The 72,089-nt window shown below is 41.0% G+C and overlaps 1 protein-coding gene across 1 annotated transcript; it reads left to right on the top strand.

Moving 5' to 3' along the window:
• The first annotated feature begins 17,045 nt into the window (after positions 1–17,045).
• On the top strand, positions 17,046–71,872 carry nrg1 (neuregulin 1). The gene is made up of 7 exons (XM_085358554.1): positions 17,046–17,745; positions 20,985–21,123; positions 22,937–23,004; positions 38,085–38,187; positions 38,925–39,075; positions 39,169–39,290; positions 71,266–71,872. The coding sequence occupies exons 1-7, from the start codon at positions 17,046–17,048 to the stop codon at positions 71,870–71,872; spliced, it is 1,890 nt and encodes a 629-aa protein (XP_085214680.1).
• The last annotated feature ends 217 nt before the right edge of the window (positions 71,873–72,089 follow it).

The following is a 72,089-nucleotide window of genomic DNA, read 5'->3' as shown; positions in this document are numbered from 1 at the left end:
GGAGAAATTTAAGAGGTTTATCCCTCAAAACTTTAAATACAAAAAAGTTGCAAAAAATAGTTTACAACAACAGGAAACTTATTTTGAGTGTGTTCATAGTTTTATTTTGGAGATACACCAATTTTTATATACTGCAGGAAAAACAAAAAAACAATCCTATGATGCAAATTTTCAAAGAAAACAGCAGGTGCATCAAAATAAACTATTTCCAGCAGTGCAATTCGAGTTCTAAGCATCCCAGAAACTATTCAGAAAAGTCAAACATGACCAGTATAGGCCTTTAAGGCCTACAAGTAAAAAAAACTACATTTCCGCGAAAATGACGTCACTTCCGGTTTCGGCCAGGAAATGGCGGACATGTGATAGTTCGCGCTGACGCCTGTTTCACTGTGGGAAGTGTTACGAACAGCTGATCGGATCAGCGAAGCGTGTTTCTGGAATATTATGTTTTTGTTCCTGCAAGCGCTTTTTATGCAATTTTTGCAAAGCTATATGTGGAAGGAAACCGTGACCGAGGACAAGCTGATGGCATCAGATGTAAGTACAACTCCTCTGGTTTCATATGCAAAACAAATTATTGCGCTAGCTTACATGGTCCAGGTTCTACAGGGATTTAAAAATAGTTACACAAAACGGAGCGTGCTGCTCTGACGGCTTTAAAGGGTTAACAATGACTTTAAAAAATAATATAAAATAGTGTGCAACACCACTGAAGTTTTTTTTTTTTTTACCTCTCTTTTCAACCAACGGCAGTCACTCTCCTCTCCAAATAACTTCTGCTTAGCTTTCCGAGCTTCCCTCGGGTCCTCTTAATCAGCGGTCTCCAACCTTTTTTGCACCACGGACCGGTTTATGCCCGATAATATTTTCACGGACCGGCCTTTAAGGTGTCGCGGATAAACGAGGGAGGGGCTAATAATCGGCTCAGTCATTTTTAATGATCGTTGAAAGCCCAGATCGTAATCGTGATTAAAATTCGATTAATTGAGCAGCCCTAAATGAGGACCATTTTCTTGGCAATGCAGTGTTTTGGAAATGACAGTCTTCACTAGTGGGGATAGTTACAAAGCTTTCTTCGTTATGAATTAGCATTCCTTTTTTTAATTTTTTTTTTATTACTTAGTTTTTAATAGAGGTTTTACATATTTTTACAACAGAAAAGGAAAACAACCAAAAACAACCATAACAAAACAAGCAGTCGACTGAAAAGCACAGCTTTTTCCCACAAAGCAATTCTGGCAGTGAGAACATGACTTTATATTCATGAATTGACAGCACATCTACAGATGTAAGAGCAGCCTAGGAGAGGCATGCAGAAGTTTATATAGATGTGAGTAGGCACAAACAGGAGAAAGAAAAAATAAATTTAATTTAAAAAAAACCCAAACAAACAACATTCGAATTTCGGATATATTTCAACCACTTGTCCCATCTTGTGGTATAAATATTAGCTTGCAGCCTTAACAAAAAGGTAAGTTTTTCCATTTTATGAATCCTCCTCAACAACGCTCAACCAGTCGTCCAGAACAGGGGGTCAGTACAGAGCCACTTACGAGTAATTGCTTTTTTTGCTGCAGCAGTAAGAATCTTCAGGAGATATAATAATAATAATAATAATAATAATAATAATAATAATAATAATAATAATAATGGATACTTTATTGATCCCCATGGGGAAATTACTTGTTTTTCTCTGCATTTGACCCATTCACTCAGTGAAGCAGTGGGCAGCCCACTAAGCAGGCGCCCGGGGAGCAGTGTGTAGGGACGGTACCTTGCTCAGGGGTACCTCAGGGTAGCCGTTAAGTGGATTCGAACCGCCGACCTTCCGATCATGGAGCGACCACTTTACCTACTGAGCTATCCCTGCCCAATTATATTTGTCATTGCTTGTTAATTCTTCGGGTAGGTCTCCTAAATAAAATTTTATGACAGGATGTTGTTTTGATTTAAAGCCTATAGTCTGTTCTATCTTTGATATAACATCTTCCCAAAATTTAGAAAGTTTTCGACACGACCAGAATATGTGGGTATGGTTTGCAACAGTTTCCCCACAGCTCCTCCAGCATGAAGAATTTCCCCGTGTTTGTTGTTTTGGTGTTATGAAAAATCGTACCAGGTTTTTCCAACTAAATTCTCGCCAGTATGCAGAGGATGAGGTTGAAATGGCAGTCTCACACATATTGTCCCATTGCTCAGAAGTTATAACTGAGGACAACTCTCTCTCCCATCTTTCCTTTATATAATCTGTTGAAGTTCCCCTACTTTTCAATATGCCCTGGTAGAGTTTAGAGATAACTGACTTACATCCCTTATAGTATGTTTGTAAAATCAGATTAATTATTTCATTGGATTGTGTATTAATTTCTTTAGTCACTTTTGAGGACAAATACTGCCGTAATTGTAGGTATCTGAAAAAAATCACTTTTTCCTAGCTCATATTTTTCTTGTAATGTTTGAAAAATTTGCAGGCCATTCTTATCCAGTATTTTACAGTATACATTAATGCCTTTATGTGACCAGTTCTTAAATTGTAACTCCAATTGGTTTGGTTTAAACTCAGAGTCATAAGCCACCCACTTAAGTACTTGAATGTGGTTCCTTAGATTTAGTTCTTTCACTAACTCAAACCAGATAAGCAATGTAAAAGATGCGAAAGGGTTCAGTTCTTTCTGGTAGGCTGTTGCCAGCTTCTGATCTCCTATCAAGGCTTGTATTGGAATGACCCCACACATATTCTCAATGTCTTTCCATCGGGCCCCATAAGTGTCATCACAACATTGTATAATTATTTTGAGTTGAGCAGCAAGGTAGTAATCTCTGAGACTTGGGAGGGAGAAGCCACCTTTATCTTTAAGGATTAATAATGTGCTATATTTAATTCTAGGTTTCCGCCCCCTCCAAATAAATCGAGATATTTGTTTGTCCCAGTCATGGAACTGAGATTTGGGGATTTTGATCGGTAGAGACATAAACAGATACAGTAGTCTGGGTAGGACTGACATTTTAATGACCTCCATTCTCGCACTAAAATCAAAAACAAGTGTTGACCATTGAGTGAGGTCCTCTTTAATCTTTTGGTTCACAGGCTCAAAGTTTTTTTTTTTTATACAAGTCATCTAACGATTTAGTCAGCCATACTCCTAAATATCTAATTGCTTTCAGAGACCAATCAACAGAAAAACATTTTTTAACCTCACTCGACGGGCTATAGTTAAAACTTAAAATTTGTGTTTTTCCTATGTTGAATTTGTAACCAGAATACATCCCAAACCTTCCCAGCAAATCTAAACGGGTCCAGATGAACTGGTCTAGATTTGACAAGTACAAAAGGACATCATCAGCATATAAGGCTATTTTGTGTTCTCTTGAATTAACTACGACCCCATGAATACTATTATTTTCTCTTATTGCCTGTGCTAAAGGTTCAATGTAAAGAGCGAAAAGAGTCTGAGACAAGGGACAACCTTGACGAGTAGATCTTTCCAACTTTATACGGTCCGTGACTCGTCCATTTATCTTGATTCTCGCGGTAGGCATTGAATATAATGTCTTAATACTGTTAATGGAGTTTTCAGCAAAACCAAATCTTTCTAGGACCAAAAACAAATACCTCTAGCTCACGCAATCAAAGGCCTTTTCGGCATCCAGACTAATTAGTACCGCTTTATGATTATTTTCTCTTACATTATTGATTATGTGGAGAGAGCGTCTTATGTTGTCTTGGGTTTGCCAGCCCCCAACAAATCCAGTTTGATCTTCATCAATCAAATCTGGGATGAATGAGTTTATCCTATTAGATATAATTGAGGCGTAAAGCTTATAACCTTGGTTTAGGACTGATATCGGCCTATATGAGCGGCACAGCATTTTGTTCTTACCGTCTTTAGGTATAATTGTTATGATCGCCTCAGACCATGATTGAACTGGACATATTCTCTAATGTCCAGTTCAATGACCTTAGCAAAACTGGAAGCACCTCCACCTCAAATGCCTTATACCACTCAGCCGGCAGGCCTTCTGTACCTGGTGTTTTGTTATTTTTTAGTTTCTTTAAGGCCATTTCCAATTCTTCTTTCTGAATCTGTTTGTTTAGGCATTCATTTTGACACTCACCAATTGATGGCAAATCTAATGAATTAAGAAACATTTTTATATCTTCTGTGTTGGCTTGTGCAGGTTGTGCATATAACATTTTGTAATAGGTTTGGAATGCCAAGTCAATTCCTTCCAGGTCACTTTGTAATTTCCCAGTTTGGGGATCAAGGACTAGCATACGTTTTTATTGAACATTTGAAGAACCAGCAAAAAGAAAACAGAAACTCTTGTAGAGGACATAAAGTCAGAGATAAAAACAACAAGGAGCAGGTGAATCTAGTACAGGTAGAGGTGCAAAAACCCACAGAGCTCAGCAGCCACCGTAACAAATTCTGGATCCTTTGCTTTTAGTTAGCATTAGCAGCACATGCTGCGTCCGATGTGAAAGGACCTTTATGCTGTGCACTGTGACTCACAGAAATGGTACCGGGTCAGCCCTGACTTTGTGTTAAACTAATCCTAAAGTAATAATGGTATTTCTAACCACTGATAATAATAATAATAATAATGGATTGGATTTATATAGCGCTTTTCAAGGCACCCAAAGCGCTTTACAATGCCACTATTCATTCACTCTCACATTCACACACTGGTGGAGACAGCTACAGTTGTAGCCACAGCTGCCCTGGGGCAGACTGACAGAAGCGAGGCTGCCATATCGCGCCATCGGCCCCTCTGGCCAACACCACACCAATACCACAACTTTATCCTTTCAACAGCTACTGAAAGTTAGGGGACCTAGCTTCTATCGGATATTTACAAAGAGATCCTCCAGCTTCAAACTGTATTATCCTTCAAGAACCTGCAGTTCAAAAAAGCGCCCCTCCGACAGAAGTTCACCATGACTTGTCCAAGGTTCGCTTTATTTATGAACACTAGTTTGTTTGTTTTTTCCATTCGATAAAAGTTAACGTGAGGGTTCGCGATGGTTAGGAACAAACGCAATTGCATGGCAGAATTCTGTAAAGAGACGAAACTTCAGTCAGGAGAATTACTGAGGTAATCCATCCACAATACGAGGTTAGTCATTAACATACTGCTGCATGGGCTGGGCTATAGTTACACCATAAGGTTTTAAAAACTGAGCTTTAAAATAAACAGGGGTACAAAAACAGAGAGGGATAAATGATTGAAATGCAGTGAGTGTGATGCAATACGGCAGCGCTAGTATAGCGGTTAGTTATGACATGGAGATTTATGGAGCATGCTGTGAACTTAGCTAACATTACTTAGCAGTAATATGAGTTACTTTACTCAAGTGAAAGCTTTAAACATTAGCCCAATACATAGCTAGCCAACTTAAGGCTTTACGACGGACCCAGAGTCTCCATTTCAACGTTTGTCACAAGTACTGACTTCAAACTATATACCAGTTTTTAAATTGTGTTGATAGGCCATGTAAAACCAGAGTTATGATCAAAAGTATACGCGATGTCTTTTCCTGAATAAAACAGGCGTTTACTACTGGAAGACACGGTAAAAATGGCGTTTTCTAAGGACAGCGCTAGCAAACACTCTCCGCTTGTGAGTAAAAAAGGAAAAAAAACACCCTTCCTTATTTGTGTTAAACAATCAAAAATATATATGGAAATGTGACATTTCGTTGTTTAGGAAGAGGGGGAAGTTTTAGGAGTGAGCGAGCGAAAGAAAGAAAGGGTGAAAGTGAGTTTTCACAGGTGAGAGACTTGTGAAGTTTACCGTGTTTGGAGTCTCAAGTGTGTTGTCTTGTGTAGTTAGTGTGTAGTGTAGTTGTTGTTTTGTACTTACTTACTGTACATGATGTTATTAGTAGAGCAGGGCGATATGACCAAAAATATTTATCACGATATACATTTGAAAATTTGCGATAACGATATAACTGACAATATAATTGACACTAGACAAAATACTTTACAGGTCCACAACTTTGATTTTTCTTTCCACTAACAATGTATTTTCACTTAAACAATCAGCTGTTTATTATGTGGATTAAAGCTATATAAAAATTTAACAGTGCAAATGCAAATTCCTTGCTGACAGTTTAACCAAAGGGCATTTCCAGTGGAAATTGGCCGACATATCCTCAGCATAACCATGTATACAGTGGGGCAAAAAAGTATTTAGTCAGCCACCGATTGTGCAAGTTCCCCCACCTAAAATGATGACAGAGGTCAGTAATTTGCACCAGAGGTACACTTCAACTGTGAGAGACAGAATGTGAAAAAAAAAAAAAAATCCATGAATTCACATGGTAGGATTTGTAAAGAATTTATTCGTAAATTAGGGTGGAAAATAAGTATTTGGTCACCTCAAACAAGGAAAATCTCTGGCTCTCACAGACCTGTAACGTCTTCTGTAAGAAGCTTTTCTGTCCCCCACTCATTACCTGTATGAATGGCACCTGTTTGAACTCATCATCTGTATAAAAGACACCTGTCCACAGCCTCAAACAGTCAGACTCCAAACTCCGCCATGGCCAAGACCAAAGAGCTTTCGAAGGACACCAGGAAAAGTATTGTAGACCTGCACCAGACTGGGAAGAGTGAATCTACAATAGGCAAGCAGCTTGGTGTGAAAAAATCAACTGTGGGAGCAATCATCAGAAAATGGAAGACATACAAGACCACTGATAATCTCCCTCGATCTGGGGCTCCACGCAAGATCTCATCCCGTGGGGTCAAAATGATCATGAGAACGGTGAGCAAAGATCCCAGAACCACACGGGGGGACGTGGTGAATGACCTGCAGAGAGCTGGGACCAAAGTAACAAAGGTCACCATCAGTAACACACTACAACGGCAGGGAATCAAATCCCGCAGTGCCAGACGTGTTCCGCTGCTGAAGCCAGTGCATGTCCAGGCCCGTCTGAAGTTTGCCAGAGAGCACATGGATGATACAGCAGAGGATTGGGAGAATGTCATGTGGTCAGATGAAACCAAAGTAGAACTTTTTGGTATAAACTCAACTCGTCGTGTTTGGAGGAAGAAGAATACTGAGTTGCATCCCAAGAACACCATACCTACTGTGAAGCATGGGGGTGGAAACATCATGCTATGGGGCTGTTTTTCTGCCAAGGGGACAGGACGACTGATCCGTGTTAAGGACAGAATGAATGGGGCCATGTATCGTGAGATTTTGAGCCAAAACCTCCTTCCATCAGTGAGAACTTTGAAGATGAGACGAGGCTGGGTCTTCCAACATGACAATGATCCAAAACACACCGCCCAGGCAACAAAGGAGTGGCTCCGTAAGAAGCATTTGAAAGTCCTGGAGTGGCCTAGCCAGTCTCCAGACCTCAACCCCATAGAAAATCTGTGGCGGGAGTTGAAAGTCCGTGTTGCTCGGCGACAGCCCCAAAACATCACTGCTCTCGAGAAGATCTGCATGGAGGAATGGGCCAAAATACCAGCTACTGTGTGTGCAAACCTGGTAAAGACCTATAGTAAACGTTTGACCTCTGTTATTGCCAACAAAGGTTATGTTACAAAGTATTGAGTTGTATTTTTGTTATTGACCAAATACTTATTTTCCACCCTAATTTACGAATAAATTCTTTACAAATCCTACCATGTGGATTCATGGATTTTTTTTTTTCACATTCTGTCTCTCACAGTTGAAGTGTACCTCTGGTGCAAATTACTGACCTCTGTCATCATTTTAAGTGGGGGAACTTGCACAATCGGTGGCTGACTAAATACTTTTTTGCCCCACTGTAATATCCACAAAACTTAAAATGAGATTATACACACACAGTACGGTAATATTATGTTGAAGCGCAGTACGTATCACTCTGCGAGGCTCCTGCCTACAATAGCCGTAATGCTCTGACAATCCATCAAGCAGTGCGGCTTCGTAGCTTAGCAAAGTCGTACTAAAACATTTGACAGATTTTCAAGCGCCGTGTTCCACATAAAATCGTTTGGAGGTCAGTAAACACAACTGGAATTCATACATAAGGCACACGGGATTATAAGGGGCACTGTTGATTTTCAGAAAAATCAAAGGATTGATTTTAAGTGTGCCGTATTTTTCTTTTTTTTTTTTTTTTTTTCTTTAAATGACATCAGAAACAGCAGTATGCGACATTACGTGATGGCAGGGCTTCAGTTCATCCTTTGTCATTTTTTTTTTTTTTTTTTTTTTAAATAAATAGGACAGGGGGAATGAATGAGAGAAAGAGGGGGAGAGAAAGAAAGAAAACCAAAGGGGAGAAGAGACGGTGAGAAGGGGGGGGAAGAGAGAGAAAAAGAAAAAAAAAAGAACTCCTGGGTCACCTGTATGGAGAAAAAAAAAACAAACAAACAAAAAAAACAAACAGAGGAGACAGCAAACAACAAAGAGCAACATAATAATAGAGAAAACAAAGCACCATCACAATAAACTAGCTAGCCATAGATATCAATATTTACTAAATAATAAACGATATTGTGCAGCACGCAAGATAGACAGCGCACAGTGTGCTTTGAGGTAGCAGCCAAGAAAGCTTTAGTCCGCGTCTGTGAATACCCATGTGTGCATACCTGTGTGGATCAGCATGCTTGCATTCCAAAGGTTTCTCCATGTAATGATCTGCTAGGGAGTGTGGGGGGGCCACAGCCCCGTCCTCCAGGGTGTGAAGCGGGTATGGAGGAGATCAAAACTCCAGATATCCAGAGGCCCCCAGAACACAAGAGACCATGGAAGACCAACAGAGGGGCAGCCGCGCCACTATTCCAGTAAGAGCTGAGGAGAGTCCCAGATGAGGGCTCGCCCAGCAGCCGCGGAGCAGAAGTCAGGGGGAGTTGCAGTGACGCGCCCGTGAGCTCCGCCGGCCCCCAGCTGCGCCTGAGTGACCGAGCCCCAGGCCGAGAGGCCGGGGGCACCCCACCTCCAAAGGGGGCCCGAGCGAGCCCCAGGCCCCAGGCCCCGACAAGCGGCCGCCAAGGAGTGAGCCGGTGTGTACCCGGACGCCCACCCCCAGACACAAAGAACCACCAACACACCGACACCTGAGGGAGTCCGCCACCGGCAGGGGAAGTGGTGGTGGGTGGAGATAGGCCTCCAAACCTTGGAGGGCCTGAGGTGTCCCCAGAGAGGTGGCGTCTGATACCCAACCTGACATATAGACACAGACATACAGGCACACACAGACACAAACATCCATTCCCACCCTCATGCTCTCATATACACTCACTCCACACTCAACCAACGTGGAGACAGACATAAAGAGACGCTGTACACACAATCACACTCCCCAAGCGTACTCTACAAACCGGGTCTAGGTACCCTTGCCCCTGGAGGGGGGAATGCAACAAAGGAGTGGCTCCGTAAGAAGCATTTGAAAGTCCTGGAGTGGCCTAGCCAGTCTCCAGACCTCAACCCCATAGAAAATCTGTGGCGGGAGTTGAAAGTCCGTGTTGCTCGGCGACAGCCCCAAAACATCACTGCTCTCGAGAAGATCTGCATGGAGGAATGGGCCAAAATACCAGCTACTGTGTGTGCAAACCTGGTAAAGACCTATAGTAAACGTTTGACCTCTGTTATTGCCAACAAAGGTTATGTTACAAAGTATTGAGTTGTATTTTTGTTATTGACCAAATACTTATTTTCCACCCTAATTTACGAATAAATTCTTTACAAATCCTACCATGTGGATTCATGGATTTTTTTTTTCACATTCTGTCTCTCACAGTTGAAGTGTACCTCTGGTGCAAATTACTGACCTCTGTCATCATTTTAAGTGGGGGAACTTGCACAATCGGTGGCTGACTAAATACTTTTTTGCCCCACTGTAATATCCACAAAACTTAAAATGAGATTATACACACACAGTACGGTAATATTATGTTGAAGCGCAGTACGTATCACTCTGCGAGGCTCCTGCCTACAATAGCCGTAATGCTCTGACAATCCATCAAGCAGTGCGGCTTCGTAGCTTAGCAAAGTCGTACTAAAACATTTGACAGATTTTCAAGCGCCGTGTTCCACATAAAATCGTTTGGAGGTCAGTAAACACAACTGGAATTCATACATAAGGCACACGGGATTATAAGGGGCACTGTTGATTTTCAGAAAAATCAAAGGATTGATTTTAAGTGTGCCGTATTTTTCAAAAAACACGGTAATAACGACGGCCCGCTAGCATGCGCTACCAAAAATAGTGTTTTGTTGTGTATCTGACGGACGAAAGCTAAACCAGTTCCACAGTACTGAAGTTGCAGCATTTTTACAAACCAATTCTGGTTCATCCGTTTCATTCAACGATCCACTTTCGCCCTTCTCATTTTTCCGCCATGTACGTATGAAAACAAAGGCACTGCGCATGCGCATTTCACCCATATTCTATCACGATATTTAATTTTCTTATCGTTGCCCAACTTTATACCGGTATTACCGTGAACGGTATGATATGGCCCAGCCCTAGTTATTAGCACGAACACTTTAAAGGTGATCATTTAGGAATGTCCCTGCAGGTTTTAGATCTCACCTTGGGTCAACATACCTGAATCACATGATTAGTTCGTTACCAGGCCTCTGGAGAACTTCAGGACATGTTGAGGAGCTAATTTAGCCATTTAAATCAGCTGTGTTGGTTCGAGGACACATCTAAAACCTGCAGGGACACCGGCCCTTGTGGACTGAGATTGCCCACCCCTGATCTAAGAAAACCTTTTCCTTTTGCAGTATTTTTCTGTGGTGCGTTTTTCTATGTTATAACAAAAGGGGAACAAAGGTGTTTAAGTTCACCTAGGATGATCTGTTTTAATTTTCACATGGTCTTACTGAGGTGATGTGAATTGAAGGGGGGGGGAGGTAAAATGCAATGGAAAAACTTGAAAATGGACCTTGAAAGTGCTTAAAAAGTGCTTGAATTTGACCCTGAAAAAGGTGTACAAACCCTGCCTGAAGTACTTAAAAAAAAAAAAGAAAAAGAAAAAAAAAAAGTATGCAGCCATTGTACACCTTTGAACTCACATGTATACAATAGTTATCCATATCTGCTTAACTATTATTTTCAGATGTCACATTAAGCCATCTACAAATCCAAAGCAAACATACATCATATCATAGTTTGTATTAAATAAATTGAGTAAAATAAATGTAATTAAAATAAATTAAAACACACTATTGATCACTTTCTATCGCAAGGTAATTGTCTCCTAATAGTTGCCTATTAGGAGACAATTGTTCACTACAAAGGTCTCTTGCTTCTTTAGCAAGTGAGAATAAGTAGTAAAAGTGGTGGAGCTTTTATGGGGAATATAACTAAAAATACAAACTCCACAAATAAAACATACCATAAACTCATAGCTTTCAAACAAAGAAGCAAAAAAAAAAAAACAATACGTAAGACCAAAAAAATTACTGTAAAAGATTCAAAACAAATCATGCAAAACCAAAAATACACCCTATCCTTCCCCAGGATGACACAAATACAGAGCTTCTCTCCTGTTCCTTGAATTTAAGACTGTGCATTCTGTGAAACCATCCTGGCAACTAATGCACAGTTGTGTAGTTTGCAGTGCATTTCTATAGGTGGGCTATACAAAAATACAGTTAAGGTTGACAAGGAACTCATCATAGACTGTATTTAGTTTGGATAGTTTTTCTTGAATAGTACTGATATATTCTTGTGGGATGTTCCTGGGATCCAATGTTCATAAAGACTATCAAAGTGAAGCAGAAGCAGAGTTTAAAAAAAAAAAGAAAGCATTCCCCTTTAGTATTAGTCTGCAGGTTCTTTCCCCTCTACGAGACAGCTCAGACCGTGTTGCTCCTTGTGCAAACTCATCTATGTCCCATGGTTCAGGTGCTTGTTTTATGTTAAATACTTTAGACTGTGTCTGAGGTTTTCTCTTATAAACAGTGTAGTTAATAACTTTGCCCTTAAACACACAGAAAAAAGGCTAAACCACAATAGGTGCACATCTTTCATTCAACATTTTAAGTAATTAAAAGGATTTTAAAAACTTGAACGTGGCTTACAATCAGTTATGGTTGACAAGGACCTTTATAATAGCATAGAAAAATACCTTTGAATACAAATGTTCATGTTCCTTCAAATATCAGCTTACTAAAGTGTACACAAGTTCTTTAGCATACTTTTCTTCAATGACTAATGAATGAGAAACATAACTCAAATAGGAATAAATAAAAAATTTCCACCTACCTTAATATGAGTGTTGTTGTTATTAGGATATACAGAGTCCCTTGTAGTTTTTTCGGTCTTTGTGTCACTCTTGAGAGGAAAAACTTCAGTGTCTGTCTTATGGATGTCTTCATAACATACTGTTAAACTTGTGTATCTTAATGCTGAACAGTGTCTTATGTATGACTGCCATCTTGATGAGTTTTCTGGCACAAGCAGGTTAGGGAGATTTCCGGTAGGTCAGAGTTTCAATATCACTCACCGGTGTTGTGTATTTCCTTTACACTTACTGATGGATTTATTCTCTTGCTGGCTCTTCAAAATGCAACACATTGCACAAATCTTTTAGTGCAATGTCTCAAAGCTAAAACAATCAAAGCAATGCCCAGTTTGAGAGAAAGTTGCCTTCCTGGGACATACAGTCCCGATCAAGACCACTTGAAAAACGGTTTCCAATGCGTCACATTGGTGTGCCGTGAGAAAGGATCAGGCGCCCCAGAATGATGCAGCACTTAATAGCAATAGATTAATATTTGAAAAGAAAAAGTAGTCAGTCTGACCTGGGTCCTGGTTGGGGACCACTGGTCTAAGTCATAAAAAGGTCATCATGCAGTATTCTATCATTAAAAGCTTATACTGACTACTAAGTACAATTTTCCATTGACAGGTATGGATGGCAGAGGAAGTTTTTTCCCACTTACCTCATGGAAATGCTTGCATCAGGCATGCCAAAATGAATTTTTGAAGCGATTAACAATAATGGTCGAGCTAGTCATTACTGAGTTCATGTTTGGAACTTTGAATTATGTTTTGGGGGGTTTATGGGTTGTTTTTGGAGTGTGGTCCTAAACTTTTGATCAGCTGTAATACAGCCTGTTTCAGTTCAAGCGTTGTTTTCAATAAATTGCATGCTCAAAAAATGTTTTGTCTGACTCCAATTTCTTGGTGCTGCATGTCGAAGCTTTACTTGGAACTTTGTTAGGATCCAGCCACGCAAAATATGACTTTTTCCATTTTTCAAGTTGTTTTAAACTTTTGATTGGGATTGTATAATCTCTGCCACTGGTTAGAGAAGCTGGAAGTGGAAGACTCCCAGGTGGTGCTTCGACCTAGGGAAAAACCAGCAAAGTGTAAACGCACTCTCCCAGAGATCCTGTCATACTTCATGTCCCTGCCTGGTTCCAGATCCACTTCAGCAGCAGCTGGTCCCACCATAAAGGCATGCAGTACAACCTAGTGGACTGCCGTACCATTGTAAGGGGTATTGATGGTAGGACCCTCCACCCTCTAGTGTGTACGGTGGGGTCTGAGAAAACAGAACTCAGGGACCTGCAATCTGAAATCTACTGACATTGAGTGGTGACCATTTTAAACACTGTAACGTTATCTGTAATAGCTGCATTAGTTATCTCAGAATCAGAATCACTGATTTAGGTTCAGTGAGTCATCTTTCTAATAAGTCTGACTTTAATTACTAAATTGAATGCTGTAAAATTGGTTATTAATGACAGCTTTGATTGGCAGTTCCTGTCATGGAGAGTGATGGTCTAACAGAGCTCCTGAGCCATCGTAGGTGGATGCAGTGCCTAGCCTTGGTGGATCAATTCTGGATCCACTACATTTGAAATTAACTACCTTCACTCCACACATGGCACAAATGGCAACAGGAAAGGGATGAGTTGTTAGCGGTCTGCGTCCGTGAGACTAAACCACACAGCATACAGTATTTTACAGTAAATCCCTCACTCACATTATGGATGTGTAACTTGGATTCTTGTTCAATAAATGAGTGAACGACAGATACCTGAGTGGCAGTGGATTTTGTGGATAGGTTCTTTGTTCTTATTAGACAACCCTGTTGAGATTGTAGATGCATAAAGTCAGCACATTATCATCTTCATCATTCATAGTTCAGGAGGTCAAGTCTGTCTCTCTTAAAGTGACATCCTCCATTACAAAGAGACCTGTGTATATCTGTTTAACAACTGTGCAGAGTAGAATTCCTGGGATCAGTCAGCATTTAATTTTCATAGTCATGGCTGTTTAAAAGTAAATGTGTGTCTATTTTATATTTATATGCAGCTGCCAAACATAAGTACCTCCATGCGTTTTTCTCTGTCATCCTGCAGGTTATAATGATGCAGCACCAGAATTGAACCAGGACCGGAAAACTGCCCAATCATCTCATCTTTGGAGCTCTTCATTTTTAAAAAACACAACTAAATTCAAAGTTTATACTAGATAATAGCTTACTATATAAAGCTGTGTCTTTTTTTTAACAACAAGTTCACATGTTAGCTCTCAGCACAACTGTGGATAGAAAAAAAACAGAAAACTCAGGACAGGGAAGGATCAGCTTTATTTAAGTTTTGAGGGACATTTGATAGTTTTTGATGATGATTTTCTCTATGTGATTACATGAGCTTTCCCCAGATTCAGACCTCAGGACCAACCAGTGATAGACAAAAATCATTCTATACTCTCGGATGAATACACTTAATTGTTGTAATGACAGAGTAAATTTGTGTTAACTCCTAAATTAACAGATGAAAAAGGCAAAACTATATTATATGCTGTCAGTGAAAGTTGTAGCTGTTTTACTGAAAATATTAAAGACAAAACATGAAAACTGAATATATTAATGTAACTGCTGTCACTACATATATTCTTATCTTTACTCAGTTTCATCCTACTCTTTTCATTCTGAAGCATCAACAATAAATGAGTTTGGTGTTTAGGAAAACTCTGACATGCTTAGACCTGTATGTATTTTGAATGCAAACACTGAATATAGTGTGGGGGACTTTTACAGAAAGGGAAGCAAACATACACAGACAAAAACATCTTCCACTATTTAGCAATTTGAGATTTACAGTATCGGATAAAAAAAACAAAACATTTGTGCTGCTTTGCATCTTTCTGCAAAATCTGTAAAATTATTTCTATAGTTAAATAAATACTACTAAATTGTTGGTAATTTAGTAGATATTTTCAAGATAAATGTCCATATGGACTGACACACATTCATGTTCCTCAGTCCATTGTTTTAAAATGGCGACTCTACTCTTGGATTTCCATCGAGGATGGCATTCTGTTTTTTGCAGCACTCATGCATGTGCCTAACTAATAGAGAACATAATCAGAGTTGATTGAACAAACTGTGATTAGCCTCTCTGAAAACGGAGTTAATTGTTAAAGTCAAAGTCTGTTTAACATAATTTTAGTAATTTAGTACATATTTTTAATGTAGACTTTTTCCATTTATACATATATTTATACACACACACACACAAAAGCGGAACATTAATCAATATTGGACACAATATCACAGGAAGTCATCTCCAAAAAATACCATTAATGGTATTAATTCTGTCTGAGTAAGTGGAAAGGGTCACAGTAGTGTCAGTGTTCAGTGTTGCAGTGACCCGACCTTTCTAGATGTTTCCATCTTGTTTAAGCCCCGACACATCCAGAAGACTATGGACTGTGGATTGTCCTTCTAGCCCTGGTATGAGTGGGGGAGGGAAGTTAATAGTTTTATTGGTAGTCTTGGGGCTTTCTGTCACACTTGATCATTATACAAAAAGAAGTGCCAGTTTTGGAATCAATATCCCCATTTTATCCAGTGAAACATAATACTATATACCAAGATACATGTTGAAATCTAGGCCAAGAAATACATAACACCATATTTAAGGCTAGAAATGCCTAAGAACAGTATCTATCTATCTATCTATCTATCTATCTATCTATCTATCTATCTCTCTCTCTTTCTCTCTCTCTCTCTCTCTCTCTCTCTCTCTATCTCTCTCTCAAATTTATCATGTTATTATTTGTGCAGACCTGATGCTTGAGATGAGTAGGATACAACAGCTTTATCCCCTTAGGTGGATCATGTGGCTGCTTTCTCTGCATAAAAAAAGGAAAAAGCCAACACACCCTTTTGGACCAGCATAATGAATGGGGAGTGGTGCTAGAGGGTGTGGCTACAGCAGTTTGCCTGTCTCTGATTTGCTGACATATGCTCTAATTGGATCAAGTAGGAACTTGCTTAGGTTGATGCTTTGTACAGGGATTGGGAGCAGCCTGCATTGCACACTACCAGACAGGAAGAGAGGCAGTGAGGGAGGAGGCCAGAGTCTGCACAGCTCACCACTTGAAAATAAAGGATTGAGAGAGGAGGGGTGAGAGAAGAAAAGGGGAGTATCCAGTTCTGCCCTTCTGTGCTGCTGCAGCCCCCCTCCCACTCTGTGTAATTTCCTTTTTTCCTCTTTCCCCTTACTCATCTGTTTCAGTGGCTGCACTGAGAGGAAGGACACCTGCCGCTCCCTGATGATTCAGCTTTTCAGCTGTTTGGAGCTCCCAAGACTAGACAGCATGTCCCTCCTGCCACTGCAGTGCTTGGCTGGCCTGTCCTCTGCACTACATTTGCCTCAGCTAGAGCTGGCCCATCACGTCGATACTACCTTTTCTTCCCAAGTATTCAGGTGAGTGAGTACAACTGTTTCACTGCTGCTCACTAGTAGACCGCACATTTTAAAAAATCTTTTCCGTATTTTTTGTTTCTGCCTGCAGGAAATTTGACAGTTGTTTTCCTTGTGAAAAAAAAGCATGAATAAGGAATTCCTATTTCTAATGCATAGACTGTCTACGTATCCCCTGGATTGTTAGCAAGGTTCCACTCTTTGAAGGGCATCACCTTTCTCTGAAACCCAGCTCTCCCTCTGTGTCTACACAATGGAAAAGATACTAAAAGACATTGGTGGAAAAATGTCATTGTGTGATGATCTGAGTTAATAGCTAAGGTGGTAAGAAACACTTCTTCAAGCAGTGTGAAAGGATGACCGAGGGAATGGAGGAAGTCTCTGCAGGGCCAGCTCCCCCTTTTGGATCAGTCTCCCCCACTGGCTCTACTGTTGATACTAGGCAAGTCCCAGAAGAGAAACCAGAGGAGACAGAGGCAGCTGGTGAGAGTGGGGAGGAGGCTATAGAGGGAACTGCAGAAGGAGGTGGTGCTGGTAACGATGGGGAGCATGTGGGGGCTTTTGGAATTGTGACCTTGCCAGAGGCCTGCTGCGTGTGCATAGAGATGGAACAGATTAACAATTGCCTGCACTCTGAGAAAATCTGCATCCTCCCCATACTGGCCTGTCTGCTTAGCTTAGCCCTCTGCACAGCTGGACTCAAATGGGTCTTTGTGGATAAGATATTTGAGTATGAACCACCATCACATTTAGATCCTAAGCCTATTGGACAAGACCCAATTATTATACCAGTTGAACCCACATTGGGAATAACAGTCTCGTTTCCTCATGCAACTCCTTCAAATAACTCCCTAACCACCACCTTCACCCTTACCCCAGAGCATCCTGAAGTTTCAGTAGAAGATAAATCTACACAACAGCCGCATGTGTCTCAGTCTTCACGAGTGATTGAGCCTGCTGTCACACTGAAATATAACGCTGAACACTATACCACCCCAAAGCAGACTCCCCAACGAAAGTCAACACAGAAATCACACAGCCATCATCAAACTATCTGTAAGTACCCAATACTTGTTTATATAAAAATCTGTAAGTGGGTTTTTCTTTAAGTTACTTACATATTTTTATGAGCCTAAATTAGATATACTGTAGGTTGCAATGGCTAGACATTACATGCTAACACAAAATTATGATTTTCATCATTGCAAAAGATAAAACAGGTTGATATAATAAGATTCAAATAACTTTTTTTCTCTTGTATCATTCATTTTGTAGTGTTCTTTTTTTCTGTACAAGAATGTTCTGTACCTGAAAACACGGTGCCATGAGTAAGCCCCTGAACTATTTCTACACAAACTGTGTAAGTGTGTACCTTGAACCTTCAGTTTAAATCTACTTTACCCATACACTAATTGTGCGATTTCTGGGAGTCATCCTCTTTTACCCACTTTAGAGTTTAAGTGGCCCTTTATATTATAATGAAATGACTTAAGTAATTAAAGTCAATCAGTGTTTTCTTTAAAATGTTTTTCCTGTTTGCAAAAAAACGTGAGAAATGTGAAAGATCTCTGAAGTGTGTGGATGCACATTTCGAGATATACTGAAAAGTGCATATCAATAAATGATGCATGACATAAACTGAAAACCCAGGCTGTGGCACAGCCAGACTTCCTGTTTTCTGCCTATGCTACATTTCAAGGTCAGAGCCTTCTTGAAGCTAACTGATGTCCCCACTATCCCTGAGGCACAGGGGAAAATACACCAATCCATTTATGCTCTCTTTCTGCCTGGGCCTCTCAACTAGGCTGTTTTGTTTGTAGTCACATCACTCTGTGTTGTATTGTGGTGAGGTAGTGGTGGTAGGTCAGGGGTTGGTTTGTAGACAGTGCTTTACTTAAGAATGCTTGAATACCAGCAGTGACAGAAGGTTAATGTTTAAAAATTACCTCTGTTAATTTTCTTTCTGAGTGTCCCAAGTGAGATTCTGATGCTGAAATGTATAAATGTCTTGTTTTGGCCTGTAGAATGTTATCTGATTTCTGGCAAAGCTGGTGTCTCTCGGTGATAGCACTGCTGCTCCTCCCCTATCACTCATCTCAAAGTTGCAGCCCTGTTGTAAATTTAGGAAGCAAGTGCAGCTTTATTCCAAAGACTGTCTGTACTTTCTAAACGTTTCACTTTGAAGTTTGACATTATGAGATGCATTGTAACTGTCTTACGCTTCCCTTTTCTATGTTTTTTTTTTTTTTTTTTTTTTTTTTTTTTTTTTTTATAAAAAACACCTCTTCTCCAGTATTTTAAAATTGATAACAGTTCATCCATCCATTTCTTAACCAGTTATCCAGGTAAGGATTATGAAGAGTCCAGACCCTTTCTTAGATGTCAGAGGATGACCTGCACACCTAGGACATGTTCCCAGTCTATTGCAGGGTCAAAATGGAGACAAACAAACATTCATACAACTATGGTTAATTTAGAATCACTCCTCCCCTTGCTCTAAGAGCTCTGTAACACCAACATTTCTCATCAGTGGGATAATAAAGGTTTATTCTATTCTATTCTATTCTAACCTAACCTGCATATCTTTGGATTGTGAGAGGAAGCCAGAGTACCTGGAGAGGCATAGGAAGAACTCCACACATGTAGGCCATTGAGTTTGAACCCAGTATTTAATTGCTGTGTGGCAACAGTGCAACACACTACAGCACTGTGTTGCAGTCCTAAAAATCTTGGATATATGTATTTAACCAGATGCTTAATCTGTATGGTTTTACCTTGGCCTCCTCTAAAACTGTGAAGAATCTTCTAGAGTCTGGAGTCAGTTTTGACCAGGATATGGCTTTCAATGACTGCTTTCTTACATTTGTGCAATACCTCTAAAGATAGAAACATCCTGTCTCAGATCAATGCTGAAAAAGTAATTCATGCATTTTTCACTTTTAGGCTGGACTATTTTAATTCATTAACAGGTTGTCCTTAAAAATCCTTCTTTCCTTCTAGTTCTGATGGGAACTAGAAGGAACGATCATTTACCCACCCCCTCATGTCTTCTTATATGTTTTAGTTATACAGCACTAAAACATAACAACAGTTGTCTCAGAGTGCTTTATACTGTAAATTGAAAACCCTTCAATAATCAAGAGAAAACCCCAATGAGAAAGTGCTTGGAAAAATGGAGGAAAAATGGAGGGAGATGCAGCCATCAGCTGTGATAGAAAAGGAAGAGCACAGAGGAAGACAGGCAAAAGAAAGACATTGGAAGAGAGCCAGATTTTAAAGTTAACTAATGATTAAATGCAACGTATTGTAGAAATACATAAAAAGTCAAAAGAGGTGAGTGAAGAAGAAACACACAGTACATCATGCTCCCAGCAGCTGAGGCCTAGTAGAATCAAGATAATATCAAAGAGGATAAAAACCTATAGCAGGGGAGTTTATAACCTTTAAAAAGCTGATGAGTTACATTTCTAAGATACTGATGTTGTGGAATTATGACCATGACCTTTTAGGATGACTTATATTGTCAAACAACATTTTTGACAATTATCTTCACGCATGATAGGTGGAATGGCTCTCGGCAAATGATTGCTGATTTTAATCCACTAATAGCTTTTACACACTATTGCTACAATTCATTTCATTAGCACAACTTAAAGCATATTGCAATGAAATGTAATCCATCCCTTCACAATGGCTGTGGATAAAAGTCTAAAAATATTTTGGGAGCTTTTGATATTTTAATGGCAAGCTACCGCTAATAATTATGTGAATAACTGCATGTAAAATGTGTTCAACATTTTTTCAACTCTTCTTCTCACAAACTTAGAAGATTTCAAAATCTTCTAAGTTTGCAAAATGCCATTTCCTCTCCATGATTTGGGTTACCTGCTTTGACAAAAAGTTATTGCCACTTCTATCTTGTGATAGGAATGCTCTTTATGCCTGAAAATTATTTGAAATATTGGTCAAACATTTCATGAGAGAAATGTTTGACCAATATTTGACAGATTATTGGCCAAGAAGTAATTTATTGCATGTATTATATATGCAACATGCATATGTTTAACAAAATATAATTATGACAGTTTACACGTGTTAATCATTAGCCCACTTGCATGGATACTCTTAGCTGTTCATTGGGTAATAGGAAAGTGGGGAGAAGGTTACCTGTAGGGTAGGGTTAAAATGGTGTTCTAGTTATGGCATAGGTCTGGCGCAGAAGTATAATTCATATTTAAGGCCGAGGATGCATGTGTTGTTTTCATGAAATGCTAATTATAGGTGTCTCTCCCCAGCTACCATCAGCACTTCCACTACAGCAAAGACCTCAAGTCACGTAACCCGCTGCAGTGACAGTCAGAGGAACTACTGTGTTAATGGAGGCGAGTGCTTTACCCTTGAAATCATCCCGGGCAGTACAAAGTTTCTCTGCAGGTATGCCATGAACTGTAGGTTAAGCTCACTGAATACTGCTACTGCTGGCATTTGTAATGCCAGAACAAAATAATTTTTGTACTTTATCCTGCTTAACTAACTAAATCCAACCTATATTGTCTGAAAAGTAGACATGATGATTTCTGATGAAAACATTAGAAATATAATGGAACTTTATCATACAACCCCAGGTCTGAAAAAGCTGGGATGTCAGTAAAAATAGAATGCAATGATATGCAAATCCCATATACTCATATTTTATTCTCAGTAGAACACAGAAAAAATCAATTCAATTTAATGACAATGGTGTGCTTGGTTCTTTCTTCTTTATGAAAGAATAAATTTACGTTGAAACCAAGCACACCATTGTTTTTCTTGTGACATTACCAATAAGTTTGATGTGTCACATGACTCTCTTGTTGTATCCAAGATGGCCGACTTCTAAATGGCAAACATGGCCACCACCCATCTTGAGGAGTTTGCCCCCTCACATATACTAATGTGCCACAAACAGGACTTCAATATCACCAACCATTCCCATGTTATTACGGTTTATCCATATAAATGGCCCACCCTGTAGATTGACCAACCTGTGTACCACTGGTTGACTACAAGAAAGCAGATGACTCAATGCCTATGCATGGATCCTGGAATGCCTAGAACTATACAGGATCATCAGGACCCTAAGAGCATTCATCAGGAATTCAATGGGGATGTGGTGAACAGCATTAGAGGACAATTTCAAGCCAAACACACAAGTCACCATCAAGTGCGGGATCTACCAAGGAGATGCCCTGTCCTCACTGCTGTTCTGTATAGGCCCGAACCCCCATAGTGCTATCATTGACAAGACTGGCTATGGGTACCGAATACGTAATAGAACAATTGTCAGCCACCTCCTCTACATGGATGATATCATGCTGTATTCCAGGAGTGAATGAGGCATTGATTCATCGATCCATACCACCAGGATCTATAGCAACAACATCAGAATGTCATTTGGACTGGAGAAGTTTAGCCAGATGGTAACAAAGAGAGCAAAAGTACTACCAGAAGGGAAATTTGCTGACAATGTAGACTAGGAGAAGAACCATCATGGATAGACAGGGCCCTCCAGGGTATGTACCACCAGCAGATGGTAGAATTGACTAACAGCCAGAAATCCTACCACTGGCTGGGTAAAGCTGAAAAAACAGCACAGATGCAGTAATCATGGCAGAACAGAAACAAGTTCTGAAACAATCAGGCACATAACAACAGGGTTCAAAATGCTAGCCAGCGAGACATACATAGAACGCCATAACCAAGTGGCTGGCATGCGGTGTATCTGTGCTAAGTTATGGCCTGGAAGTCTTGAGGTCAAAATGTGATACGCCATTTGACAATGATTGAGCTAAGATAAGATACTGTGGGGCTTTCAGATAGCCTGTCCAGGGGCCTATCCTTCCATGACAGTGAGGGGAATGATTTGCCCATTTGCCCATTACTTAAAAAAAGTCACTGAGGTAGCTGAACAACTCCTTAGTGGCTGGGTCACTGAGGTGGATGAGGATCACCCTAAGTTCCTAAAGACCATGAGTGTTATAGGGCTTTTTTGGTATGCCTCCCATCCAGGTTGGGAACTCCCACTATGTTTATTATGTTGTAATTGTAACATTATATCTAGATTTTTTTTTTAAACAAAAAAAGCATTATATGATAAAGTTCTATCTTGGAAAATAGTATGTTTTGTGACTGTGTGTCATTGAGTGTTTGCGTCCTGTGGATAACAGTAGGTGCTGTTTTTGTCTTGTCCTTTCTATCCATTAACTAGGTGCTTGGCTGGATTCACTGGGCACCGATGTGAACAAGCAGTTCTTAAGAATGTCTCAGACCCAAAACGTATGTGAATACAACTGTATTTAGTCCCACATGTCATTGCTGGTGTTTCACTCTTAGCATATTTTCTCCAGGAAATAGTGGAGAAATTCATGTTGCCTTCTATGCACAGATATAAACTTGGTGAGCATGCTGAACTTATTTCTCCAAGTTCAAGTAGACTCTATGTAGAACATGGTCTAAAGGCTTAAGCATACTCTCTTCTGCAGTGAATTTGCATGTAATTCACATCTCACCACACCTCATCCATCCTGTTTAGACCAGTGATCTCCACTTCAGTATGAAGTGGTGTTTCTTTGCATTCAGCCACATTGCCAGATCATCAGAAAACAAAACATTGATTATGTTCTTGTACAATTTGGGTTCTGTAGTGCAAAGCAATTTCAGATTCTCCAAATCTTTATCTTATGCTAATATCATCTATCATACTATCAGTCACAAAAGTGGTTATCAGCCTGATAACTCAACCGAGGGTTTCACCAGTTTAGCTACAAGCTTTTACAAGGTTTAATATTAAAATAAAGTAATTAAACACACAATACATCTAAATATACCTGTGTAACTATGGAATTCAAAGCATCGGGGTATGAGAGTGTATGATAAGAAAATCAATAGACAGTATATAGGCCTATATTATTAAAACAGCTAAATTATGTGCGTGTATTTTAATTGCTTTTAGTAGTCAGCATTATATAAAACGTTGTATAAATAAACTATTTATTCAAAGCTAGAAAGGAAAGCTGAAAATAAGTGGCCAGTTATTAAACTCAATAATCTCTATTATTACAATACAGGGAGATCTGGCTATAGTCAAAATTGTGGATTTAGTTAAACAAATGCGTAAATCAAGATATACCCATGATGTACAAGTCTAACTCAAGCCCTATTCTTTTATTTGCAACTCAGAAAGTGTTAAATTGTGTCAGCACATTAAAGAAATATAAAAAGGAAAATATAAATATATTTATGAAATATAAAAGGAAAATCCAAACTGGTAATTGGGTTTAGATGTAGAAATGATATGAACAATAATAACAATATTAGATGCAATAGTTTAGGATTATACCACTATATTACAGCTTATTGAAAAGCTTTAAAATTATCTGAAAATGCATAAGAGCAGATGAAAGTTGCCCCTAACCTACAGTGCTACAGTCCTATTGATTTATTTTCTTTCTTTTTTTGATATTTTCTTTTTTTTGATATTTGCTGATATGTGACAGATCATCAAAGTAAATTTAATATCAGCCAAAGATTACCTGAGTAAATGCAAAGTGCAGTTATTAAATGATTTAATTTAAGAGAAAAAGCTATTTAAACCTACATGGGCTTATGTAAAAAAGATAGCTATTCTTTAAACCTATAAGCTGTTTGTGCCATACTTGGAAGCAAGAATTACAATCAAGCATTTGCAATAACTGACAATGTCTTTCAGATCACTGGAATTTTGGCCCACTTTTCTTTGCAAAATTCAGCTACACTGGAAGGTTTTGAAGCATGTATGGCCTGTTTAATGTCATACCAAACCATCTCAGATGGATTTAACCTTTGACTAGGCCACTACAAAGCCTTGACTTTGTTTTTTATTTTTATTTTTTGTTTGTGTTGTATTTTGATCCATGATTCCATAAATTGGGGTACTTAATCCAGACCTTGAAGCAGGCCTTGCCCATCATACTACCACCACCATGTTTGACTGTTGGTATGATGTTTTTTTTATGAAACGTGTTTAATTTATTCCAATTGTAATAATAATAATGATAATGGATTGCATTTATATAGCGTGTAATGGAATGCAAACCTTCCCAAGAGTTAAACTTTTGTCCCATTTATCCACAGAATATTTTCCCCAAAGTCTTGGGGTTCATTGAGGTATTTTTGGGGGGAAATGTGAGACAATTCTTTTTGATCAACTGTGGTTTTCTCAGGATGCCAATTTTTATCTAGTATCTTTCATATTGTTGAATCATATCAGTCTTGCAAGTGAGGCTTGCGGTTCTTAATCCAGTTAATCATAGTTAATTCAAGATTTAACATTAAGTAACTGTGTTACATAAAGCCAGGTAGGTGGATAACTATTATGTATAAAAAATAAAATGATTGTTTCTAATCTGCATTTTGTAACTTGTACTCGGGACATCTTTGTGTATTAAACATATTAAAAACGTTTTTGAAATGTGTAAGCGTGAAAAAATTTCAAAATAGTAGTAGTAGTAGTAATAATAATAATAATAATAATAATAATAATATTGATCAACAGCACTGCATATTTCACTGCATATTTATCTTGAGCAGGTTAGCAGGTCGCTGTAAATTTTCAAGTCTAAACGTAGTGTTGGAAAATAAATGTCACATACAAGAGAGCAGAGGGATTACCTGTTGCAGTACTGAATGACCAAGAGTAATGGAGCCATTACTGGGGTCTTTAATTCTATTTTGTCTGAAATTTATGCAACTGGGGTTATCCTAATTGTCTTATTACATACATGCAAATTTCAGTCTGTTGCAAAGAGAGTAGTTAAATTAGGTTAACTGTAATCACTAAATTAGAATTGATCATCTGTCATTTATGACTTATGCAATATACAACGTAGTCTGAAAGGGTAATTTTAAATAAAGACTCAATAGGTAGACATGCTGGTTTAGATATCCATAACACCAGTGATGACTGTGGGTTTTGCATATGACATAAACTAACACCCTCTTTCTCTTCTTCTTTATTTCTCATGTTTCCTACTCAGGTGTCCAGTTGAATTTACTGGTGATCGCTGCCAAAACTATGTAATGGCCAGCTTTTACAGTATGTCTATTTCCTCTCATCTTCTTGGCTTGCAACTTGACTAACAGTTAACCTCTTTATTTCTTCTTATATTTTTCATTAATGCAGTGTTTCTCCATTTAAGTGTTTTCTTTAAAGCTGTATTTATATTTATTTAGTATGTATATTTATATACATTCAGAAATTGAGTGTTTCAATCCATACAACCACTTTTCTTAAATACAGCCTTTTACATGCTCACAAAAATGAAATGGTGGATTATCATACTTGAATATTAGAACATATTTAACTGAGTCTAAAAGGCGATGCAACAATACAATACTCAACAATACTCAAATGGCTCAAAGCATACTAAGAAAAAAAACCCCTGCTCTGTTACAGTACGAATACCAGCCTGGACTGTCAACACATGGAGGGTTGGATCCATGACACTGACACCAAAATGTCAAAACGTTCAGCAGAAATTTACATTCTGATGAACAAATCTCTGCTCTGTGGACACATTTGGTGTACTCAAACATATTCTCCATAGTCAATCCACTTTATGGTTGGTAAATGGCCTGTATTTATATAGTGCCTTACTAGTCCCTAAGGACCCCAAAGCGCTTTACATATCCAGTCATCCACCCATTCACACACACATTCACACACTGGTGATGGCAAGCTACATTGTAGCCACAGCCACCCTGGGGCGCACTGACAAGGCGAGGCTGCCGGACACTGGCGCCACCGGGCCCTCTGACCACCACCAGTAGGCAACGGGTGAAGTGTCTTGCCCAAGGACACAACGACCGAGACTGCCCAAGCCGGGGCTCAAACCGGCAACCTTCCGATTACAAGGCGCATTATGGGTAGTGCATTCTGTGATAGTTTTCCAATTCAGGTCTACTGTACAGAGTGATTGCCTTATATAGCGTTTTGAGTGCTCTGGGAGAATAGAAAAAGTTATATACTGTAAGAGTCATTCCATTTACTATTTAACATTTAACTGTCTTGGTCACTGTAACTGTTAGTTACTGAAGCTTTTTGTTTGGTGTTTTCGTCCACAGAACTGCTGCAAACTTGTTTCTTACTTTTATATTACATTGTCTTTTATGCCACAATGATCAAAAGGCACAACTTTTATATTAAGGTAAATTTTCAGTTTCTGGTTTCACTTTTCATCATGTAAGTCTGATAATGGAACAAGCAGATGCTTTAGTGTGCTAACTTCTATTGCAAATCTTTATCCAAATTGAAAATAAGACAGTCAACATTTATACAGTATCAGCATTTGAAAGATGAATTCACACATCATTTATCATACATTTGCATTAGAAATATTAGTACAGTGAAAATAGGATATACCCACAAAACAGGAATTTTACATTTTAAAGGGTATAACCTTTAAACAACTGCAATGAATTAAACAATATTTTACCAAAATAGCATAGAAGAAAAGCCAGAAAAACCACAAGGAGTGTGTTCATGGGGATTTTTGACAATTTTTCCAGAAGTGCATTTGTGAAGTCAGACACTGATGTCTCAACTCTGATTAATCCAAAAGGTGTTCTGTGTGCGCTGGTGCACAGTCATGTTCGAACAGAAATATTGATATACAGGGTGGGCCATTTATATGGATGCACAGTAATAACATGGGAATGGTTGGTGATATTAAAGTCCTGTTTGTGGCAAATTAATATATGTGAGGAGGCAAAATTCTCAAGATGGGTGGTGACCATGGTTGCCATTTAGAAGTCGGCCATCTTGGATACAACTTTTGTTTTTTTAATAGGAAGAGGGCCATGTGACACATCAAACTTATTGGTAATGTTACAAGAAAAACAATGGTGTGCTTGGTTTCAAAGTAACTTTATTCTTGCATGAGTTATTTACAAGTTTCTGACCACTTATAAAATGTGTTCAATGTCCTGCCCATTGTGTTGGATTGTCAATGCAACCCTCTTCTCCCACTCTTCACACACTGATAGCTACACCACAGGAGAAATGCCAGCACAGGCAACCAGTATCCGTAGTTTCAGGTGCTGCAAATCTCGTATCTTCACACCTTAGACAATTGCCTTCAGATGACCCCAAAGATAAAAGTCTAAGGTGGTCAGATCGGGAGACTTTGGGGGCCGTTCAACTGGCCCACGACGACCAATCCACTTTCCAGGAAACTGTTCATCTAGGAATGCTCGGACCTGGCACCCATAATGTGGTGGTGCACCATCTTGCTGGAAAAACTCAGGGAACGTGCCAGCTTCAGTGCATAAAGAGGGAAACACATCATCATGTAGCAATTTCAAATATCCAGTGGCCTTGAGGTTACCATTGATGAAGAATGGACCCATTATCGTTGTACCCCACATACCACACCAAACCATCACTTTTGTTGTTCCAAGAGTCTTGGAGGGATCCATCCAATGTGGGTTAGTGTCAGTGTTCTGTTTGTTAACTTCACCATTCACATAAAAGTTTGCCTCATCACTGAACAAAATCTTCTGCGTGAACCGAGGGTCCTGTTCCAATTTCTTTTTTTGACCATCCATCCATCCATCCATTCGCTTCCGCTTATCCTTTTCAGGGTCGCGGGGGGCGCTGGAGCCTATCCCAGCTGTCATAGGGCGAAAGGCCTATGACAAAAGTTGTATCCAAAAGTTGTATCCAAGATGGCTGACTTCTAAATGGCCACCATGGTCACCACCCATCTTGAGGATTTTGCCCCCTCACATATACTAATGTGCCACAAACAGGACTTTAATATCACCAACCATTCCCATGTTATTACGGTGTATCCATATAAATGGCCCACCCTGTACACTCTGGGTTCCTTCCACTGGAACTAAGGGGCTATTACATTCAGTTCTTTTTAATTCTTTTGGCGGCAAAGAAAGACTGGACCCAGGGTGGTCAAAACTCAATAAATGATCTTTAATTTACATTTACATTTCATACATTTCCTGTTTTTCAGTCTGGCTGAGCACTTAGTTTGTGAGTCAAAAGTGGCTTTGCTTTACAAGCCTTTATTACTAAAATACATAAAACAATATAATCAGAAAATAAGCACTAAAAATATATGTTTATTCCTTAACAGGGCCAAGCCCAACTCCTGAAAAACAACCCCACACCATACTCCTCCTTCCACCAAACTTCACACTTAGCAGAGTGCAGTTAGACAAGTACCTTTCTAAGCTCCTTAGACTACCATGATCTGGATGACTGAGAACCTACACAGACACTTACATGAGTACCAACTGCCGCAACTGCCAAAACCAGACACCTAAGCCTTCATCACTACATCTAATGGTTTGCATTGCACTTGGTGATGTAAGGCTTGCATATAACTTCCCAGCCATGGAAACCTATTCCATGAAGCTCTATACGTCACTGTTCTCAAGCTATTCTGAAGGCCACATGAATTATGGAGGTCTATAGTGATTAACCCTGCAGAAAGTTGACAACCTCTATCATTTTGCGCCTCCTCTGACTGTGGAATATTTAGTAGGGAGTAAATTTCACGCCTGGACTTGCTTTTGCACAGGTTGTATAATATCACTGTGTCATGCTGGAATTCACTGAGCTCCTGAAAACAACCCATTATTTAACAAATGTTTGTAGAAGCAGCCTGCATGTCTAGGTGCTTGATTTTATATATCTGAAGTTTTTTATCACAGAAGTTATTGGAACATCTGAATTCAATTATTTGAATTGGTGCGTTAAAACTTCTGGTAACATAGTGAACTTCATATATGGGCCATAAATACATGTGGTTATTATTAGGGGTTCCCCAGTTGAGTGAGTAACACACGCCAGTGTTATTTTGTCCAGCAGAACATACACTGTGTGGTTAACAGTAATTTTATTTAGAAGTGCAGTTTTGGCCACACACTGCCAGCTGTCTCATACCCAGAGATAACCTTTTCTACTCTGCTCTGCACTCAGTGGCTGTCCAGTCCCAGCTTCAGCTCTTCCTTCCAGGTCCTGGCGCTCTACTGGAATAGGGGAGGCATGACTAGATGATAGTTGCCAGTGTCCCCCGGCACTGTCCTCTGAACCCACTTCACCACCCCACTCCTGCAGCCAAGCCTCAGACCACACCCCACTACATGCTGATTGAGGCCACTATAATAACATTGTAATAACCATTGATACTAAAATCTATTAGATAAATGATGTACATTTTTATTATGCCTTTTAAATTCTGAACTAATATAGTTGGCTGAAGTTTTTCTAAGTAACAGACCAGTGCATTTATTCTTAGCTTGCTCTGAATTTAAAGTGCAGAGATATCTACAAACCAAAGTGCTTTGAGTGCTCAGATAGAGGAGAAAAGCACTACATAAGCATGATGCCATCTGATTTTGGTCCTGCTGGAAGAACAGGAAGAGTATTATGTGAAATATATAAAAAATTCTAACTTACTAATTTTGGTTTATCAGTACATCAAAAAAGGCTTGTGTCTTAAACGCAAGGTAAAGTTTGAACTTAGTGCTTATCTTTTGGTGTAACTGCCTTGGAAATGATAGGGCCCATGTCTCAGTAAGCAATCATCTCAAATTCAAATCTGGGTATGTGTGGAACTGGAAAAAGGTGATAGGCAGTTCTGAATTTCATCCTTTTTTGGTAATCTTTGGGCTGATGATCTTTAACCACTTCTCATTTGATTAACTTTGAGTATTCTGATATTGTCTGTTTTTGACATTCATTGGTGTAGGCTCATTTTTCTTTAGCTGGTATAGATATTCTTATATGTGATCAAGGCTTTAACCAGGTATGAGGTCCCCATTAGTTAAGTTAAAACATTAAAGTATTAAAACATGTGGCTAAATATACAGGATTTAATACACTGTCAACTGATCACCACTTGGTGGTGAGTTGGATCAGGTTGCCGGGGAGGACACTGGACAGAGCTGGCGCGCCTAAACGTATAGTGAGGGTGTACTGGAAATGCCTAGGAGAGGCCTTGGTCCACGAGTTCTTCAACACACACCTCCGGCAGAGCTTCAACAGCATTCCAAGGGAGACTGGGGACACTGAGTCCGAATGGATAATGTTCAGCATCTCCACTGCCAAAGCCGCTGCACTGAGCTGCGGCTGCAAGGTGGCCGGTGCCTGTCGTGGTGGTAACCCCTGAACCAAATGGTGGACACCAGAGATGAGGGGAGCCATCAAGCTGAAGAAGATGTCCTATCGGGCTTGGTTAGCCTGTGGGACTTCAGAGTCAACTGATAGGTACCAACAGGCCAAGCGGAACGCAGCACAGGGAGTGGCTGGAGCAAAAACTCAAAAAGACTTTTGGACTGCCTCAAAGAGATTCTGGCAAACCGTTACGTTACTCAGGAGGGGAAAGTGGTGTGCTACCGGCACTGTGTATAGTGCGGGTGGAGCACTGCTGACTTGTTGGGTGGCAGAAGGAATACTTAGAGGACCTCCTTAATCCCACTGGCATGTCTTCCGTGGAGGAAGCAGAGACTGGGGACAAACTGGATAACCCGCCAATCTCTGGGGGCGAGGTCACTGAGGCAGTTAAACAACTCCTTGGTGTCATAGCCACTGGGGTGGATGAGGTCCGCCCTGAGATCCTGAAGGCTCTGGATGTTGTAGGACTATCTGGGTTGACACGCCTCTACACTGTTGAGTGGAGATCAGGGGCAGTACCCCTGGATTGGCAGACCGGGATGGTGATTCCCATCTTTAAGAAAGGGGACCGGAGGGTGTGTTCCAACTGTAGGGAAATCCCACTTCTCAGCCTCCCTGCCAAGGTCTATGCCAGGGTGCTGGAAAGGAGAGTCCATCCGTTAGTCAAACCTTGGACACAGGAGGAACAATGCGGTTTTTGTCCTGGTCGTGCAACACTGGATCAGCACTTTATCCTCTCAAGGATACTTGAGGGTGCATGGGAGTTTGCCCAACCAGCTTAGTGTGGCCTCGGGGTGTCCTGTAGGAGGTGCTCCAGGAGTATGGGGTGTCTGGCCTACTGTTACGGGCCATTCGATCCTTGTACAACCATTGCAAGAGCTTGGTCCGCATAGCCGGCAATAAGTCGGACTTGTTCCTTGTGGGTGATGGGCTCTGCCAAGACTGCCCTTTGTTGCCGATTCTGTTTGTAATTTTTATGGACCGAATTTCTGGATGTAGCCAAGTGGCGGAAGGCTTTCACCTGGGTGGTCTCAGATTCTCATCTTTGCTTTTTGTGGATGATGTGGTTCTTTTGGCTTCATCAGGTGATGGCCTTGAGCGTGCTTTGGAATGGTTCGCAGCCAAGTGTGAAGCGGTGGGAATGAGAATCAGCAGAGGTCTGGGCTTCTCTTCTTGGGTTGCTGGACAGTGTTCTGGCACCTTTAGTTTCTGAGTATTTAAATCTGATTGGCAAGTTGAATGCTGAATTTGTTCATTTTTTATGTTCTACATCCTGGTGACTCCAGTGACAGCATGGAAATACTTGCTCAGTAATAAGAACATAATGCCTGCTTAGACTATGATGTGATGCATTTATGGTGGAGATTTAAAGTTGTAGTTGCAGGTCTTAAGTATCTAGGTAGCTCATTCCAAGTCTTTTCAAATGCATTTTTTTAAACAGGTCAAAGGTTCAACATAAATGTTATCATTAGATGGTGAGCGAGGGGGTCTGTGCAGATGTCCGCATGCCTGTTTCTTGTAATAACATGGACTACTCAGTCCATATATATACAAGTATACAGACAAATCAATACTTCCTTCATGGTTCTTCATGTTGCAAGGTAAAAAAGAAAAGAAAAAAAAGATTATAAATAAAAACCAAGCAATTCCAAAATCTCCTGTGAGGAAGGACACTTCTTGGTGGCACAAGGGGGGAACTCCCTTTGAACAGACAAAAATCTTTGTCAAAACAAATAGAGAGTGCAGCCATCCACAGTGAGCAGTGTGGCTGAGCTGAAAGTGAAGCAAGAAACACAGAAAGATGGCAAAAATGATGGGGGGAAAAGCACTGTTAAATACATCTATTATTGTAGAAATAAGGTTATTTGTAGAATAAGTTATTAGTAGAAAGATTGAATACAATAACTTTTAGGTCTTCAAATCTGTGTTGGAGTGTATTATGTATTGGTGTTATGTGTTATTCCTCAAGGAGATTAAAATGCAAAAGGTGTTTTGAGTGAAATTCACAAGTATTTAACTGTTCTGTCCTCACTAGATGTGGGCGTGATTTAGCTTATCTCTCCTTTCGCTTTTCTTTTTGTAAAACTAAATAAACACAAAACAGATAATTACCTTCTCATTCACTGAGCATACATAATGTACTAATTGAAACTTGGTTTTCATGACAACCAGCAAAAACATCAATCTTAAGGTTGCCTAAATTAAACATAAACACCTTCAGTTAACTAGCATTATTGATCATAGCAAGTTAGCAAACACATGCTAATATACAGTCGCTAGCGCACAAGTAGCTTTACAAATGAGTAATGACCACACAGCTGAAATAGTAACTCAGTATACTCAAATTACACATGCATCACAAATCAGATAGTTGAGGTTATAGTATGTAATGGAAACTTAAAGGCATGCGTGGGCAAAGGTTTCACCTCCACTGAGCACTTGTAGCAAACAAGCTGGGCATAACAACTTCCCAAATCATACAAACTGTAATGTATGTTTGCACTGATTGCCGATCACGCTTCAACTGAGTCGTCCTCGGTCAGAAGGAATGGCACTCCACAGTGAGGTAGTTCAAATAACTTTACTAAGGAGGTGGCAGATGACATCAACAGGATGTACAGCGTTGGTAGGGAGGCATTACAGTATTCACATGCAGGTAAAGGGGGTGTGAGTGTGTATATGGGTGTGTGTGTGGTCATCTGTAAACAGAAAGAACAAACATTTGTATTAACCACTATGGATAGCAGTGTACCCCTTCTACAGTACTGTGGGTTTCCAGCGTAATGTTATACAATCTGCCATAACCTCATGGCCACTAGATGGCACCCTAAGACCATAAATGAATTTCTGGCTCGTATATACATTGGCAAACCAGACCTCTGCAGATTACAACGCTTCAGAGAATAAACATAGTAAATAGTTACATCCACCTACAACCACAATGCTTGACAGTAAGTCATATATGGAATGAAATCTGGGCTGAACACAAGCCTGCCTGTAGTAGGTCAAAAAACGTATCTTAGCGATAGCAACGGGACTAGCTTCTTACGTAGCAAATTACACAGATAAAGTCAAACAAGCATCGCTCTCATCTTACAATACTCACATAGTAAGCACGCACACAGTATTAACTCACACAGGAATGCAAGTAAATACGTTATCCTCCGACACACCTCTCATCTGCGCAGAACTGCGCTGAACACGTTCCCAACCGGAAGTACAGATACCAAGGTGCATCATGGGTAACGTAATATAAACAGTTACAATGAACAAGCGGACTTTTAACACAAACAAATCATACAAACAAAAGCATATTACCACATTAAAGTTATACCAACACACAAATTATTTTATACCACTACTTCTTTTACTTTACTGTTTAGTTTCCTGTATACCTCAGTCTTTCTTTATAGTTTCCTTGGGGAACAGAAGGATGAGCTGAGAAACTGGACATAGGTAAATCCGTGGAGCACCTTGTTTCACAACCCTAACCTCCACCTTTCTGATTTTATTATCTTGACTAGGGATGTTCTTAACAATGAGACCAATAGGCCATTCATTTCGCTTGGTTGGTCATCCTTCAGTAAGACAATGTCTCCGACTTGCATGTCCCTTTTGTCATTGATCCACTTCTTTCTGGACTGCAGTGTTGTCAAATATTCTTGTCGCCATCGTTTCCAAAAGATGTCGGCTAGACATTGGACATGTCGCCACTGTTTCCTGTATAGGTCTTTCAAGTCAAACACCCCTTCGGGAGCAGACACAACGTTTGCCTTCTGAGTAAGAAGCATTGCTGGTGTCAACACTGTCGGTGACTCTGGATCTGTACTCACCGGAACCAATGGATGAGCATTCATAATTGCCATCACTTCTGCCATCAAGGTGAAGGACTTCATGAGAAAGACGGGTAGGCCCCGACTGCAGCAGCATGGCATCTAAGATCTGATTCAAGACTCCAGCTCAGTCCAAGGCTACGCTGAACAGGAAGAGAATCTGTCCCTAGGTCTAGGTTTTTCAGGTCCTTGGCCAGATCATCAGCTGGAAATGCATCCATTACCTTGCTACTGTTTGAGGCAATTTTGTGTAGCCATAAATTGGACTCAGCTAACATCTTCTGTGTTCTTTGAAGAAGACTGATGGCTTCTGTTTCTGTAGGGAGTGAAGTCAGACAGTTGTCGACATAAAGGTTTCTGGTAACAAACTTCCTTGCATCTTTGCTGTGCTCTGCCTCTCCTGCTTGAGCTGCTTTTCTCAGCCCATAGATCGCCACAGCTGGTGAGGGGTATTGCCAAACACATGCACTGTCATGCGGAACTCTGTCACATCTTTTGAGAGGTCATTGTTTCGGTACCAGAGAAAACGTAGGTAGTTCCGGTGATCTTCCCTTACAGTAAAGCAGTAGAACATCTGTTCCACATCTGCAGTTATTGCTATAAGCTCTTTTCGAAACCGCAGTAGCACTCCAACCAAAGTGTTGTTCAAGTCTGGAAAAGGACATCATTCAACGACACCCCCTCGTGTTTGGCGCTCGAGTCAAAAACTACCCGTATTTGTCCAGGCTTTTGCGGATGGTATGCTCCAAACAATGGAAGATACCAGCACTCTTCCTCAGGCTTCAAAGCACGTGCTAACTCTGCTTGCTGAGTGTCAAACATCTTCTGGATGAACTTAACAAAGTGATCTCTTATGTCTGCCTTCCTGTCAAGACTCTGCTTGAGAGTGTGCAGTCGTTTAAGAGCCTGCTGGCGGTTGTTTGGCAGTCGCTGCCTATGTGTTGCAAAGGGCAGAGGTGATCGAGATGACGTCGATGCTTGATGCACCAATGTAACCCATCTGTATGTTACGTCTGTCTATGCATTGTGTTCTGGCATGAAAGTAAGAGACAGGAGACAGCACTGGGTCTTTGGCTTTTTACTGCACATCTGCAACACAGAAATAAAGGCCTGAGCTGTGTGTGTCGCGTCTGCCAGGACACCTCTCCTCCGGCCATGCTGAAAGGAGCGGTGACCGGGGCACACATGCACGCGCCTACGTCATATGTAGCGCGCACACACATGAACACACACAGACTCAGATCACACAGGCAGGAGATTAAAATGCAAAATGAAATATTTAATTAAAAAAAAGGTGTTTGGGGTGAAATTTACAAGTATTTAACACATATGTTACATGAGCCTCAATAGATTTTCTTTGTACACTGGCTGTGATCAGCTGCTGCGGCTCTGAGATTTTGTTAATATTTGTAGATTTACACATTTGAATTCAAGAAGATGTAAGCAGATGTTTTTAATGAATTGTTTTGGCTGATTTCCAACGCCAAGTTTATCAAATGTCACTGAGTAGTCCTTATCATTCTCCATTGCTGTGTGACGTTTGCTCTCACTCTTTCCTCTACCTGGGAAACACAAGTGGACACAGTGTGCAGGCTGAACACAAACAGTTTGTGTGTCTGCTGATACTTGTTAACTTGTTAACTGAAACATTGCCTTTTAATTTACCTGCTATATTACTCCTTTTATGCTCGCTCCTCTTCTGTAGGTCTATCTAGATTCTGAAGTATCACAAATATATCTTATGTACATTGACACTCGTTTTGATGTGGCAAAACTCCCCAAAACAAACATACAATAAGTTATGCATAAATTACATGTTTTTGCCTTTTCCGTCACTTTATATGTAATAATCCTTGGTGAAACACCGTTAGGATAGTCCTTTGTGTATAGGGATGGGTATCGTCTAGGTTTTATCAGATACTGATGCCACACCGGTACTTTTGAAATGGTGCCAGTGCTTAAACAGTGCTCGAACCGGTACTTAAAGAATGGAAAACACAAACTTTGTCCAAAAACCTCTCATGTTTAGCTGTGTTTTTTTGTAAAAAGATAACAATGTTAGCCTTTTCTGCAGCTATAGGGCATATATGGTATCACTCTTGGCTGGAAGCAGTGCTTAAACAATGGAAAAAACACAAACTTTGTCCAAAGACCTCTCATGTTTAGCTGTTTTCCACTTTTTCTTTGGTCATTTTAGCTTTTTTGGCCAGGGTGAAGGGAGTATCTGCCATCAAACAAGAAGACAGCCGCATGTAACTACGACGGTGTTTGCTAGGTCACCTTACATGCATTAATTTAATAACGTGGTTAGCCTACTCAACGTAAATTACACACGAACAACATTAAGCCACATTAAGAGAAGAACGGCTGCTGCTAGCATTATCATCTGCCATCATTTCTGCTACACTGGCAGGGCTAGGGCCAGGACTCTCCTCTTCGGGTTCTAGGGGGATGTTGCTAACTCCAGATCCGATAACAGGCACCACACCCGCAGTAGATGTGCTTGGTGTGAGGTCTTGCAGCAAGCTATCAAACACGGCGCATTTCTCGGCTTTTAACAAAATGCTATACGTCGCCAGGTGTTTCATCAGATTCGAGGTGTTACCTCCTTTGACAGTATCACAGTATCACCTTAAAGCACTTGTTGCAGGCTGCTGAGTTTGCATCTTTTGCTGTGAAGTACAGCCAGACTTTTGACCGCTTCGCCTTGGGCATTTTTAATCTGTAGCTCTGCTCTAAAAGAACATACCTACCTGGGCCCACCTACTATCCTTGGAAAGGTAAAATGATTGGCTAGAATCCAAAGTGTATGACATCTCAAGAAAAAAAAGCACCGAAATAAAGCAATGAAATGTGCGGTGCTTTTCGGTCTGATTACTACCGTTTATGTCAGAACTGGTGCCATAATGGCACCGGATACCGGTACCCATCCATATTTGTGTATTAACTGTTTAGTTTCAAACCACTTTGATATTTGAAGGTATGCAGTGATGTGAAATGAAGTACTTTGTTATTTGTCACCTCTACGACTGATTTAAATTAGATTAATTTTGGACAAAAAATAAAAAAAATAATATGAATTATAAGCTTATGGGAATCAAAGAGCATAATACACCTGCCACTGCCTTTCCCCCTCTAATAATTACATTTCAGTTAGATTAAAGACACAGATTTATCTCTCTTCAAATCTTTGCATGTGGACTGTGGTTGCTAGAAATATAAAAACTGTATTACAGAGTCGTTTTAAAAATTGTTTGGGTTTAGGGCTGACAGAGTCTTTGTGTGTGTTTGTGGTTGACTGTGTGTGTTTAGATATAATGTTTTAAAGAATGGTTGTCCTTTTTTTTCAGAAGCTGAGGAGCTGTATCAGAAACGTATTTTAACAATAACTGGAATCTGCATTGCGCTCCTAGTCGTTGGAATCATGTGTGTGGTTGCCTACTGCAAAACCAAGTAATGTCATTAATGCCATTTTTTGTTTTTCATTGTATACTATGTAGGTACTGTCCCTGATTTTATTATAGTTTCATATTGTACCGCCAAATTCAGGGTGCAGTTTCTCTTTTGTAGTTGTGGTTGAATAAATGAATGCAAAATGTATAAAAAAGAAGGGGCATCAATAAAAGAAAGTATTCAGATCAAAGAATAAAAAAAGATGTTAAGATGAGATACTCTGAAGTATTTTAATTAGTAGATGCTCAATTGTACAATTTTAATTGTGCAGTAGACCTCCTTGGTTCAAACATTAGTATAGACTATTAGTTTTACAATTTTTGTAATTGAAAATGTATGTTTGTTTAATATCTGATTCAAAGCATGATTTGATGTGTCTTTTATTGTGATTTAGCTACAAAAGTCTGTTACATTCATCCATTGCACTTCTTCACACAGTGAAACCATTATAACATTTCTAAAGTTACCTATAAAGCTGGACATCATCCACAATTCAATGATCAGAGATACGGTAAAACCAAGTGGGCTGAGAGAATTTTGAGGAATTTGTGTTGCTAGTGGCCAATACAACCATATTCATTGTACTGTTGTACAATGTTATAAACATAAATTACTTTTGCTAGCATCAACTATGAATTACTTTTACTATCTTTTTGTTTATGTGGGACTGCCATCAGTTATGTATCCAAGTTGCGATCTGGGCTCTTTCACGATCTACTTTGTTTCTTTACAAACAGGAAGCAGAGAAAGAAACTACGGGACCGTTTAAGGCAACGTCTAAGGAATAAGAGGAAGAATACCAGTACTGGTATTGACTCCAATGTGGCAAACTCTACCACTGGACGCCCAAATTCTAACTTGCCTCTTCAAGATTTGCAGCTTATTGGTGTATGCTGTTACTGTTATCAAATAAAAGGAATCACAATTTGAATCTGTAAATTCATAACAGTTGTCAGTGTGGTTTCTGCTTTCTGTTTATAGCAACATAATGGAAAGACAATGAAGCATACAGCTGAAAAGGAGACAGAGACAAACCTTTCCACAAGCAAATATACCTTATCTGTGCATAATCCTACCACACTCACCAACATCTCCAGTCAAAGGTAAGAGAATGACTTTATATTTTCACCTTGGGTATTTGATATTATTGAGTTACTTGGTTACTACTTGGTCGGGGTCCAGGTAACACAAGAGGACACTATGTATAATGTAGTAATTGAATTTGTTGCCAGAGCAAACTATGTAGGGTACGTGGGACACTGTTTAGCACATATGTGACTTTGGTCATTAGAACCATTAACACTTAAACTCAGTGCACACTTTAAGAAAAGCTGTGTGGGAATTTGATTTTCCTCGTAGAATTGAGCTTTACTTTTAATCTGTGTGTCAAGTGTCAAATCAAGTGTTAGTTGAAATATAGTTGAAAATTGCCTTCCATTTTTAGATAGTGAAATAAATTAACTTGTGAAAAAACTAGTGAACAATAGATTTTGCTCTAAAAACAGCATTAACTACTAAAGTAATACTGATCATAGTCTTGAAATTACATAAAGCTAAAGCTTTATATTACTCTCACCCAGAGTGGCAAAAATACAGACATTCTGTACTTACTTAGAAGTACAGACCAAAAAAAAAAAACTCCATTAAAACTTGAAGTACTAGGGGTGGCTGTAGCTCAGGAGGTAGAGCAGGTCACCTACTGATCGGAAGGTTGGTGGTTTGATCCCTGGCTCCAGTCTGCATGTCAAGTATCCTTAGGCAAGATACTAACCCCAAGTTGCTCTGTGATGCGTCCATCAGAGTATGAATGTGTGTGATAGTAGTTAGAAAGCACTATGTATAGAGAAAGTGCTTGTGAGAATGGGTGTGATTGGGTGAGTGTGGCATGTTGTATACAGCGCTTTGAGTACTTCGGAAGAGTAGAAAAGTGCTATACAGGGAGTGCAGAATTATTAGGCAAATGAGTATTTTGTCCACATCATCCTCTGCATGCATGTTGTCTTACTCCAAGCTGTATAGGCTCGAAAGCCTACTACCAATTAAGCATATTAGGTGATGTGCATCTCTGTAATGAGAAGGGGTGTGGTCTAATGACATCAACACCCTATATCAGGTGTGCATAATTATTAGGCAACGTCCTTTCCTTTGGCAAAATGGGTCAAAAGAAGGACTTGACAGGCTCAGAAAAGTCAAAAATAGTGAGATATCTTGCAGAGGGATGCAGCAGTCTCAAAATTGCAATGCTTCTGACGCGTGATCATCGAACAATCAAGCGTTTCATTCAAAATAGTCAACAGGGTCGCAAGAAGCGTGTGGAAAAACCAAGGCGCAAAATAACTGCCCATGAACTGAGAAAAGTCAAGCGTGCAGCTGCCAAGATGCCACTTGCCACCAGTTTGGCCATATTTCAGAGCTGCAACATCACTGGAGTGCCCAAAAGCACAAGGTGTGCAATACTCAGAGACATGGCCAAGGTAAGAAAGGCTGAAAGACGACCACCACTGAACAAGACACACAAGCTGAAACGTCAAGACTGGGCCAAGAAATATCTCAAGACTGATTTTTCTAAGGTTTTATGGACTGATGAAATGAGAGTGAGTCTTGATGGGCCAGATGGATGGGCCCGTGGCTGGATTGGTAATGGGCAGAGAGCTCCAGTCCGACTCAGACGCCAGCAAGGTGGAGGTGGAGTACTGGTTTGGGCTGGTATCATCAAAGATGAGCTTGTGGGGCCTTTTCGGGTTGAGGATGGAGTCAAGCTCAACTCCCAGTCCTACTGCCAGTTTCTGGAAGACACCTTCTTCAAGCAGTGGTACAGGAAGAAGTCTGCATCCTTTAAGAAAAACATGATTTTCATGCAGGACAATGCTCCATCACACGCGTCCAAGTACTCCACAGCGTGGCTGGCAAGAAAGGGTATAAAAGAAGAAAAACTAATGACATGGCCACCTTGTTCACCTGATCTGAACCCCATTGAGAACCTGTGGTCCATCATCAAATGTGAGATTTACAAGGAGGGAAAACAGTACACCTCTCTGAACAGTGTCTGGGAGGCTGTGGTTGCTGCTGCACGCAATGTTGATGGTGAACAGTTTAAAACACTGACAGAATCCATGGATGGCAGGCTTTTGAGTGTCCTTGCAAAGAAAGGTGGCTATATTGGTCGCTGATTTGTTTTTGTTTTGTTTTTGAATGTCAGAAATGTATATTTGTGAATGTGGAGATGTTATATTGGTTTCACTGGTAAAAATAAATAATTGAAATGGGTATATATTTGTTTTTTGTTAAGTTGCCTAATAATTATGCACAGTAATAGTCACCTACACACACAGATATCCCCCTTAAATAGCTAAAACTAAAAACAAACTAAAAACGACTTCCAAAAACATTCAGCTTTGATATTAATGAGTTTTTTGGGTTCATTGAGAACATGGTTGTTGTTCAATAATAAAATTATTCCTCAAAAATACAACTTGCCTAATAATTCTGCACTCCCTGTATAAGAATAAGTCCATTTACTAATTCAACTTCTTTACTCAAATAAAAGCGAAAAAGTACAGGCTCTGAAATATACTCCAATTAAGAAAGTAAAAAGTTGTTGCTTGTTGGAAGATGATTCAACCAGCAGTTTTTTTACAAAGTTAACTGAACCTGGCGCTATAGTAGCCCAGCTTATACTTGAATTACTTTAGTAGAAGATGGAAATTGAAAAAGAAGGAAAAAAACCCCAAACTTTTTCTTGTCTCTAACCAGCAAAATGAGTATGGAAGGGATTAAAGTGGGATTCAGCACATGGAGGAACCCTAAAATTGTAGTCAATAGGGAAAATAATCACAACTCAAAGAACTTTCTATTGAGAACTCCAGCAGATTTTTCACAAACTGTGATTAACTGAGCTGGGCTACTACTGCTCTAAGTTTTACTGCTCTTGTGGATTTACACAACTGAATAGATCAGTGGCACCCAAACTTTTTTTGCTTTTTTGCAATTTGTTTTACAAGAAGATCTTCAGGGTCTTTGAATTAAACTGCAGCCTCTTAGTTGAATCACAGGTAAGATCAATGAACTGTTCCTCCTTGTATGTGCTGAAGTCAGCAGGGGGTGTTGGACTGAAGGGGTCATGGATCCAGTCATATTATTTGGAATCTTGCACCAGGTAATGTCTCTGGAAATGTTTCTGAAGGGCAGACGTGTTTGTTCATGCATGGGATCACTGTATTCTGCAGCTTGTTGTCTTCAATGAATGATTTCAAATTCTCAAATGAGTCCACGTTTCTATCTTTCACTCGTTGCTTCCACATTTCAAGTTTTCTGACAAATGATGTGACTTTATCTGTCAGATGTGGGAGGTGAGTGTTCCTGCCCTGCATCTGTAAATTTAGTTCATTGAGTTTCAGGAACATGTCACTGAGTTATGCCAGTTTCATGAGAAAGTTGTTACAGTTAAATTTGTTGGTAAGATCACTGCCCTCTTTCTTCAAAAAGCTGCGGATCTCATCTCGCAGTTCAAAGACCTCTCTCCTTCCCACATGACAGCCATTGGGACTCGCTGTGATACAAAACGGCTGTGTAGTTGGAGCCCATTTCTTCACACAGTGCCGAAAAAATCTGGGCTTTCACAGGTCGTGTTTTGATGTAGTTGACTGTGGCGATGACATCAGTCATTACCAGTATGGGCCCATGTATAAAAAAGTTATAGTATTACTAGTAATAGACTGCAGCGAGAACTGCCAGCATCTGAGCCAGACTCTGTCTGTCTCTCTCATCATGGTCACCTAAATGCACAGTAATGGCAGGTTTTGTAATAAGGCAGATCACGCTAACATAATATGCACTGTTAGTTGATTATTTACCTGCCGCATTAACGGGAGAAGACGTGCAAACGTTACCGCTGCTGCTGGGTTGAGATTCACGAGTCCGGAGCGGAATTAAAAACACGACATTCATTTAAGGTCATTGTGCGTTTTGTGAGAAAATGCTTTTGCATATTCGTAGTGTTTCCTCCCTTAAACAAAATATCTACTTTATACTTTACAAGTATTGCAAGTTGCCCTGTTGTCATCTGTTCTCGAAAAGTATAACCAAACTTTTGAGCGTTTGAGCCGCCATGTTTCCTGCCAGGTAAATGACGCTCCGCAACGTGGTGACGTCATTCGGGGAAACTGGAATCGATAAGGGAATCGTTTGCAAAAATGGCAAACAATTCCAAGGAATTGAAACAGTGGGAACCGGTTCTCAACAAGAACCGGTTTTTGATACCCATCCCTACTCATTACCCACCGTTGTGCAGGTGAAGCCAAGCGCAAGAAATGCTTCATCATATTTTCTGCTTTTTGGTTTGGAAGGAAGTGGGTTTGTATGCATATTTGGTGATGCTTCAACTTCTGCTTTTCGTTTGTGTGCGAGCCCCGTCAAAAACCTGTCCATTATGCTAGCTAGCAGAGTTCTTTTTTTTTTTTTGGTTAATTCATACCAAAAATTGCAATTGCTCTGCGCCCTAGACAGTTTCTGTTACTTGGGTGGTTCATTAACAACTAAAGCACAACATTGCCTAATTACCACAGACCTTAAGAAGATATACAAATTGTACTTTGGCTGTCCACTGGGTGACCAGGATAAATCTTGGGGTCAACATTTCTCCTGCAACAGTTGTTCCAGTGGACTTGCTAACTCTGCAAAAAGCAGCAATGCTATTTGCAATCCTGATGGTGTGGCAGAAACTGTGAGATCATCTCAATGATTGCTATTTTTGCCATGTGAAGACTTAGAGACTTAGAGACTTAGAGCTATTTATTGTCATTGTGCAGTTTCTTGCACAGCGAAATTGGGTAGCTAGACCACAAAGGTGCAAAAGTAAGAAGAAGAGAAACCAATATACAACGAAGGGGGGAAAATAAATAAATACAATAAAAAGCAGTGTATATGTATACATATATGTGAGTGAAACTATATACAATGGTGTATGTGTAAGAAACATTGAAATAGACTGGGACCAAAATATTGCACATGAGCCAAAAATATTGCACAGAACATGGAAAGACTTAGATATTGCACATAGATGATCAACAGCACTGTCAGAGTGGATGTGTTGGGGAAGTCTTTACACATTCTTAGTTTGCATTAAGAGTTCTGACAGCCCACGGGAAGAAGCTGTTCTTTAGTCTGCTGGTTTTGCACCTGATGGATCTGAGCCTTTTTCCAGAGGGCAGGATGTTGAAGAGGTGGAGGTTAGGATGGAGGTGGTCCTTTATAATTGCCCTGGCTCTGGAGAGACATCTTGAGCTGGCAATTAAGTCCAGGGAGGGGAGTGGACAGCCAATCACCTTCTCTGCAGTTTTGATGACCCTCTGTAGTCTCTTCTTGTCAGCTGTTGTGCAACCAGTGTACTACACAGGGATGGCGTGCACCAGCACACTCTCGATAGTGGCACGGTAGAAGGACACTAGGAGTTCAGTCTGCCTTATAGGCAAACTGGTGGGGGTCGAAGCTGGGTGGGAGGCACAGGCTTTGAGCACTCTACCAGGTATTCCGTCGGGCCCAGCAGCTTTCCTCTGATTTACTGCTCTGAACACATTGCGGACCTGATGTTGTTGGAGGTTAAATGTGTGGGGGCTGTGCTCAGAGGACGCTGTGGGCAGGGTGGTGTGCATGGTGGGGGTGACTGCAGTTTTCTCGAAGCGGTTAAAAAATGGTTAAGTTCCTCTGCTAACGAGCTGTCCATATTATCTATATTTGTCCCATTGGCTTTGTAATTGGTTATGTGTTTCAGGCCCTCCCATACCTTCCTGGAGTTGTTATCAGAGAGGTGATCTGATAGCTTGTTTGAATAGTCCAGTTTTGCTGCTCTGATGCCTTTTTAAGGTCTGCTCTTGCTCTGCTGTACATGTCCTGGTCCCCAGATTTGTATGCACAGTTGCGTACCTTTAACAGTGCCTGAACCTTGCTTGTCATCCATGGTTTACAGTTGGGGTAGACCCGGACCCGCTTTTCTGTGGTGACAGTGTCTATGCAGTGTTTGATGTAACCCAGCACTGCGGTTCTGTGAGTCTCTAGGTCATCCTGTTCAAAGACACTCCACTCTTTGAGAGCAAAACAGTCCTGCAATTGAGCGAGAGCTTCCTCAGAAATGGTATAAATGGTTCTGATGGTGGACTTTGTCCTTTTCCTGAGTGGTGTGTATGCCGGGACAATGAGTAGGGAGAGGTGGTCGGACATACTCAGGTGGGGGAGGGGAACAGATCTGTAGGCTTGCTTAATATTTGAGTCAACATGATCCAAGGTGTTATTTCCTCTCGTAGGGCATTTCACATGTTGTACAAATTTAGGCAGCACAGTTCTTAAGCATGCTCTGTTGAAATCCCCTGCAATGATGTGTACTCCCTCTGGGTATGTCCGTTGCTGTTCAGAGATTATGTCATGCAGGTATGCAAGGGCTGAGCTAGCATTAGCGTCTGGTGGTATGTAGACTGCTGTTATTAGCACTGCAGGCAGTTCTCTGGGCAAGTAGAAAGGTCTGCACATGACAGACATTTCCTCTATGTCCGGGGAGCAGACTGTGGTGATGATCTTAGTGTTTGTGCACCAGTTTGCGTTCCTTCCGCCGCCTGCGTTTCTTGGCAGAGCCAATAACAATCCACGGAGAACCCGATGTTCTGGCTATCTCCGGGGGGATGTTGTGCACCCTCTGATAATCACTGGTAATTGGGATCTGGCTCTTATATCCGATCTTGCATAATTCCAGATGGTTGTCGGAAAATTTGGCTTTACATAATAAGATAAACAAAAGAATAATAAAAAGAGGAGAAACAAAAAGGAAAGGCACCTAAGTGGAGAGCATAGAGCTGCTGCGTCTGTGCGCGCCGCCATCTTAATTGAAGACAAAAGGATTCTCTGAAAAAACAAGCACAAAATTGTATATATCCCACCCTGGATTCTACAATAAGGTCTGTTCCTCATGATGACCACATGATGGATTAGCTTCTGTAGAAGGTGGTAAGGAACATATTCAAGGCGGATCTAGTTACAATCCAGAGTCATCAGATCCTGATTACGTGACCAATGAAGATTCAGAACCAGAGACTTTTACACAAGTAGAGCTGAACAATCTCGTTTGTGATCTGAATCTGTCAAAAGACAAACTTTATTGCTTTGAGGGTTAAGCAGAAGAATGTGCTTACCAAGGGTGTTACTGTAAACTCACTACAGAAGTCAAAGTCATAACTTGACAGCGTTCTTCACTCCTGATGGCTCACTGTGCTATTGTCATGACATCAACAGAACATCAACATTTAGCAGTTTGTCACAAGAGCATGTTCCCGCTGAATGGCGTCTCTTCATTGATTCTTCACAAAGAAGCTTGAAGGCAGTCCTACTCCATATTGGAAATGCCAAACCAAGTATGCCGATTGCCCATTCTGTTTATCTAAAGGAGTCCTATGACAATATGAAGACACTGTTTGAATTAGTCACGTATAAAAATCCTTAGTGGAACATCTGTGGTGATCTGAAGGTGATTGGTATTTTGATTGGAATGCGAGGAGAATTCACCAAATAATGCTGTTTCCTGTGCCTGAGGTACAGCCGATCTACTGTGGAACATTATATCAAGCGTGACTGGCAGCCATAAGATGCCTAGGAGCCAGGAACAAGCACTGTCAGGTTTCTGCCTCTGCCTTGAGGTAGGCTTGATGAAAAATCTTATCAAGGCCATGAGCAAAGCAAACTCATCAGGTTTTCAGTACCTTGCTGAAAGGTTTCCAAAGATGAATCCTGTAAAAATGAAGGAAGGGATATTTATTGGTCTGCAGATCAAGACTGTTTTGCAGGATGAAAGTTTGGGAGGCGCTCAAGTGGCTCGAAAGCTTTCTGGGCATTACCTAGTCACCTGCATAAAAGGAAGGAGTTCAGCATCTGCTTAATTCCTACCAGAAACTGGGTTGTCGAATGTCAATAAAAAAACATTTCCTGCACTCTTACCTCAAATTATTTCCAGAAAATCTTGGCATGGTGAGTGATGAACAGGGAGTGTTTTCATCAGGACATTAAGTTAACCGTTTTATGTGTGAATTATGACAACCTCAATCAGGATTTTTTTTCTTAAGTATTTTTATTCATCTTTAGGCATAAAAAAAGATGAATAAAATATTTAAGAAAATATCCTGATTGAGGTTGTCATAATTAATGCATAAAAGGGTTAAATAACAATAATTACAAGGAAACACGTCATACGCCAGGGTAAGGAGTGACACATCAGTGTCCAATGTAGTGGTTTGTGTGCAAGTATACCATCAACACTGACACAAATACAAGAAAATGGCCTTTGAATAGCTGTCCACCACTGACTGACTACTTGTGGATGCTGTACTGTACAAATCCAGACATAGTATACACAAGGGTTTTTAAATAAATGGTGGTAGCTGACTGACACTGACCTGAATATTTATTGAGTACTGAAACAGTTAATTGATTGGTGCCTGTGGTTTAATAAAGACACTATGCAAATCCATTGCAAATTAATATTACTCATAATTCAAAAAGTTAATGTGAGAAAAAAAACTAAAAGCAGATCTATAAACTGGTTTAGAAAAGTGTGTTGTGTTTCTGATTATTACAAACATGTTTTTGTTTACCTGTGTTATCAGAGACAATGGTTCTATGGCACATAAATTTAATAGTAATAATTGTGTAATTTCCATTTTCCTGTTCTATCAAAGTTACTTGAAAAGGTTATGGCAGAACAATTAACTGATCATCAACCAATCAATCAACTGTTTCATCCAACACATTTTGGTTTTAGATGTTCTACAAAAAATGAAAACCGTTACTTTGCTGAGAATGTTATGTGCAATTTAGATGATGATAAAGTTGTGCCAACAGTGTTTTTTGACCTAAACATGGCAGTTGGCTTATAGCATAGGTGTCAAACTCTGGCCCGCGGGCCAAATTTGGCCCGCAGCCTAATTACAGGGAGTGCAGAATTATTAGGCAAGTTGTATTTTGAGGAATAATTTTATTATTGAACAACAACCATGTTCTCAATGAACCCAAAAAACTCATTAATATCAAAGCTGAATGTTTTTGGAAGTAGTTTTTAGTTTGTTTTTAGTTTTAGCTATTTAAGGGGGATATCTGTGTGTGCAGGTGACTATTACTGTGCATAATTATTAGGCAACTTAACAAAAAACAAATATATACCCATTTCAATTATTTATTTTTACCAGTGAAACCAATATAACATCTCCACATTCACAAATATACATTTCTGACATTCAAAAACAAAACAAAAACAAATCAGCGACCAATATAGCCACCTTTCTTTGCAAGGACACTCAAAAGCCTGCCATCCATGGATTCTGTCAGTGTTTTGATCTGTTCACCATCAACATTGCGTGCAGCAGCAACCACAGCCTCCCAGACACTGTTCAGAGAGGTGTACTGTTTTCCCTCCTTGTAAATCTCACATTTGATGATGGACCACAGGTTCTCAATGGGGTTCAGATCAGGTGAACAAGGTGGCCATGTCATTAGTTTTTCTTCTTTTATACCCTTTCTTGCCAGCCACGCTGTGGAGTACTTGGACGCGTGTGATGGAGCATTGTCCTGCATGAAAATCATGTTTTTCTTGAAGGATGCAGACTTCTTCCTGTACCACTGCTTGAAGAAGGTGTCTTCCAGAAACTGGCAGTAGGACTGGGAGTTGAGCTTGACTCCATCCTCAACCCGAAAAGGCCCCACAAGCTCATCTTTGATGATACCAGCCCAAACCAGTACTCCACCTCCACCTTGCTGGCGTCTGAGTCGGACTGGAGCTCTCTGCCCTTTACCAATCCAGCCACGGGCCCATCCATCTGGCACATCAAGACTCACTCTCATTTCATCAGTCCATAAAACCTTAGAAAAATCAGTCTTGAGATATTTCTTGGCCCAGTCTTGACGTTTCAGCTTGTGTGTCTTGTTCAGTGGTGGTCGTCTTTCAGCCTTTCTTACCTTGGCCATGTCTCTGAGTATTGCACACCTTGTGCTTTTGGGCACTCCAGTGATGTTGCAGCTTTGAAATATGGCCAAACTGGTGGCAAGTGGCATCTTGGCAGCTGCACGCTTGACTTTTCTCAGTTCATGGGCAGTTATTTTGCGCCTTGGTTTTTCCACACGCTTCTTGCGACCCTGTTGACTATTTTGAATGAAACGCTTGATTGTTCGATGATCACGCTTCAGAAGCATTGCAATTTTGAGACTGCTGCATCCCTCTGCAAGATATCTCACTATTTTTGACTTTTCTGAGCCTGTCAAGTCCTTCTTTTGACCCATTTTGCCAAAGGAAAGGACGTTGCCTAATAATTATGCACACCTGATATAGGGTGTTGATGTCATTAGACCACACCCCTTCTCATTACAGAGATGCACATCACCTAATATGCTTAATTGGTAGTAGGCTTTCGAGCCTATACAGCTTGGAGTAAGACAACATGCATGCAGAGGATGATGTGGACAAAATACTCATTTGCCTAATAATTCTGCACTCCCTGTACATTTGGCCCGCGGAGCCATACCAAATTACTATTAGAGCTGGCCTACTGGTATTATACAGTTAATATATATATTGTTTAGTATTAAGCTTTGCTTGTTCCATATTCAGTTTTTCAGCAAAACTTGTTTGAGTCCATAAGAAAAGATTCATTCTTATATCTAGAGGAAGATATTTTTTTTTCAATAAATATTAGCGTTAGCCCGCGACTTTGTTCCAGTTTTGAATTTTGGCCCACTGTGTATTTGAGTTTGACACCCCTTGCTTATAGTGTCAAAAAGACAGTCTGTGTAAACTGTTTAAATTTGATTTTTCAAAATACACAGTTAATTGGTTTGAGCCATGTTGTATTATGGTTTTATTTAATTGAATGTTGTAATTTTGTTTGTTTGGATTTTGAATATAAAAGCCAAAAAGTGACAAAAAAAATGAATGTTTATGAATTTGTGATACCTATAAACTCTATGTGCAGCATATCAGTTTCATGCTCCAAATTGAAACTGTTTAAATGTTAAACTGTATTGTCCCTTTTTAAATAAATAAATTGTCCGGGCAACAAATTAGTTCTTTGATTGAGATATGAGCAGGTCTAGCCCATCGGTTGTTAACAAGAACAGCAAGCCCCCTCCTTTCTGCTTACCACTCACCAAGCTGTCACTGCCACCCCGAACAGTGTGGAAGCCTTCAATAGATACACTGTCATCGGGAATGTCCTGTTTCATCTGTATTTCACTAAAGCACATCAGGCTACACTCCAGATACTCCATCAGACTCCAGAGTAACGCTATTAGTTCATCCATCTTGCTTGTTAGTGACCTAATGATCAAGACAAGAGTAAGAACACCAAGAAAAACTATATATAGTTGTTCCCTCGTTTATCGTGGGTGTTACGTTCTAAACATAACCCGCGATAGGTGAAATCCGCAAAGTTGTATATAACATTTGTATTCTATTGTATATATTATTCTATTTTATTCTATTGTATATAGTATTTTATTTTATTGCATTCCAGTGTTTTCTAATTTCTGCTACATAACTTTGCACTTTTGCTGTAACGAAACAAATTTCCCACCTGTGGGACTAATAAAGGTCATCTTATCTTATCTTATCAATTATTATAGATGTTTTTAAGGCCGTAAAACACCTCACTACACACTTTATAGTTTTCTCAGACAGGCATCGACATTTTCACACGTTTCACTCTTGTTTAAACAATCGCAAAGTTCAAACCTTCATAGAAAAATAAGTCCAGTATTATAGAATGAAACCAAAGATCAAACCCTCTTTTCAGGTCAAGAACATGGGAATAGAGCAGCTGCGAGAGAATGCAAAATTAATGAATCAATGGTGCGGAAGTAGAGAAAGCAAGAAGAATAAGTTGAATAAAGCTTGACTTATCTGATTGTTTGGTTTTGCTTAATGTGCCTTGTAATCCTTTGATGCTGACACTGTTGTGTTTGTTGTCTTCTGCTAGCGAAGATTTATGTAAATTTGACAATTTGGTCTACAGCCGATCAGGACACAGAACTCAATGTGCGGTAAAAAAAAGAAGCAAAACTGGACCCCCCAAAAATACGCGAAACAGCGAGGCCGCGAAAAGTGAACCGCGATATAGCAAGGGATCACTGTACATAATTTTAAACTCTACAGGCAACTTCTTAGCCCACTGAGCACTTGAATAGATATTGACCAAAGTGAACCCTATATATGTAGAGTGCTTTTTCTGTGACTGGCTGTTTACAACCATTCTATCCACGCATCCATCCATCAGAATTCTTCCCCTTATCGGAGGCTAGATCGCCATCCAGCACTCTAAGCAGAGAGCCCAGATCTCCCTCTCCCCAGCCACCTCCTCCCATTTATAAGGACAACACCAAAGCATTCCCAGGGCTTGTATTTGCAACCTCATTCAGTCACTACCCAAAGTACCCAACAGATCCACTTTATCTACAAAAAGCAGGGATGAAATTCTGAGGACACCAGAATCTGTGACAAAGAGTCCAACATGCACCAAAAATGAGCACAACCTATTGGCAGCAATGCAGACCAAGCTCTCACAACAGTTGTGCAGGCCAGATACCGCATACTCTAGAAACTCCCCCAAACGATACTCTGAGAGACACACTCAAAAGCTTTTTCCAAGTGCTCAAAATATATGTAGTCTGGATGGTAAAACTCCCATGCACCCTCACATATCCTTAAGAGTCTAAAGAGATGGTTCAGCATTCCATGATCAGCACAAAAACCACAATGTTTCTCCAGAATCTGAGGCTCGACTAACAGACAAACCCTCCTTTCCAGTACCCAGCTTTGTGATACCCCCATAATTAGAGCATAGGGTAGCATGAGCGAGCCATAACCCCCAGACTTTACTTGCTTCCTCTACAGAGGAACTTTCAGTGAAGGTCCCAGACACGAGTTATTATAAATTAAATCAAATTCAGTTTTTATATAGTGTCAAATCACAACAACAGCCACCTCAAGGTGATTTATGATGTAAGATAAGCATCCCACAGCAATATAAAGAAAGCCCCAACACTCAGATTAACCTTACAGCATTTTTAATAGACAAGGCCAGTTCACAGCATTAAACCGAGTTATACTGTGGCATCAACATAAGCACAGTTTTAAACAGATTTTTTTTATAACTTGGAAAATGAGTTTGCCAAATTAATTATCAACAGTTATTTTTTCTGTGTAGCTGTGGAATTACTGAAAACTGTTTCTGGAGTACTTTAATGTTCCAGAAATCTTAAAATGCAAAGGTTATGAAGTCTCTCGACTCCTGTCCAGTTAGTCTGTTGTACAATATGATACATATTTTTATGAAAATAAATCATCATAATAAGGAGCACAAGTCATTCCTAAGAGAAGTAAAAAATGTTTAAAAATAGTCATCTGAGTAAATATAAGTTTCCAGATTTAAACAAATATAAAATTTGCTCTGTCCTATCACCTGAGGAAAGTCGGGTTGATTAGACTGAGCAGAATTCAGCTTTGAGAATAGAGTTACCTGTGAGAGAGTGAATCTATAACAACACTCACAAAGCAGAAACCCTTGCATGTATCATGGCTTCTTTGTGTGGGTAGCTGCTGAGTTCTACATGCATGGGTTGTTGAATTCACATGTGAAGTTTTAATTGTTGTTAAGAGCATGAGAGCATGTCATGAGAGCAAAAATACTGTCTGTGCTCTCATGACTGTGAGCCTGCCAGAGGGGAGGGAATTAAAAAAGAGTTTGTCCACTGGCATGTGATGTATCCATTTTATGTTTCCTGAAGTGAACAACAAGCTCATTTGTCTTGCTGGTACTGAGGAGCAAGTGGTTGTTCTAACACCAGGATGTGAATCCCTGGACCTCCTCTCTGTAGGTCGTCTCATTGTTGTCGGTTATCATCCCCACCACGGCTGTGTCATCTGCAAAATTGTATATAAAAATTGTGTTATGAATAGGGGTGCAGTCTTGTGTGAAAAGTGAATATGAGAGTGGGCTGAGAACGAAGCCCTGGGGTGTGCCATGGTTGAGGACAGTGCTGTGATGAGTTCTCCAAGTCTGTCATGCTGTGGTCTGCTGGAAAGGCTATCAACTTGGCATAGTAAGAACAGCAGGACAGATAAAACTCCTGGAACAGGGAGTCAGTCTGCAGGCTCCTCTTTTAGAATAACGGGAAGCCAATAAAGAGAAGCTAATATGGGAGAATTAGGGCCTCTTTTTATTTAGTTCCTATTACTACTTTTGCTGCAGTGTTCTAGAACCACTGAAGGCTTTTCAGGAATATTTCAGAGCGACCTGATTATAATGAATTGCTGTAGTCCAGTGTTAGGAGTAATGTGAGAACTAGCTTTTAAGCATCATTTTGAGACAGGATATTTCAAATTTTACTGATATTGTCCAAATGAATGAAGACAGTTCTACATATTTGCTTATTGTGTGTGCTCAGGGAAATATCCTGACCAAAAATTACTCCAAGATTCCTCCCAGTGTAAAAACCTCTCTCATTGGTTGCCTTTTTTCAGAGGCAAACGCAGTATCCAGCATCATGTGCAGTGAGAATATAACATGTTTACCATTTTCCCAAAAACAAATTCGGATCCACAAAAATTAAGTATATTCAAGTTAGGGAACAAGAAGGCAAGTATTAGAGCCAAGAAACCACTTTGTTTTAAATGCCTTTTTTAAGTATTAAGGAGGGAAAGAAGGCCTTTTGAAGGAAGCTGGGGCAGAGGTCACAGCTCATCAAGAAAGTTTGAGTTATGAGGTACCATAAGATAAGGTCTGCACTGACAATACCTCAGTCAATGTGTGCTAGTCCTGATGGTCTCAATCCAAATGGACTCAAGTCCTTCTGTCCCCCCCGGTGTGTCCACCTCCTGGTGAACATTGCGGACAACTACTCTACTATTATTTTGCTATGCTTTTGAAAAGGTCACTTCTCTTTAGATGTAGAAAATTGTTTCATCTAGTAAGATAAAAGATGAATAAGATCAGAAAAAATTTACTGGGTACTGGTTTTTCCTGATGACAGAATTAACACTTGCATTTTAAATTGCATACATGTTCATACATAGTTCATACATAACCTGGAATACAAAACATACTTTGATAACAGAAAGAAGATATTCAGTGCAGAAATTTTTCCCATATTAATTGCTTTAATGGTCTACAGGCCTAAAGACTGTCATTATGTAAACAACGCCCTCCCTGTCTCTGCAGCTGGAGTAATGACTGGAGCAACAGTGTACAGTCTGACACTGAGTCTGTCTCTGTGATGTCATTGGCGGAGAATAGCCAACGTGCCACACAGGGTGCCCGGGGTCGTCTGAATGCCACCGGTGGCACCAGTGACTTAAGTGCTCATTCAAAGAAGTGCCGAGATGCACCCAACTCCAACAGACACTTGCCATAAACTCTAAGGTAATTGATTAATTAATGAATTAATTTTCAATCTGAACCATGAAGAATATGAACCCAATCCTTTAGGAGACATCTAGCCTGTATTTCTGAAATGGCAAAAAACCAGAAAATTGCTAAATCTATATGGTAAATACTTCAGAACATATGATGTCACTATTGTGTGTTATATAGTGTGCATCAAAGTCCAACACTACTGTCTCCAAAATATGACAATGGAAGAAATGGAAAAATAAATAAAAATAAAATGTTAATAGAAAGTATATACAGCTCATTGAAATCGAAAATGAATACCTCTCAGAAAATAATTCTTGTCTTTCAAGAAAAATGGTACTTACAATGAATTATTTTAAAAGATCATTTGAAATATTTGAATATTTCATCATTCAAATCTGTCTACAGTAAGTTCATACAAATATGACATAATCAAAACCTAAAGGCCAGTGTTTCTGTTGAGTGAAAGACTTGAGTGCTTTTAATTTGAAATGGATGCAGGAAAGATTTATTTATTTATTTTTGTATGATGTTACCTCAATGAAGTATCTTTAACAATGTGCAGCAGATCTAAGATATATAAAATTGAAATATCATATCACATGTTTGAGTTTTATAGATAAAACAAAAGAAATTAAAAAAAAACCAAACAAAAGTGCATGAGCTGCCACTTTTCTTCACCATAGCTATAGTTATCTTATCATTATTCTGACTCAACTATATTTTAGTTTTTTCTTTGAGATATTTTTTTGACTTTGTGAACTTGTACTCTAAGCAGTAGTTTGCAAATTATTGTAAAAATCCCATGTATTTACATTCATGAAAGAATTTTGCAATTGCAGACTTCGACGATATACCTACATCATCAAAAATGTTCTTGACTTGGCAAGATGTTGTGAAGGAATTTCCCTAAACTTCTTAATCATGGAAAAAAATCTACAGTCATCCACTTTAGTTGTCTTCCAGGCCTTCTGGTGATTCTGAGCTAGCCAGTGGATTCCTGCTTTTTAAGGAAGTGCCAGACTGTTGACTTGTTTATCTGACAAGTTTTTGCTATCTACACTGTTACAAAAAGAAAAAAAAAGTGTTTGGTGCAAGTCAGAATGTCATTCCTGTACCACACTACTTTGCATATCCAGAGAAGTTGGATCACACAGAGGGAACACTGAGGGAGGAATTTAAACTCTGTAACCAGACTATATTAAGAATATTGTGGATGTACAAATAAGTATTTTTAAACATGCAAGTTTTAACATAACTTATATTTTTTATGTGTCTTTATAAAGGCTCTCTGCAATGTCTCACATCTTTTATCTCTAAAAGAATGGGGCCCATGTATATGAAATTTATAGTATTATTATTAAATATTTCAGTACTTTATAACAATTAGTGAAATACTTTTTCAAAACCCTTGAATTAAAGCTGAAGGTCTGCATTAAAATAACATCTTAACTGTTTCATTTAAAACCCACTGGGGTCATGTAAAGAAGCAAACTGACAAAAATTGTAAGCATTGCCCTTGTAAGCATTGAAGAAAAATTAAAGAGGTCTATAAAATGTATCCAATTATTTAACCAAAAGAATGGCTTAAAAAAACTGGCTGAGAGAAAATAGAGGATTGTGTAATTTTTAAAAACATTTTTGTTTATTTTTGTTTTTCTTCTTTAGACACAGAAAAGGAGAGCAATAAAATGAAAGAAAGAATTTGAGTATCCAGTGAGGTTAGGAAGTGGCTACTCCCTCAGTACTTTAATGAAAACTAGAGTATTGGTTTGAAAGTGGTGCTAATCACCATACATGCAACAGATTCCATTTTTGTCACTGCAAAGTCATGCTGGTTCTCCTCTGACAACTGTCATAGCAGAACCCTTGACCTGTTGGGTCAAGCAAGATGAGCAGTGGTTACCTAATTACAATAGCGGTTTTTGATACGGGCGACACAGGCGGTTGCCCGGGGCGGCATCATGGTGGGGGCGGCATCACGGGCATCTGCAAAAAATAAAAAAATTTAAAAAATTGCTTGTACTCATGCTGCCCCGACATCAGTCAGCGCAAATGGCATAGGCACCGATCGGTTTTCTATCGCCCATTTGCTGGGAGTAAGGGTGCCCTCCGTTTGTGAGGTGTGCCAGCTGCTTGCGGCACAGGGAGGAGAGGGCAGGGTGGCGGGGGTTTCTCCGGCTGGCTGGAGCAGCATCTAATAACCAACTCGCAAAATAAAACAAAATAAAAACAAACCAACAAACACAAAAACACCAGACATTATGATACAGACTTATAATTTGCACCGATGTCTTTTTGAAATTCTATATGCGAAAAGTGAGCGCGAGCGCCTGCTTGGTGCTGAAGTCAAAGTAAATTTTATTCTCATATTCGCTATATACAGTACAATAGAGAGACTAGACGACAAGGCTCCAGTTACAGCAGTGCAAATAAACAAACAATAAATATAGGAAGAGTAAGAAAAAAGGTATCCACTTTAGGACTAGCGGTAAAGAGATCAATAACAATTTAAAATTTATAATTTACAGTTTGATGATTTAAAATCTCACACACAACCTGTTGAAAGTGGAGGGGACCCTGCTGCTTCCAAATAGAGCACATTTCATTCATAATGTTGTAAATCCAAGCCCATTATGTATTCATGATTTGAATCCTGGGTTGTGTGAAATCCCAGCAATACACCCTAGACAAAGTGAATCTGTGAACTAAGGTGTAGGTTTGTTAGGTTATGTTGTGGTGATCTTCGGGTTGGGGGATTTGTGTTCATACGGGAGTGCAAAATTAAAACCAATGGAAGATGGACAAGAAAAGTTCAAAGCCATCAGGTCCTCATTTTAGAAAATAGAGAAAATAAGTGGAGGAGAAACGAGCAAAAGATACAGGCAAGCAGATGTGTCATTGGATCATGGCAGGTCATATATACTGAAACAATCAGAACCAGAATACTTTATTAATCCCTAAGGAAATTATGTAGGTTACAGTTGCTCCAAAAACAAATGGTAAAAATAGTAACAGTAACAGACTAAACTCCAAACAATACATTATGTTACAGATTTTAATATTAATTATACATTGTCAATTGTTGATTTGTCCTCTTCTCGTTGTATGACAAATTATGATGGCTGTTTGGTAGCCGTTTGCATACTATGCATACTCTCTCTCTCTCTTTATGTGTGTGTGTGTTGTCGTGGAAATTTATTAACAAAGCCTGCAGACCTGATGAGCAGTTAAAACCCAACACTTTATTTCCCATGCATGAGGAGAGACGTCAGTCAGGCGGCACTGAGAGTTGTCTCTGACAATGAACAGTTCAGGTCCTTTTTAAAACACAGTCATAGAACAAAAGGCTTTTACTGTTGCAGTTCACACCTTGGTTCTAAACAGAAAACCCTCTAACACCTTTGAGACTCTCCCCCACTGTGGGGCCAAGCCTACCTGTGTGAGCTTCCATCTCCTGGGAGACATTCACCAGGTTCTCACTGTCTGTTTCCCAGTGTGAATGAGGTGTGAACCAGACATACTAAACTAAGTAACATCAAAGCATTTCATCAAGACAATACATTAAAGAGAAATCCTACTACAATTCCCACCCTCTTGATTGCATCCCAATCACTAATACCAAGGATTTCTCTTCCTAACATTCTGTTAATTACATCAGCAACATTGCACATTCAAAAAGGTTTCACAATATCCATCATTCTTACAGTGTCAGGAAAAATAACTTCACTCATCACAATCATCCTCGCTCTCGCTATCATCAATGTAATCTTCAGCTTTCAACAGGGTAAGCTGCAATTTGGGAGACTCGCTTTCTCTTGTCAGTGCCACTGTGATTAATCTACTCAATAGGGTACGGAGGCATGGGATCAGACAGCAACCGCATCATGTGAGAATGGCAATACAAGTGGCTATGGACATTAGCAACGACATCACTATGGCCTTATACTTCCCAAACTGTCTGTTGAACCACCCGTCTAAGGGGTTATTAATGCCGGAGTCCTCTGTCATTTGGGATGACAGTGTTTGCAAACCTTCCAAGGCTCTGGTTACAGTGCCGCCTGGAGCTGTGTTTTTTGGAATGAAAGTGCAGCACAGAGGACCCACCATAGTGCAGACCCCCCCTTTTTCAGCCAAGAGCATGTCCAGAGCCATTCGATTCTGCCAGGCCATCAAGGATGCGGCAGCCAGCTGTTCAGATAGGCCTGCCACTGCATCCCGTGTCAGATTTGGCCAGTCGCTGGACGTTGTAATGGACATAGTTTATTCTGTCCATATTCTTATTCGGAGTTACCCATAAGAAGATAGACTCGAAGCTCCTGCAACCTGGTTAACCAATTTAAACTCATCAGGGACACTTCTGGGGACACCTATAGCGTCTATATAAGTTGTGGAGTTTTTAGTCAAATCAAAATCTTGCGTTGTGGTCCTACGGGCCCTTCCCACATGGGTCTCTGCAGAGGTGTGGGACCCTGCTAACACTATAGGGAGAGCCAACCTCACAATGGTCCAGGTTCCTGACCAGCTGCTGGGCAGAGTAGGCACACCACTTAACACCTTGTCAACGCACCACCAGAACAGATCGGCTCAAGCCACGTTAATGCTGCTCATATTTTCCCATTTTGTGACATTTATTATTTTAGCACACGATAAATCATCAGGAGCTCCTACGGGGGTGGCATTTACTCTGGTTAGGCATGGGGAGAACACGGGGGGGGGGAGTGGTAGCATGCAATCAATTCCTGGTCTGTTCTCCCAGAACAATAAAGGGACAGGCACAGTGAACAGTGTGGGGCAGGCTGCAGAGCAGGCCACACAGTCTGTCATGTTGCTTACACTGGCCGTGTATGTTATCCAGTCAAGCCAAGTATTTGGTGGTCTGAATGTTTGCTTGGCTATGGTGGCGGTGACCTCCGTTGCATTAGCACGGGTCACACTGTGGTTTGGGCTTAATGCACGATGTAGTCTTACCTTTATTATGCCCATTGTGTCTGCGCCGGCCTGATCCACTCCTATGATTAAATAATAGGAGTCTTCTTTGGAGTCGTGGCATTGTCCCGGGAAGTTTGGTCTCCTGGAAAATGGGTTCCAGAGGGCAATCATCAGCCCACTGAAGAGCATCAGGGCTACCCCAGTGATGAGCTGCTTCCTGGCTTGTTGCATCGTTGCAGGTAGAGGGTAGACTGCCTACTACCTGAATGAGGTGCGGGGATTATTCTGTCCCGCTTGTCTCGTCCGGTTGTTCCTCCATTCCAGGTGATTCTCCTCCAAACAGTTTACAGTGGCTGGCGTGGATCCAAGTAACTCGTTCTCCAACCTTCACCGCTGTTTGTGGCCAGTAGGACTTGGAATGGGCCCAGCTACCGCTTCGCCTTCCAGTGTCTCCTCCTGAAATCCTTCACTAACACCCAGTTCCCTGGTTTGAACGGGTGCAGGGGTCCTTCTGCTGGCCTGGGCAGGGTTGCTTTCACTGCTCTGTGTACATGCGAGAGAATCCTGGAGAGATTTTGACAGTACACAATCATTTCGCTGTTGCACTACTCTGTGGACATGCCTGTCCATTTCGGGGGTTCTGCCCCCTCTCTGGCAGGTCGTCCATATAACACCTCATAAGGGCTGAGGTGTACTGGGGGTTTGGTCCGTGTGCGCACATACATCAGCACGAGGGGAAGTGCTTTTGGCCACGTGAGGCCAGTTTCTTCACAGCACTTCACCAGCTTGGACTTTAAGGAGCCATTCATTCTCTCCACCGCACCTCCAGATTGTGGGTGATATGCACAGTGTGTTTGCAATTTGAAACCTAGTTGCTCGCTGATTTCCTTCAATGCCTGGTTCACAAAGTGAGTGCCATTATCACTTGTGATTTTCCCCGGGATATCCCACTTGGGAATGATTTCTGACAGGAGGGCTTTTGCCACTGCACTGCTGTCTGCACTTTTAGTGGGGAATGCTTCTACCCACTTAGAGAACATGTCCACTACCATCAGACAATACTTCTTTCCCTCGGCTGGTGTCAATTCAATAAAATCCATCATTAGATGTTCAAAAGGCATATCGGGGGGGTTGCAGTGTTTACCTGTGAGACCCACATTGTTGGTCTCACAAATGAGACACCTTTTGCAACACCTCTCAGCTGCTGTGGAAAAATCCTTTGGTGAACCATAGCGATGTTACTGCTTGTAGCTTCACCCCTTTAGACACATGGTCTAACCCATGTGCCCATTTTAGAAACCATGGGAAGAAGTGGTTAGGCAGACATGGGCGGCCATCAGGGGAGCGCCAGACAGATTTGACCAGTGTGCAGCCATGTTTGCGCCAGATTTCTCTGGCTGGGAGGCAAATGACTGTACAGCAGGAGATCAGCGAGGCTAGGTGCGGGCAGCGGCGCCAAGACAAGTTGGAAGGGTAGGCCTCCTTCGGCGGCTGCTTTGGCGGCTGCATCGGTGGCAGCATTTCCTCGGGAGACAGAATCAGTTTTACCTGTGTGTGCTGCACACTTCAGTACAGCAATGCGAGCAGGTAGGAGGATGGCGTCCAGCAGTGCTGCTACCTGGTTAGCATTCAGGTTGGGCTTCCCATCAGATTTCAGGAACTTTCTGTGTCTCCACAAGGCGCCAAAACCATGTACCACACCAAACGCGTAGCGAGAGTCAGTGTAGATGGTGTCCGACTCACCCTCCGCAAGTTTACAGGCTTCTGTGAGCGCCACAAGTTCCGCAGTCTGTGCTGAGAAGTGTCTGGGCGATGAGCCTGAAACAAGAGTAGCATGATCAGAACACACAGCAAAACCCACCCGGTTAGTTCCACATGAATCGCGTGAGGAGGAGCCATCTACATATAACACAATGTCAGAGTTCTCGATGGGAACATCTAACAGGTCGATCCGAGGTGTACAAGTTTCACCCAATACAGCAGTGCAGCTGTGTGGCTCACCATCCTCTCGCGTGGGGATAAGAGTGGCTGGGTTAGGTGTTGTGCATCGTTTCACTGTGATGGTGGGCATGTCAAGCAGTATGGAAGAGTACTTGAGCCAGCAAGCTGCAGAAAGGTGTGAAGTTTTCTGCTCCAGCAAAATAACAGAAACTGCATGGGGTACCTGCACTGTCAGAGGAGAGTGCCCTACGATGTCACGTGAGGCGAGAACGGCCTTTTCACATGCAGCTACTGCTCGCAGGCATCCAGGCAGGCCCGCAGCCACTGGGTCAAGCTTGGAAGAGTAATAACCCACCGGGCGAAGGGAATCACCATGGTGCTATATGGCTCTATGGCTTCCTGTTTCAGAGGATATTGTCTTTGGCATGGTCTAAAAGAGGACTTTGAAGTGATTACCACTTGCTCACAATCTTTAATTAGCCTACATCATACATATAGGAGGCCCACAAGCCATCAGGCACCTCTGTCAGCAGGGGGTGTGAGGAGTTTAGAGGAGGTGTCGTTTGAAGCAGACAGTGTGAGACAGCTATGTCCACTAGCTCAACTGAGCGGACACAATGGACTGTATATGTCACGGTTTTCTTGTAGGCTTTTATTTCCCGAGAAAACAACACTGCTTTCTTGTGATCTGTAGTCTCCCAATCACAGGCGCGGTAGCACCAGTGCATAAATTCTCCCATGTCTTCCCACTGGTAGCTGTAAGCTTTTGCCAGGGAAACATGTGGGACCGATGCATCCATAGCAAACATGTTTCTTTGCTCATCAGTGAGAGAAATCGCAAGTGCAGCAAATGTGGAGCTCCAAAACATACATGTCACAGTTAGCAAATCATTCTTGGTTCTGTACCATTCTTCCTCATAACTGTCATCAGGACCATGCAGAGAAAAATGAGACATGCAACTCAACTCTCCGGAAGCCATAAAATAGACGTCTGGAGGCATGCAGTTGCGAGTCCCTTGTACGAATTCTGTAACAAACAGCCCCTCCTCCAGCTTCCACCCGTAAGCGAAAGCCGGGGTCACGGGGCTATATTTCACCATCATATAATCATAGTCAGATTGCGTGATTTTAATGCCATTATAGCAGGAAATTAAACTTATTTTCAGCTTGCACATCAAATCTCTGGCAAGCAACTTGACCGGGCACAGGTCTGACCACAGAAACCCGTGTGTGAATTTTCTACCCTGTCCGTCTACACAACACAGGGGTGAAAGTTTCTCTCTGTATGGTTCCTGATGCGGACACAGAATGAGTGAACCTCTCACCCAGCACGGGCTGGGGTGAGAGAGAATCTGAGCGTAATACAGAGTTGGTGGCCCCGGAATCTACAAGAAATTCTACTTCCTGATTACAAACTAACATTTTATACAAGGGTAGTGATTTATAAGGCGCGCTATTTAAATGTACATACACTCAACAAAAATATAAACGCAACACCTTTGTTACTGCTCCCATTCCCCATGGGATGGACGTAGAGACCTAAAATTCATTCCAGATACACAATATAACCATCCCTCCCAAACAGTGGTCACAAATCAGTCCAAATGTGTGGTAGTGGGCACATCTGCTATATTGAGATAATCCATCCCACCTCACAGGTGTGCCACATCAGGATGCTGATCTGACATCATGAGTAGTGCACAGGTGTACCTCAGACTGCCCACAACAAAAGGCCACCCTGGAATGTGCAGTTTTGTCTCACAGCAAAATGCCACAGATGCCACAAGCAATGAGGGAGCGTGCAATTGGCATGCTGACAGCAGGAATGTCAACCAGATCTGTCGCCCGTGCATTGAATGTTCATTTCTCAACCATAAGCCGTCTCCACAGGCGTTTCAGAGAATATGGCAGCACATCCAACCGGCCTCACAACCGCAGACCTCGTGTAACCACACCAGCCCAGGACCTCCACATCCAGCAGGTTCACCTCCAAGATCGTCTGAGACCAGCCACCCAGACAGCTGCTGGAACAATTGGTTTGCACAACCAAACAATTTCTGCACAAACTGTCAGAAACCGTCTCAGGGACGCTCAACTGCATGCCTGTCGTCCTCATCGGGGTCTTGACCTGACTCCAGCTCGTCGCCGTAACAGACTTGTGTGGGCAAATGCTCACATTCGATGGCGTCTGGCACGTTGGAGAGGTGTGCGCTTCACAGATGAATCATGGTTCACATTGTTCTGGGCAGATGGCAGCTGAGAATGTCCCAGTTCTTGCATGGCCAGCATACTCACCGGACATGTCACCCATTGAGCATGTTCGGGATGTGCTTGACCGGCGTATACGACAGCGTGTACCAGTTCCCACGAATATCCAACAACCTCGCACAGCCATTGAAGTGGAGTGGACCAACATTCCACAGGCCACAACTGACAATCTGATAGACTCCATGCACTGCATGAGGCAAATGGTGGTCACACCAGATACTGACTGGTTCTGGGTCCCCAGACCCCCAATAGCGCAAAAAAATACACATTCCAGGGTGGCCTTTTGTTGTGGGCAGTCTGAGGTACACCTGTGCAATACTCATGATGTCAGATCAGCATCCTGATGTGGCACACCTGTGAGGTGGGATGGATTATCTCAATATAGCAGATGTGCCCACTACCACACATTTGGACTGATTTGTGACCACTGTTTGGGAGGGATGGTTATATTGTGTATCTGGAATGAATTTTAGGTCTCTACGTCCATCCCATGGGGAATGGGAGCAGTAACAAAGGTGTTGCGTTTATATTTTTGTTGAGTGTATGTACCAGCTGGTGACACAGAAACCGTTCTACATGCTCAAAAGTGTGATGTATTAAAGTGTGTGTGTCTGTGTGTAAAACACTTTCTACGTCAGTGTGTGTGTGTGATTTTCACTTCCCTGTTCTGATGAGGTGGGAAAACCACAGCCTGAAGCGTTCTCTGGCGTCCTTTCCCTCCGGTCTCAGTCTGCCTGCACCCACCACTGGCCCTGGTCACTTGGTCGTTTTAGTGTTGATGATGTTCGCGTCTTGGATAGCCTCGGTTAGGGCAATTCCGCTTCCAGTGTCCAAACTTACCACAGGATAAGCAGGCATCTAGGTCTCCTCACCACTGCTGTCGTTGTTGATCGCATCGTCGATCACGCCATCGATCATGCCGTCGATCACGCCGTCGATCACGCCGTTGATCACGCCGTTGATCACGCCGTTGATCACGCCGTTGATCACGTCGTCGATCACGTCTTCCCCCCCGGCCTCGGCCGCGCCAGCTGCCTTTACAGTGGAAGCCACCCCGCGGGTTCGCTGAGGCCTTTTTACAGAGTTAAGGCTGCGTTGTGGAGGTCGCCGCTCTGTTTTTCCTCTTTCTTGCTTTTTACTTTCGTCAAGGTGGTTCTGAGCGTGGCGGGCATGGCGTCGTAGTTCCGTTAGCCGAGGTTCATTTTCCCTCCCCACTTGCGAACACCTTACTTCGGCTGCCACATCTGATCTTAGTCCCCGTAAAATATGGCCGCAGAGATGGTGCTCACATGTGGAGGCGGTGACACCTGTCATGTCATCCTTCGGTATTCCACCATTAGCTTCAAACACATTTATCATACGAAGTATAAAATAATCCACAGATTCGACCTGTCTTTGCTTGTAAGCCTGACAATATCCATGGTTTTCTTCATGCTCGTAGGTCAGGTGTCTTACCCCCAGCGTAGGGTCAGGCAAGGAATCCAGATCGGCATCGGCGTTCAGGCCCAGCAAAACATCTTGTACTAGGGCACAAGGAGAAGCACAAACAGTGTGTGAACAGGGAAATTATGTTTTGTTCTCCTTGATATACGGCGGCGGAAGAGGCGCTGAGGCCGATTCTGCATCAGCTTCCCTTCCATGCACTTCTCTAGGCAACTCTTTCAGAGCTGCTTTCTTTTCCCTCCTTTCTGCTTCCATCATCCACATTTTCAAACATTCCTTCTCATCGCTTATGCTACGCAAATCTACAGTGTTAACTTTCCTTTATTTCAAAAATTTCACTTCCTCCTCCCGCAACTGTTTCTCTACTTTCTTTAACTGGTTAACACTCAGCGATCCCTTCCCGGGAAACCCGTTTACTTTTTGCCACTTAACAACATATTTCATACACCCAATTCCCCATTTCTTAACCATACAGTCAAATATTGAGTTTTGTCCCTGGCTACCTGGTGGAACGTCTGCCGCTCTACTGGATCTAGATCCCATTTTACTACATGAGGCGTCCCCCGTGAGGTCCTTGCCTTCTACGGACCAAGGAACGAACACCGCCACTCCGTGCACTATAGTACGCAGAAATGGACTCCGACAGTGTATCCGAACCGCTGTCCCTGTGACGTACTTGGACCAAACACAGGTCTGGGCCGGCTTCTCCCCAACAGCGCGCTCGAGCCAATGTCCTTGTGATGGACATCTCTTTTGGCTCTCAGCGAAGGCGGTCGCACTTTTGTCCTCTCCTGCCCTTATCTTCCCTGCTTAGCTTCTTATGTCCTTGTCTTGTCTTGTCTTGTGTTTTTACTTACTTTTCCCTGGAACACTCTCTCACAGTCTGTTCTCTAAAACCTAAAAGAGGAATTATGGATTTGATCAACTGGTCTCTGAATGCAATTGACACCCCTTCTCAACGAGAATTCTGGGCTCGGGTGAGCCTGACTGCTGAAGATATCTACCTATTCGGAACCATGATAACAGGGTTCTTGCTGATCGGAGCTGGCTTGGCCCTGGCTTATCGAAGAATTAAGGAAGCGGAACCGGCTGTTCAAACCCCCACAAGGCTGCCCGCTGGAATTGAAATGATGGGACGAGGCGTGAGTTTCTCAAAATGGGCTCATTGAGTGCAGCACGGATAAGATCTTGGAGAATGCATGGCTGCTGTGAATACTCAGAACAAGACCTCTGAGTGAAAAACTGAATTACATCTGGAGGGACTAGCTCGAATAACACCTTTGAGCGCAAATTGGATCACATCTTGGGAAGTGCACTGCAGTCGTGAGTTCTCAGAACCTGCTCTTTGAGCACAAGAATGACAACATCACGGAATGTAAGTAACATCATGGCAAAGCTCACGGCTCTCCAACGGGAGATTGAGAGACCAGTGTTGGACTGTTAGAACAGCTTTGAAATTCATATGAGTTGTTCGCACTAGAGTAAAAACCACCATCACTTCATGCGGAGACCCCTTCGGCGCCAGCTGCGGTCTCAAGGCTGGAGCTGAACAAAACACCCTGATAACGACTGTGTTTAGATTGTTCCCCCCATTCCATGCAAGGCCACCTGGGTTGGCTGGAAGACTGTTTACTTAGCCTGGCGGGCGAAGGACACTGTCTCAGCTGAACTCTGGACACACACACACACATACACTAATATGCACACTCTGATCCCCCCTCCCTTTCCAAACGCCTTCGATGCTTGTGCCCTACCGGGGAAGATGGCAGTCGACTGGACCAGCGCAGACATGCTGCAAGACCGGATGCGCTGTCTACACCGGCTCTCGCTTACCCTTTACCCGCCCCTGTTGCTTGTCTTGTGTTTCTATGGTGCATTGATAGTCATGTGCTTTTTGTGCTGAGGTGTTTTTTCTGTTATCAAACTGTTCTCTCACTAGGTTTTTTTTTCTCCTCCTCTTACCTCATGTTATGTATTTTCGTTGTTTTTTTTCCTATCAGCCTACCTTTCTGACATGTGTCCCCAATGTGATGTTTGTGTAAAGTTGGTCAGAAGGTTCCTTTGTAAGTGCGCATGCGCCATTAGCGTGCTGCCTGCTGTAACCCTAATTTCCTTCGGGATTAATAAAGTATTCTGATTCTGATTCTGATTCTGATGGACCGTACCCAACACAAGCCTGGGGCCTCAAACCGCCAGGATTTTTCTCCAGGAGACTCGAACTCCTCTGGCGCCAGAGGGAGTGTTCGCCCAGGGCGCCAAACAGGCTAGTACCGCCGCTGGCGATAAACAAACAAGAGAGAAAAGCCAATCAGCTGATCATTGATCAGTTTCATGATTGAAGTAGCAACAGGAGAGGGAGGGGGAGAGAATGAGAGAAGAAGAGGCTGTACAGCATAAAGACAGAATAACTCCAGCTTTGTGTCTTTTTCCATTCTAGCTGAAGTACGGGACAAACTGCGTTCCTTCTCAGCTCAATACGAAACGTGTAATATTTTCTCTGAATGAGGGATGATTCCATTTTTTATGGGACGGTTGCAACTCTACTAACTAACCTTATGAATAAAATAAAGTTCGCAATCAGCAACATGATAGCACCCACCCAGCTGTATAGAAACTCCATCATTCTAGCTAGTACGCAGTACGAGTTATTGTAACTGAGTGTAAAAATTCAGCACTACAAAAATAAACTATACCTAAACTTGGTTTATATCTTACCCAGTAGGGGTGCAACGATATTCGTATCGATATTGAACCGTTCGATACAGTGCTTTCGGTTCGGTACGCATATGTATCGAACAATACAATTTTTTTCAATTTTTTTTTTTTTCAATTTTTTTTTTTTTTGTTTTTTTTTTGTGTCCCGTTTGGATCTATAGCCATCAGAATTGTTGTCTTGAGGCCAAGAAAGATGCCAAGAGGATTTATTTTAAGTGGATCATCATATTGGTCCATTTGATTGACCTTTATTATAATTATGAATTTATTTTATTTTCAGTTGCAAACGGGACAGACATGACTGTGGGATAGGACAGGGGGAAAGAATGAAAGAAAGAGGGGGAGAGAAAGAAAGAAAACCAAAGGGGAGAAAAAAAAAGAACAATACAAAATTTGTAATTTATTTGATCAACTTTCCTTCTGACGATGCTGTCTGTGTTGAGCGCTCAGTGAATCTGCATTTGACTACTCCGCCTAGGCTCGAGAGTGCAGCCTAGGCGGAGTAGTCGAACGCAGATTCACTGAGCACTCAACACAGACAGCATGGTCAGAAGGAAGAGCGCAGGGCAAGCTAGCGAGACAGAAGTGGACCTCCCCACCCTCATTCAGATCTGGCGTTTGGAATTATTTTGGTTTTCATGTGACGTATGACCCTGAAGGTAAGCGAGTCATGGACTAAAGTAAAACAGTATGTTGGATGTGCCATGCAATGCTCAATTACATGGGTGGGAGCTAGTGTGTTAGCGCAGTTAGCTCGTTAACGTGTTGGCCGTCTAGCCCCTCTGTATAGGGTAGCTCGTTAACGGAGATTTGCCGTGTTGTGGCGTTAAGGTTATTTCAACGAGATTAACCTGAAAGCACTAGTGGGAACACAACGAATATGACTGCACATTTACACCGACATCATCCTAGTGCAAAGACAAAAACAACAAGCATGCATGCTACAAACTTTAGCCGAGTCATTTAGACAGCTGTTAGCACAGGATTCTCCTTATGGAGACCTGATATGTTTAATATGCTGCTGAGAATATAGCCCAGAAGAAGCGGATAGTATAGCTTTTATTTTGGAAAGAGACATTTCTCTGTAATAAACTCTCTTTTCCAAAGATGAGTGATTCCTCAATCAGATACAGGGCTCGCAATATCGCTAGCCCGACGTCCCGGGGCTATCTCTGCCCTGCCTGTCGGGCTATTGTAGGAAGGAAAAATATATGTCAATGCTTTTGCATTCTTTCAGAAATGTAGCTGGGTAATTATGTCATTGGGTGAGCCACTGTCAATATGTGACATATTGAAATCGTGTTTGAATTTGCGCTTGTTTTTTTGCTTTCACTTTGCAATCGCGCGAACTGTGTATAGAGAGCGACAGCACTGATCTGTGAGTGATGATAATTTGTGCACCAATTCCTCTGACATCGTCTTATTAATTGTTAGCTTACTATGCAAACATGACAAGTGAAATCTCCCGCAGCTTAAACATGTGAGAGGTTGATCGCGCAGAGAATCGCTGAGCTTATGTGAGTGCGGCAGGATATATATTTCACTACGATGACCTGGATGACTGAGAACCTTCACAGACAGATATATATTTTAGTTCTGCTGAGCCAAATAAGACAGGTCAGGGTGAAGAAGTGACAGCCAAAGAAAAGCTTACCACAAAACGGAGAAGTTATGACAAATCAGACTATAAGGCAAAAAGAAAGTGCAGCTTTATGGTTTCATGGACAAAAGAATTTCTGTGGCTGCAATATGACGAGCTAAAAAACAACACGCACAAGGGTTAGGGTTAAATTTAAAAACTGTACTTTTGTGTTAAAATATATATTTACAATTTTAATAAATGACAAATTAAAAAGGCATGAACATTTTTTTTTGTATCGAAAAAATATCGAACCGTGACACCAAAGTATCGAACCGAACCGAACCGTGAATTTTGTGTATCGTTGCACCCCTATTACCCAGATAGACTGCAGGTCATAACTTCTTTCCTGAAGTTCAGTTCACCTGACACTTGGACCGGCAGCCGCCTCGGGTCTCTGCTCTTGCCTCCCCTTTCCTTCATCCACCTGCTAGCCTCTGTGGTAGCTCCGCCATTGCCACCACCAAACAACTTAGTTATTTTTACACATCTGCCAGCACCTGGCCAATCCACCACCTTTCATTGTTTATACTGTTACTAAAAAAATGAATAAATAAATAATCGGCCCATAAAAACGAAAAATCACCATCGTCCAGCTATGGTCTTGCCATCAGTTAAGCTGGCACGCGCACCCAGGGTTGCCGACCCCTGGATTAAATGCACTCTCTCATTTCATCTGTAGTTGTTCTGTCAGATACAATTACGCCTTGCAGAAATATTAGACTCACAGACATATCATGTAGGGGAATGAGACCTGTGTCATAGTCTTCATGACTATGAAGTTCATAGTGCTTCATAGTCATGTTCATTGGTTTAAGACGAATGTGTCTTTGACAAAAGTATTTGATGTTTTGAAAATGAGATGGGGCTGGACTAGTATGGGCTCAAAATGTGGTCATAAATATTTTGTACTTGTAAATCAGTTTTGTACTTGAAAATCAGGATTTGTATGTCTAAAAAGAATTTGTGTGTGCGTAAAAAAGGTTTGTATGTGTAAAAAAGATTTGTGTGTGCGTAAAAAAGATTTGACCGCCAAACCCATCTGTTCTCTGATTGGATTGTTACATTTGTGATTGACATGACATTGACCAATCAGATGAAAGGAAGAAATATAGGGTCAAAATTCGTACTTGTAACTTGCAGGTTTTTTTTGGCTAAGTCCACACACAAATCTTTTTTACACACACACAAATTCTTTTTACACATACAAATCCTGATTTACAAGTACAAAACTGATTTACAAGTACAAAATATTTATGACCACAGTTTGAGCCCATAGACTAGCAGTCTTCTTATGATCATTTGTTAAAAAAAACTTCTTTTGTGTGTGTGTTATAGGTAAATAAATCAAAGTGCTTAATTAACTGAATTTGCAGCTTAAAGTATAAAAGTGCTTTTAGTCAGCAACACTAGAAAATCATTATGTCATGTTAATTCATTTAACACCCAGTAATAATGTGATTAGTTATTGTGTGTTAAGTTATACTGATGTTGAATTGAAATGCTACTGACCCAGTTGTATAATCATTGTTCACATGTGTCTGTGAAGGTTCTCAGTCATCCAGGTCATCGTAGTCAAAGGAGCTTGCAAAGAAAAGCGTCTGGACTTCTTTAAGTTGCTTGAAGACGTTTCACCTCTCATCCGAGAAGCTTCTTCAGTTCAATTCATTCAGTTCAGTTCATTGTTCACATGTGGGTTTTTTTTTTTAGGTTTGTACCAGTGATGGCAACTTCAGAGTCGCAGAACTCTCTTGCAACCCCTGGCTCTCCTCCATCCGAGATTTCAGCCCCCATATCCAGCCTAGCTATCTCTGTTCCCTCTGTGACTTTAAGTCCCTCTGGTGAGGAAGAGCGCCCTTTGCTGCATCAGCTGCACAAGTCCTCAAGCCGGGATGTACAAAAGAGAACCTCTTCACACTACAACCATGGCCATGTGGCAGATAGCTTGCCATCTAGTCCACTGTTCGCTATGGAGAATACTGACTACCAAACCATACAGGACACCAGAGCTGCCAGCTATATGTTTTCAATAGCACCTGTGAAATTAATTAACACAAACAACAATGTAAGTGACTGCAGCAACAATAGTGTCACTGACCATGTGGTTGATTATTTGAGGTTAAATGGTGACAGCATACTAGTAAGTGATACAGAGGAGCCTCGGGGGGAACACATACCCTTCCTAAGTGCAGACAGGAATACAGTCCTTTTACTCAGGGCTGTAGATAGCGGCAGGACTAACCCAGCATCACCAAATGATGACCTACCAGTAAAGTCATCTAGCCTCATCAACCAACAAGATTTAATTGCTGCGTAAAGTAAAAAAAAAAAAGAAAGAAAAGAAATTGCTAAGATTACTTCACACGGAGGAAGAATATAAACAACCTTTAAACCTTTATTTTCGATAAATTCTCATAATTTATTTGCTGTGTAAAGACTTTTAAAGACAAATGAAGAATGAAACTTTTATTTTAGAGATGTAGTAAATAAAGTTTTATAAAAAAAACAGTACAGATGTCTTGTAGGTAAAGTGC

This window comes from Diplotaxodon limnothrissa, linkage group LG7, assembly GCF_057381915.1.
Source record: "Diplotaxodon limnothrissa isolate DT_005_m linkage group LG7, D_limnothrissa_male_GT1.1, whole genome shotgun sequence".
Taxonomy (NCBI): Eukaryota; Metazoa; Chordata; class Actinopteri; order Cichliformes; family Cichlidae; genus Diplotaxodon; species Diplotaxodon limnothrissa.
Note: the sequence above shows the minus strand (reverse complement) of the source record. Positions and strands in the feature narration are given on the sequence as shown.

What these genes read in the sequence shown, in the direction of transcription:
- nrg1 (XM_085358554.1), top strand. Translation starts at nt 17,046, where the DNA reads ATGACCGAGGGAATGGAGGAAGTCTCTGCAGGGCCAGCTCCCCCTTTT. An exon ending in GAATGTCTCAGACCCAAAAC is followed by an intron (nt 23,005 to 38,084) that starts GTATGTGAATAC and finishes CTTTTTTTTCAG; the next exon opens with AAGCTGAGGAGCTGTATCAG. An exon ending in ACCAACATCTCCAGTCAAAG is followed by an intron (nt 39,291 to 71,265) that starts GTAAGAGAATGA and finishes TTTTTTTTTTAG; the next exon opens with GTTTGTACCAGTGATGGCAA.